Genomic DNA, 72,089 nt, shown 5'->3' with positions numbered 1-72,089 from the left:
ACTGAGGAGCCGGCCTGCTTTACTGAGTAATGTTCCAGTTCTTTCTGCAGAGGGTCTCTGAGATGTGTTGCATGTTAGGGGTGCTCTGCAAGACAGGTAGCTTGTTTCTGAGTGTTTAAAGGATCAGAAACATTCTAGCTCCTGTTGTTGATCACAGGTCTAGGGTCGGACTGGCCTATAAGGCAATCAAGCAGTGCACGAGGTGCTGGTCTGTCATGTCACTATGTGGGCTGTTTTTTGTCTGTGGGTCTGTTTTATGGTCTGGTGGGGCAGGCTTTATTGTTGCTTACCCTGCTATTACAACAAACTTTGCCTGCAGAAAGCACAAATGCATGCAAAACACCTATGCAGCATGTCTTTAAAAGCCCACAACTGCCCGATTTACAAACGTGTGACATTTTTCACTGTCTTATTTGCTAATAGATATTTTATTTTGGTGCCCAGGAGTACTCAGTCTCAGTCTGACCCAGGACCAGAATGGGAACCCAAAGCAGCCCTGGCAATTTGTAGTATCCTAGTTTCCTGTCCATGTTTATGTATGCCATTTTCCACCACATGCTCAGCCAGTGGAATTTTACAGTGATGATGTATTACGCGCTGTGTGAAGTTTGTATGTTCTTCTTCACTTCTTGCTTGTCAGCGGATGGTTCTGTGGAGTACAGGTACTTTTTATTTCTCTTGTATTGTGCATGTACCTGACGGAAAAAGGGTGTCTTGGAATGGAAGCTTCACTTCATGATTGAAGAATAGTCAATGGAACATGATGTTCGCAGCATTTACATTTTTAACGTTTTTGTTTAGAGGCTTGGTGACAGTCGACTAGTAACTTCATGACTCGACTCAAATCTTAACCTGTATTCAAGTGACAAGCTCACCGTTTACTTCTAAACACATTTTTCTTCAGTGTGAAGTTTGTCTACACGATCACAGTGACAGGCACACCATGTTCTTTGACTGCCTCTGCATATCTTGTTAGCAAGTCGGAGGTCGTAAGCTCCTATTTCAAATGTACTGTGTCTGGTGTTACAGTGTCTGTGGCAGTTTATAAGTGCATGCTTTGTGGAAGTGTTTCCAGTTGATTTGCTGCAAATGTTTTCACTTGTGCACCTATGTGCACTATTTACAGAATCTTCGTGTTTTTACTATTTGACGTGTGTACAATTTGTTCTCTTACACAAGAGTGTTTTTTTTCTCCTTTTAAACTCGGGTAAGTGGTCGCTCACCGGTGTGGGACTCAGTGTATAATCGTACTACAACTGGAAATGTTTTTGCATACTTTCGGAAGTAATGTTCATGTTTCGTGATGACACACTTCATTTTCTTTCATACATTAGAGTGCCCCTGTGTTTTTATCAGTGGCAGTGACAGTTATCCCTTACTTTAGGGTTGGCTTAAGGGGTTTGTTCCCTTTCATGCTAGGAATGGGTTTTAGTCCCATATCCTCTCTGTATGCTTCACGCTTTCAATGGGTCATAGTCCCATGTCCTTTCTGTATCTGTCACGCTACAAATGGGTTTTCAGTCCCATGTCCTCACTGTACGTGTTACTCTACTAATGGGTTTTAGTCCCATGTTCTCAGTGTACATGTCACGCTTCGAATGGGTTTCAGTCCCATGTCTTACTGAACGTCCCTTTTTGCTCACAATACATTTGCCTTCTTGAGCTACTTATGGTTCCTACCCTCTTTCAGGTCATTTAAGCATGGGTGTTAGTCCTTTTTCATTAGTGTACCATTGTTTTTGTTCAGGGGTTTCAGTCCCATGTTCTTTTTCTTGTGTGTATGGGTTTAAGTCCCATTTCTTCTCTGCACACTATATGACCTCTACATTGTGTCGTCTTCACAAGGGTTATCTTTTCGTGGGTTTTTGTCCCATTCATATATCTTCTGATCCCGTTTCCTCGGTAGTAGTGGTTGTTCATGGGTTTTAGTCCTCCCATTCTCACATACATTGGGTACATCTTACATAGGGTGTGTTTCATGGGTTTCAGTCCCATTTCTGTATATTGCTCAACGTTATGCCTTCACTATTTTACATTGTCAATTTTGCATTGCAGTGTTATGTTTATATTATATTACAATGTTTTTCTTTATAACGGGGAAGTATGAGTGATCTTATTGTATTTTCTCATCTTCTCTGTTTCCTCGCTTTTTTTGTTCTTCCCGTGATGTCTTTTCTTCTTGTCATCTGTGGATTAATGATTCTTGTCAGTCTTTCTTTGTCCCCTGTCTTTCTCTTATCGTAGTGGGTTTTTACTTGCTCTTCCTTCTGTTTGATGTTACTCTTCCTTCTCCACTGTGTGTGTGTCTGGTTGTAGTCCAGCGTTTTGTTGGTTTGTGCTATTTCTTGCCTCCTTGGATTCCTGTTTGGCCAGTAGGTGTGTCTGGAGGTAGTCATTGGTGCTTTCATGTTTTTTCCTATTTTTCGTTGTCTTCTGTCGCTGTGTCTTTCTTATCTCTTCTGGTATATTTAGAAAGGAGGATGGGTTATATTTGTCTGTTTTTTTTTTCATCGGTCGTTTACTCCTACTCCCTCCTATCTTTCTGTTCCTTCCTTGCAGTTCATTTCTTTGCTTTGTTTATGCTGTTTCTGTATTTCTCTTTTTCTTTCCTCATTTATGGTTCTCTTTTCACCTCATTTTTGGTTCTCTCTTTTCGGTTTCCATCTTATTTGTTTTTTGTATATAAGAAAAGGAGCTATGTAGTATCCTAATTTCCTGTCCATGTTTATGTATGCCATTTTCCACACATGCTCAGCCAGTGGAATGTTACAGTGATGATGTATTACGGAATGTTGGGAGTCTGTGAAGAAAAGCCAGAGTTGAAATTGGGCTGAGCAGCATACTGACTGCTCCTGGTGGGGCTGATCTACATATCTACAATAGATCATCTTCAACTACATCTACCTCTCTGGACTTCATTACTACACAATTTTGTCCGACCAGTCCCCTGGGGGGTGGGGGATGTGAAAGTGTGAAGTACTGCTGATTTTGTTACTGGGGGCCCATATTGCAGCACCACTGCAAAACCGGTCCCCAGTAACAAAAACTTCCCTCACCATGGCAAAACCGCCCCCCACCTTCCAGCCTCCCGGGGAAACTCCCAATGCCCCCTACGGCCAGTCCAGCCCTACTCTGACCCTGCCCATGTCTGCCAGGCTGGATCAAGGGGAAGAGGGCTTAGCCGTGCCTGCGGAATAGCTGTAGATAAATAGCTTCTGCCTCAGAATTGAAACAGGCAGTGCTTACTTATTAAAAGATTGAGTGCTGGTGCCCAAAGCTGTGCTCAGAATCCTGCGGCCGGCACAATTAAATGTCATTGCAGCGAATACCAAGGCTGTGTAGTCTTGTATCTACCTCAGACAGCTTCAATCCACTGCCAGTCACTCCCTCTTCCTTTATCACTCTCCTGCAGGTTCCTGCTATCTCCCTTTGTGACGGTTGTTCCGTCTTTCTCTTCCTCCTCCTTTCCCTTTGTGTGTTTTCTCTCTCTTGTTCTCGGGAAATGTCCGATGAGGAAAAATAAGTGTCGTTCCCCAAAAATGAGCACCGGTGGACTACACCTGCAACCACCAGTGCAAATTAAACACTGGAAATAGGGCAGTATCTGTGGGTCCTTTTCATACAGTGTGTAATCTCCTTCAACCTGGAAATGTTGCAGTGTGAGGTTTCCTCCTCTTGGTAACCATGTGTCCTTTGTTTATTTTACTTAGATAACAAGGACTTTTATGAAGCTCTGGCTCTAGCCTTTAAATCAGAGAGTTTAATAAAAGGAAGATACAGATTACTGAATAGAAGGCATTGGAGTGGAATGGGATGGGGTTAAGTAACGGAGTCTGAATTTCTCCATGTGCGACCCGTTTTGTGATGCTTTGAGTTAAAGACCAGGTTTAATAGTTGAGTGTTGGAAGGTTTTCTAAATAACATGCAGGTGGGTTCAGATATCAGTTGCAGTTTAGGAGTGGCCCAGAGTCTAGTGCAGTTTAGGAGCGGCCCAGAGTCAAGTGCAGTTTAGGAGCGGCCCAGAGTCAAGTGCAGTTTAGGAGCTGCCCAGAGTCAAGTGCAGTTTAGGAGCGGCCCAGAGTCAAGTGCAGTTTAGGAGCGGCCCAGAGTCAAGTGCAGTTTTGGAGCGGCCCAGAGTCCAGTGCAGTTCAAGAGCGGCCCAGAGTCCAGTGCAGTTTAAGAGCGTCCCAGAGTCCAGTGCGGTTTAAGAGCATCCCAGAGTCCAGTGCAGTTTAGGAGCGGTCCAGAGGCAAGTGCAGTTTAAGAGCGTCCCAGAGTCCAGTGCAGTTTAAGAACGTCCCAGAGTCCAGTACAGTTTAAGAGCATCCCAGAGTCCAGTGCAGTTTAAGAGCGTCCCAGAGTCCAGTGCAGTTTAGGAGCGTCCCAGAGTCCAGTGCAGTTTAGGAGCGGCTCAGAGTCAAGGGCAGTTTAGGAGCGTCCCAGAGTCAAGTGCAGCTAAGGTCCTTGTACACCGAGGGGTCTGACTCATTGTGTCATCCTTTTGAAGGATTGTTGTTTTAACCAGATATTTGTGCTGGAAACTCCAGACCCCATAAATTATTCGGCTGCAGTGCTGGCTTATTATTTACGGTGTCCTGAAGAGCACAATTCATGGAGTGTCCCACCCCAGTGTCCATGGCCACGGGCTTCCACTATGATAAATCACAATGCTTGGTGCACTAGTGAGGCGTTGACAAAACACGTTTGCATGGAGAGCACTATGTGATATCTACAGTTAAGAAATTCCCCAAACAATTGTTTTCAGTCTTTTTTGTCATAAACATCATACTCACATTTTTTTACTCCCCTGAGAAGGTGAAGGGACATATCATTTTTGTCCCTAACGAGGGAGCAAGGACTTCTGAGCAAGTTTTTTGGACGTGTTTGTGTTGAATTAATTTAAACACTGTTGGCGATCAGTACTGGAGGTTTTGTTGCGTTTCTCTTGTCTTTGAACTGAAAATATGGCTTCTACTGCTTGTGTGGTTTCTAGCCCTTCAACATGTTACTGCACGAATCTGAGGTTCCTGGAACCTTGACTGCAGTAAAGATAAGAAAAGGGACTTGTGACAAGAGGAGCAGGCAGGAGGACTCGGGGAGGGGAGTAAAAACATGTAAGCAATTGTCTGCAGGCACGACACCCACGTGCAGGCAGATGAAGCGTATCTATCCTCTGGATATCTAGCGCGTCATCTTTTGCTGTGGGTTCTGCCTGTCAATGTTAAAAGCACAGGTGGATGTGCCTCATTTGTTGCTGTCAAAATAATCATTTGTCTCTCCTGCACCCTCTACTACCTTGAAAAGAGCTCTGCTTTCACCCTGGAAGCAGCAAACACCGTCATGTGTTCTTTCTCTAAGAACATTGCTGCTTATCGATGCTCCAGTCATCCAAACCCTAGACAATCTTCCCTTCCAAAGTTCTTTTTGGTGTTGTTACTTATCAGTATCCACATATTGAAACCCTGGACGGTTCTAAATTCCCAGTTCTCGCTGGTGTTGCTGCATGACGACATTCCATATGTTGATTTCCTGGGTGATCCTCCATTCTGAGTTCTCGCTGGTTTTTCTGCATATCAGTATATATTCTCTGGCCATGCCTCAATTCAGAGTCCCCTCTGGAGTTGCTGCATATCGATACTCCACATATCGATTATCTGGGCAATCCTCAATACCAAGTTCTTGCTGGTGTTCTTGCATATTTATCAGATAGATAGATAGATAGATAAAGAGATAGATAGATAGATAGATAAAGAGATCGATAAATAGAAAGATAGACTGATTCCAGGCATATGCAACACAAGAGAGAATAGGCAATTTAGAACCGCCCAGAGGATCAATATGTGGAGTATCGATATACAGCAACACCATATATATAGAGAGACATATTCCAGGTATGCCTCAATTGCAAGTTGCCTCTGGTGTTGCTGCATATCAATACTTCACACATTGACCCTCTGGGCGGTCCTGAAATCCTTGTTCTCTTGTGTTGCTGCATATCAGTATCACATATCGATCCTCTGGGCGGTCCTCAATTCCTTGTTCTTGATGATGGTCCTGCATATTTATCATATATATATATATATATATATATATATATATATATATATATATATATGTATATATATATATATATATATATATATGTATATGAGAGAGAGATATATAGACATGTGTGTCATGGTACAAGGTAACAACCTAGTAACCAACTTGTTTAGGAAATAAACTGTGGGTAACAGTACCCTACATGCACGCAGCCACCATCCCACCTCTCTCCTAAACAGTATTCCCTACGGCGAACTCCTGTGGGCTTGCAGAAATTGCCCACTGACAGTGGCTACAAAAAAGAACGTGACACTACGTTACAAAGGTTTAAAGAAAGAGGTTATTCTGATAAAATCTTGTCTCAAGCTATTACTAAGCTGAAATATGTGAAACAAAAAGATGTTATTTTCAAAAAAGATAAATTGCCTCCCAATAACCATTTGACTAGTGTACCTAGAATGATCACCACCTATATAGATTGATCCAGCAGACTTAAATCCATCATGAGAAAGCACTGGGGTCTCATTCAGACGTGTCCTATTATTGGGAGAAGTGCAGGTAACTCACCCAGCGTAACCTATAAAAGACCAAGTTCCCTTCGCGACAAATTGGTCAAGAGTTACTACCAAACTGAACCTACCACTACTTGGCTGCAAATGAATAAGGGATTTCATAAATGCTATGCCTTTAAGGCATGTAAGAACAGACAGAGTTTCAAAACCTATAAAACATTTAGTGGCAGGGAGAAATTGATTTCCAAATTCATTACTTGTACCACTGAATATGTCATTTATGCTCTGGAGTGTCCATGCGGTCTCCGTTATATATGGATACTGGCTCAAGATACACCCTAATCCCCAAGTCCATGTTCAAGGAGGAGTGGGGTGATATGTCACTTAAGGATAGTGATATTTCCCCTTCCAGTTACCAGGGTGAAAATATAGAGTTATTAGGATACTTTGAGTCTGACATCTCTTTTATGGATAGGTCCACCAATGGGAAAGTTTGTCTCGGTTGATGGGCCACCTATCCTTGGGTAAATCCACCAATATGGCACACAACTTACATCCAATAAATGCGTATGTTTTTGTCTAGTTGTGGTGTGACCCACCATCGCACTTCTCTAAATAATCCTCAGAGGAAGGGCGTGTGTGAGAGCTAACAGAGTCGTTAAAGGGATTATACAAATGGCGTGTTCTTCTGGAGGTTTTTCTAATGAGGTAGTTCAGGAGATGGTGTGGGCCTTTCGGACCACTGCCCACAAACAGGATGGTAAGTCTCAGTTTGAACTCATGCGAGGCAGACGTCCTGGTACTAAGCTTGCACCCTCATGGATTAAAAGTTGTGTGGTCAAGAGATCTAAATATTTTTTCTAGCTTTGCACTACCTAAGGGCGTTTTCTTTTGTTATTTCCCATTACTATTGGTCTTGAGCGCTTACAGAGGTCGATGTTCTCTGTCAACCCACTTTCAGTTTCCATCTCTCCCGTTTTTCCTACTTGTTGAATACTGCTTGACTATTTTCTAGTGATCTCATTCCCCATTTGCTTCTGCTTATGAGCGCCAATATAAAACTCTTTACTCTGTCAGTCTACTTCTGTTTTTTTCCATACCTTTTCCATCTTTCATACATCTTCCTTCCCCTTTGGGACTGCAAACTAATTTCGATTGTTTCTTTGTTGCATTGCTTATGCGCAATCTCTCACCCTAATTTTTGACTTTGTATATATTTGTCCGGATGTAACATATATTATTTGATTCCTTTTCAACCCTTTGTCTTTACGGTTCAACTCGTCCATACAGTATTGTTATGTTTTGTAACAAGTACTATTTTTGTCGTACATTTTGTTCTTGGAGTAACTTTTCTCATCTACCATAGATGTGCTATGTATTATCTCCTCGTACGGCAATATGACTTTTTTGACTAACGTTCTCTGTTACATGCGGTATACATGATTACGTTTTTCGCAAATTTCATGTATTTCGCACCATGTCACTCACCACACAATCTTAGTCTTCCCTATGTTCTAATTTCAAATGTTTATTGCTTCAGATGGGGTTCATGTTTTATGTCTTTTGTCCTCTTGCTTTTCAGAACAACGTACACGCGCTACCATCAATAGACATTGCCTATCTCACACCGTTTTACACTGGTTTTGGTTTTCTATGTAGTGTGAAGTCAACAATATTGTTTGTTTCTCACAACATAGGGTCTCCACGTTATTTGAGGTTTTCACCTTTCGTCACCATTTTCATTTTCAATTTCGTTTCTAATGCGCCAAAAAATATTTTAGCTTTGGTTTTATTTGTTGTTTTGTGTCCTTCCCAGCCCTGAAGAGTCACAATTGTACCACGTTGTGACGAAACACGTGTCGGCTGGTTTGTTTCTCTTGGTATTGATCTGGATTGATATTAAATCCCTATCTGTGATACTTCTGATGTCGGTTTCCATAATTTCAGCAAAAAGAAATCTTCAACATTGGTTTTTACACTAAAACCACCATCCTTATACGTGTACACAGGACTTTGTTCTATATTCTCCATTTTTGTGTTTTGTTTTTATTCTAAAGGGATAAGATGTGTTGTAAATGTGTTCTTCTTTCAACATGGTAGTTATATCTAGCCCTTCCTTTGTGTCCTTTCCTCTTTGCCCTTCCAGAATACTTGGGATGTTCTAAATGCTTCTTTGTGAGCCAAGCTGCATTCCAGACTTGTCAGTTGGTGTCTGGTCAGCTGGTGAGGTGCACGCTTTGTCTGTGCTCTATGAATAAATCCTCTACTTACCGTGAAGAGGCTCTAGCGTTGTTCCTACTACAATTTACATCAGTTTCATGTCACAGACAGGGTTACGTGCCACAGACAGGGTTACGTGCCACAGACAGGGTTACGTGCCACAGACTGGATTACATGCCGCAGACAGGTAAGCCCTGTGCTTCATTCACCAGCGGGTGGCTGTTTATAATAAGCCACGACTGACAGATGCTAGGAATTCCACTATTCAATAAGGAAAAGGAAAAACCAGTCCGTCCAGCCTTCGCTGGGGCAGTGTCCAGAACCTGGAATAGTATCCCCCATAGCTTCGGACAGCGGCCTCGTACATCTGTCAAGAGGGGACTGAAGTAATTCCGAATTACCCGTCAGAACGTGTGGCTTTTGTGAGCGCGAGATCCGCAGCTCTTCTTTCACCCTAAAGGCCTCTGTTAATTCCATACTAAACTCATTCTTAAGACCTTGAAGCTCAATATATCTCTTGCTGGAAATGATAAACGTGTGCTTTTTTGTGACCAGGAATAGAACTATGTTTGAAGAACTGTATAGCGCTGCATATCTCAACGTCTTCTACAGCTCATGCACTATGGAAAGCTCATTAAGGTCCCCTTAGATCTACTCTGCGCTATACACAAGACCACATAAATAAAGTACAACTATATTGGAGCATATCGGGTTCCAGATCGAGTTTTTATTGTCTTGGAACTCGTTGTTCATATTAAAGTATGAGAAATACACAGCGCCCCATTTAAAAAAAAAAAACTGCTTGTCGCTTTACCTTCTGTGCATGGTCTCTGACTTACCACAGGACTTGACGGGAGACCAGACCCTGTGCCGAGATCCCACACAGTCAAACCCACCGCGCGTGATCTCGGGCAAAAGCTATAAATGTGCCTTTAATATGTAAGAGGAGGCGAGGCAGGAAGAAAAGGCACAGGGTGAAAGGGCACAGGGTGTGTCTACCAGCCCCCCCCCCCCCCCCCAAACATAAAAGGTGATTTCAGTGACATTTTAGGGAGCTATGTCTGCTTACTGTCCGTGGACAGTACACAAGTCTCAAAAGACTCTAATTTTTCCGAATAAAGATGTAAAACACCTTGCAATAAAACTGTTTCTTCGTGCACTTATTTATTTTCATCTGCGGCCCACCTTTCCTCCCCTTCCGGCAACCTACAATGTCTGTCTTTCCAAGAAACTTCAATTAGAATCTACGCAATATCTCCAGTGTGGGATTATAGTTTAACTCCCTCACCGTGTTAACCAAGTTCTTTGCATGCACAGCACACCTGCCATGCTACTGCCATCACAGTAGCCCCTGGAAGGGGTGTTTTCATGTCTCTCCAATGTGACATTGTCGGCCTAATCCTTGCAGACTGAGGGAGAGTTTCTTTCTTGCACCCAAGGGGCACTCTGTCTAAACTGAGGGCCCTGGAACCTGGATTCTAGCCCCGGCATACCACACTTTATTTTTATCTCTGTGCCTCAACCTGTAATTATGTATAATTCACTTTAAAGTAAACAGCAGCTCTAAACAGCAGCTGTAAATGCGCAGTAAACTGCCTCGGTGCGTTCAAGTGTCACAGGTGGGTTCTGTGGTGATCTGCTGGTCATGAATGCATTGAAATCCTAGCAAAGCCAATTTAGCCTTTAATCCTTCCGAGGTCCTATATACAATAACATGTAATTGTTTGATTCTGGTTATTGTAGGAAAGGCAGATGTGTGGGATACGGCGTGCTATAAAACATGTTATTGTACCACCATGGTTTCACCCCCATCTGATCACTTTTTTCTCTCTTATAATCTGATCGCAAGCAGAGTTCTCCAATACACCTGATAATGTTCCGTGTATTTAAGACACCCCTGTAAAAATAAAAAGGGGCTTATTTACAAGCCTCTTGCGCCTTCTGTACGTCACTTTTTCCCATATTGAAAGGGATGCACCGGCAGCGGACGGAGCTTGTAAATAAGCCCCTATATGTTTTCAGTAAAGTTCAATGGCTCCTTGCATCCAGGCCCAGACTATATTAAGTTCCTACATTCATCTAACAAACAGGCACTTTACCCAGCAAAGTTGGAGTTACTGATTTGTCCAAATATACTCTGATTATGCTGTCAATGTCAAGCAGGGCCTTTCTTCTGGCTTGCCCCATGAACAGGGTTCAAAGACCGCGTTTAGGAATGTGGCCTCTGCCATGTTCTTGTCACTCTTGTAGCTTCATGTTGAGTGGAGAAATGCCGTATCAATCATCCAAGCCTCGTGTTTGTAACCCTGGATCCTAGCATGCAGCGTTTTAGCATTTGGTTGGGTTATTTTCCCACAGTTCTCACTCTCTTTGGACCAGGGAGTTGGGGCTTGGCTTGGAATAGCCTAACCGCCTAGGACAAAGACATTCTATGTTTTCTTATTCCGTAATATTGTAGGCACGTCTTACTTAAGGAATCTGTGTTATGGTTAGGCCTGGGTGTAATTCAGATTAGGAAGAATGAGCTGGAGGCGTGGTTCACTGAGTTGGCTCGATTGGCCTTGAGAATGAAATGTCAGTGGTTGTTTTTGCTCAAACGAAGCTGACAAGCTAACTGGTGGACATCTTGAAACCTGGCAAACCCTTGTGGGTGGTGCTCCACCCTGCTCTAGGCAGGGTAGGTGGCTCTGCCTGCTGGCTGGCACCACCATCTTGTGGAGACCAGGCCTCCAACGGGAGCGGTATTATGGCAGCTGCTCAGCCCGCAGTAGCCCCAGACTCCTCCCCGAAATGATGCCTCTTTAGCCCGGGTAGGTGAGGTGGCTCTGCCCGATGCCAGGAGCCCTGGTTTCCTAGACAAAAGCCATGGCTTTGCACACCTCTCATGGGGGATTACGGGAGCTGTTCAGCCCGTGGGAGCCCCAAACTCCTCCTCGGTCTGACGCCACCCTGGACCGGGTAGGGAAGGTGGCCATGTCTGGTGCTTTGTGCCCTGGCTTCCTTGGCTTTGCTCTCACGTGGATAACAGAAGCTGGTCAGCCTGTAAGTGCCCCAGATTCCTCCCCGTTCTGATGCCATCCTAGCCTGGGTAAGAAAGGTGGCCCTGCCCGGTGCCAGGAGCCCTGGCTTCCTTGGAAAGCCATGGATTCGCACACCTCTCATGGGGGATTACGGGAGTTGTTCAGCCCGTGGGAGCCCCAAACTCCTCCCCGGTCCGAAGCCACCCTGGTCTGGGTAGGTGTTGTAGTCTACTTACCTCTCTCTTCCTTGCCCTTCTTTCTTTTCTATCCCTGTTGATAGGATGTGTCTCTACATTCCATGTGTCATTACTTGACAACAGAATGTTCTGTTTCTGTGACTGGATCTCTGGCAGTTGGATGTTAGCTGCTGCCTGAGCTGGTGGTCTTTAACTTGAATTCCTGATTAAATCAACTTAAAGCTTTCAGAACGTTTCCTTGACTTCTTTACACTGGCGACGACTTGCACCTGCGTGGGGACAGGATTTGATGACCACCAGTTTCCCCATCGAACCCATTTTCTCTACTGCAGCGTTATTTGCTTCTATATTGAAATCTCCTTGGACTACGGAGATTCAGGTGGTATTTAACCTTGGATTGATGTACTGATTTGAGTTCAGCTCATACCTTTTGGAAGTCTTCAATTTAAATTAAAGTTTGCCTGCACCACTTGTGCAATTTAGCCTCGTACTCAAGATTTAAAAGTTGGCAAAACCTCTGCGCTATTTGTATAACTATTCTAGTATACAAAGATTTAATTATTGGCAAAACCTCCACGTGGACATTGTACTCTGCACATTTCCTTAACTATGCTTTGGGATTATTTCAATTTAAGCTGTTTCTTCAATCGAGTGGTTCTGGCGTGCCTTTACTCATTTGTGGAGGTTTGCCCTACGTTTCATGTTGACAGTGGAGAGTGTTTCTCTCAGACTTGTGCCGCTGCTGTCTTTTGGTTCATGGACAGTTTGATCCAGAAATCTGCAGGTTCCAGCTAAACTGTCTCTGTATTTTTTCAAATTTCAGTCACACTCACAGAAGATTCTTCACCTCATTGCCTTCGGGAGGTGGAATCTGATTCTTCGAGGGATCTCCATGTTGCTGCAGCGGATCTTTATGACGTCCAAGTCACGACCTGCTCATTGACGCCGTACCGCACTTACGTGCTGTGAGCCACCCGGTGAGACGCTGGCAGCGTGCCGCCATGTTTTGACTGCATAACAGTTTGTTTTTGCCAACCACGTTTCCAGTGCGAGAATCACAGCATTGGGATGCTTTTAAATTCTGTTCTCACCAGCAAGATTTTTCTTTCCTTTGTGTGTCAGTGACGCACACACTTTACTTCCACTACAGTTTGTATCACGAGTTCAACAGTGTTGGAGTAACTTCTCCCTACAGCGTGTCAGTGATGCGCTCACTTTCCTGGTAATTACACGTATTATTCACAAGTTGGTGCGTATTCGGTGATGCGCACACCATTTTTACTTCAGTTTTTTTTTTCTCCACTGGTTCAAAGTCTCAGGTACTTGATTTTTTATGTTACAGATACTTGCGCAAGTTGGAGTTTTTTATTTCAAACATCTATATTTGGCGCATCATTCTTCCTCTACTGTTAATTTAGAACTGTATTTGGAAACTCAGTGATTGTGTATTTTTACTTGCATTTGTCTTTATTTCTTACATGCACACTCATTTGTTGTGTTTTTTCCAACATGGCTTCTTCTAGCATGTCTCAACCACCGCAATTCCTTTCAGATATAGGTGATCCCATTTTGCCTTGGAAGAGATGCAAGCCTTTATTTGATTCATATTTGTTAGCTATTGGGGTAGAAAAGTTTTCAGCTTTAAGTAAGCAAGCTACTTTATTGCACCACCTGGGGGTTGAAGGTAGACATGTTTACGACAGTTTGGATGAGATTGTTTTGGGGCGTGGAGAGGGTGAGCCTGAAAATGTTTACGACATGTCTGTTAAGATGCTTGAAAAACATTTTGGGTCTAAGATTAACATGATACTGAAGCATCACAAATTATTTTCTAGGGTCCAGGGTAAGCAAGAGAAGATTGGAAGTTATGTGGCTACTTTGAAGACATTGGCTCATACTTGCGAGTTCGAACATCTCAGATTCTCTTGTTAGGGACCAGATTGTCAGGTGCACCAATGACACAAAAGTTCAGCAGAAGCTCCTTGCTAAGAACCCAGATCTCAAAGAGACTTTGGTTATTGTGGAGAGCATGGCGAATCCTAATATGTGGGTGCGAGAGATGAGGGTTGAGAAAGGCAGTGATACTTCAGTTGGTGACAAAGCAATTCATAAGATTAAGAAAGATGATCCCAAGAAGGATGTTCTCAAAGGGGCATCAAAGGGGACTCATGGTGAGAAAGAAGTCTTCTGATTCGGAACAGATACGTTCTAAGTACAGGTTTTATGATTTGGAACAGACCGGGTCCAGGAACAACAGGCCTGGTTTTAAATGCTTTAGGTGTGGGAGTGAGAGACATTTGCCTAACAGCCCCAATTGTTTTGCAAGATCTGTCATTTGCAATAAATGTGGAAAAAAGGGTCATTACGCACATGTGTGCCGTAATAGCAGGAACCAGATGATGCTTTGTATTGAGTTTGTGTGTAGTGTCAAAGAGGACGGAGTTGTGGACGGTGATAAGCTGGATATGCCTGAGTGTGAGGTGTTAATTGGTGGTGAACGATTTCCTGTCTTGGCTGATTCGGATTCACCTTATACCATGGTTGGGGATGCTAAATGGGACACTGTTTTTGATCTTGACAAAGTCGAGCTATCTCCTCCAGATATCAACCCTGTTGGTTATGGTGGTGTCAAGATTGATGTTTTGGAATACGTAGTCAAAATAATTCAGCTCAAGGACAGAGAGACTGTTGAGAAGGTATATGTGGCAAAGAGGGGAGTTAATCTTCTTGGGTGGAGACACCAGAGAGATATGGGGATCACTTTGGAACCCAATTCACCTGAGAAAGTGTTGCTTCTGTCTTCTGGTTCGTTATCTGAGGATGTGAGTTCAGTTATTCAAAGTTTTCAGTGATGTTTTGGGTTTGCTCAAAAAGTTTGAGCATAAAATTTTTCTGGAACAGAACGCCCAACCATTTGTTAGCAAAGTAAGGAAAGTTCCCCATATGATGATGGACCCTTTAGATCAAGGATGTAAGAGATTGTTAGCTGCTGGTATCATTGAAGAAATTGAATGTCCTGAGTGGTTGACCCCCATCGTTTTGGCACCCAGAGATGGGGGCAAGGGGATTCACATGTGTGTGGACTTACGTGGTTTAAACAAACCTATTTGAGTTGACAGGCAACCTTTGCCAAACATCTCAGAGACCCTTGCTCTGATCAAAGATGCTAAATGTCTTAGCATTATGGACTTGTCTTCTGCTTACCACCAGGTTCTACTTCATCTGGACTACAGGCATTTGACATAGTTTGTGACACTTCTGGGGGCTTTCAGATTCATTTGCATGCCCTTTGGCCTGGCATCTTCTGTGGCCTGCTTCCAGAGGGTCATGAATAAAGTCCTGGAAGGGTTGCCCAAGGTTCTCATTTTCCAAGATGACATTCTTGTTTATGGGAAGGATCAACAGGAACTGGACAAGCAGTTGTGGAAGGTTTTAGAGCGACTCCAAGATGCAGGTCTGGTTATCAAAAAAGAAAAGTGAAAATTCTGTGTGTCTTTTGTAAACTATTTAGGACATACTATCTCTGGTGAAGGGATCAGACCTAAATTGGACTTTGCTGAAAGCATTGTAAAAGCCCCTGTACCTGTTAATGAAGATCAAGTTTGATCATTTTTAGGGTTGGCAGAATTCTGCTCCAAGTTCGTTCCGAATTTTGCTTGTGTTTTTTCTCCTCTCAGGTTGCTGCTCAAGAAGGGAGCTCAATTTTCATGGTCTGATAATTGCTCCTCTGCTTTCAACTACATTAAGAGTGTAATTGGTCGTATGCCTACGTTTGGGCATTTTGATGCCTACAACAAAACTGTTCTGTCCACAGATGCCAGCATGCTCGGGTTGGGGGTGGTCCTGTCACAGATGGTGGATGGAGAGTCCAGGATTGTTGCTTTCGCTTCTCGCTCACTCAGGGGTGCTGAGGAGCGTTATTCTGTGATTGTGCGTGAGGTGTTGGCAGTTTTCTGGGCCATCCGCCATTTTAAGTTTTCTCTTTGGAGTTTACCTGTGGTTATTAGAACTGACCATCACCCCCTGTGCCAAATTTTCACTTGCAGGGAAGTTGACAAGATTTCTCCCAGAATCAAACATTGGATGGAAGGGTTATCTGAGTTCAATTTTGTGGTTGAGCATGTGCCGGGACGGAAGAATGCCATTGCAGACTGCCTTTCCAGGTTACCTTTGGATCAATCTGGTGTGGAAGTGGAGAACTCTCTCGTGGCATGGGTGCATGAGTCTGCTGTCAATTCCAATGAGTGGTCTTTTGTTTCTCGTGGTGACAATGATTTAGGAATGGTCAAAGAGTTTTCAGTTAAGGGTTGGCCTGCATTCAAGAAAGGAGTTACAGTGGGAAAATGTATACCAGGTCGCCCTCCACTCAGTCAGTACTACAACAAAACAGACCTGGTAACAACAAGGCACACCTTTAAATTGATTTGTTGGGATCATTAAAAGGGTAATGTAGACATCTATTACTCCTCCATTGGTAGTTCTAAATATGAACTATCATTATATCCCTGGTGCCTATACAACTTAATATTTAATAATCCCAATCGGTGTAAATATCCAACCGTGTGTATAGTCACTGAACCAATATCTATAGTGCATAAACACGAAAAGTGATGAAAAAAGTGTGAAAAAAATGAGAAAGTATCTCACGTGCGCAACACCAAGAGAGCTGCTGGTAGGTTCTCACCAGTTTGCTCACTATTTCATCATCGATATCTTTCTCATTGAAAATAATAATGTCCCAAATAAAGGAAAAGGTGAATTTTTTTTTTAACGTAAATAGTTTTGTGCAGACCAAGACCCGTGTAGTCTTAAGTAAAATTAGGTATGGCTCACATATACAGTTCCATTTTCTTTATTCCATTGTGAGAGTCATCCCAAAATTAAAAGCACGGTCATGTCAAATAACCACCTTTAGGACCGTGCTTTTAATTTTGGGATGACTCACACAATGGAATAAAGAAAATGGAACTGTATATGTGAGCCATACCTAATTTTACTTAAGACTACACGGGTCTTGGTCTGCACAAAACTATTTATGTTTACATTTTTTTTCACCTTTTCCTTTATTTGGGACATTATTATTTTCAATGAGAAAGATATCGATGATGAAATAGTGAGCAAACTGGTGAGAACCTACCAGCAGCTCTCTTGGTGTTGCGCACGTGAGATACTTTCTCATTTTTTTCACACTTTTTTAATCACTTTTCGTGTTTATGCACTATAGATATTGGTTGAGTGACTATACGCACGGTTGGATATTTTCACCGATTGGGATTATTAAATATTAAGTTGTATAGGCACCAGGGATATAATGATAGTTCATATTTAGAACTACCAATGGAGGAGTAATAGATGTCTACATTACCCTTTTAATGATCCCATGAAATCAATTTAAAGGTGTGCCTTGTTGTTACCAGGTCTGTTTTGTTGTAGTAAGGGTTGGCCTGCAGACAAGGATGTACCTGAATCCTTGAAATGCTTCCTTAATGTCAAGGATGAGCTATGTGTTTTTGATGAGAAACTGTTGAAGGGTAATCAAGTGATATCTCCTTGTGATCTTAGGGCAAGCGTATCAATTTAGCCCATGAGGGACATCTAGGGAGGAATCTGGCCAAGGCCAGGGTTCGTGAGTGGTACTGGTAGCCAAGCATGGATCGGCAGGTTGAAGAGGTTGTCAAAGACTGTTGGGAATGTGCCAACAGCGACAAGAGCAAAAAGACTCGCACTGCACCTCTCTCGCCTGTGGAAGTTCCCTCTGAGCCCTGGTCCAAGTTGGGTTTGGATATTGCCGGGCCCTTCGAGTTGTTTGCTCGTGACGAGCGCTATGTTCTGTTGTTGGTGGACTACACTTCCAAGTGGGTGGTTACCAAATGTGTGCCTGTCATCAACACTAGAACTGTTATTGAATTCCTCTCCGAGGAGTTTTCCAGAGAAGGTATTCCCAAGCACCTCATCACTGATAATGGGGTCCAATTTCTCTCACATGAGATGAGCACATTCCTAAAAGAATTATCCATCACTCACTTTAAGACGGCTTTGTACTCGCCGCAAGCAAACGGTCTGGCTGAAAGCATGAATAGGTTGGTCAAGTGTTGTGCTCAGAGGGCTTTGCAGACTAGGTCTTCTCTTAAAAAGATGCTCAAGAGACCTGTTGGGCTCACCGCAACACCCCCAATTGTTTAGCTTCAGTTTCTCCTTTTTCAATTCTGAGAGGCAGGAAACCTCATGAAAAGCTGAGTCCTGCTTGGTTGAGATTGGATGTGAATGATGTGAAGATGAATGAGCAAGTTGTTTCTAGACAGAGACAGCATCAAGAAAAATACAAGAGCAGGTTTGATCAGAAAAATTCCTCTTTTCTCAAGCGCTGGTGTGTTGGTGATGAGGTGTTGATCAGGAATCCTGGTTTTTTTGAAGAACGGTCGCTCACGGTTTATGGGGCCCTTTATCATCAAGGAAGTCAGAAAGAATGTTGTTGTTTTGGATTCTGGTGAGGTGTAGAGCGTGTCTAGGTTAGTTAAATGGCAACCTGGTTCCAATGCTCATGGACATGATCGGGGTTTGTTTTCAAGTGGGTTTGGGTGTTCTGATTTTGTATGTGACGATCCTGTTTCCGATGTTCCTGATCTAGGAAGATATCGGAGGTTGAGATGCAGGCCGACCTGGCATAAAGACTATGATATGTCCTAGATATTTGTGATTGCTATACTGTGCATTTTGTTCTCACTGCACTTCAAAAAGAAATTGTTCTAAATATTTATGATTGTAATATTGTTTATTTTGTTTTCTCTGCAGTTTCAATTTAGTTTACTGTAACTTTGTAACATTTTCCTTTTCTATTGTATGGGAGGGAGATGTGTTGTGGTCTACTTACCTCTCTCTTCCTTGCCCTTCTTTCTTTTCTATCCCTGTTGCTGGGATGTGTCACCACATTCCATGTGTAATTACTTATCAACAGAATGTTCTGTTCCTGTGACTGTATCTCTGACAGTTGGATGTTAGCTGCTGCCTGTATTCCTGATTAAATCAACTTAAAGCTTTCAAAACGTTTCCTGGACTTCTTTACAGTAGGGAAGGTGGCCCTTGCCTGGTGCTTTGAGCCCTGGTTTCCCAGGCCAAAGCCATGGCTACACCCACCTCTCACGTGGGATTATAGGAGCTGTTCAGCCTGTAAGAGCCCCTGACTCCTCCCTGGTCTGACACCACCGTTGCCTAGTATCGGCCTGGGCCTTCACATTGGGTCCCGTCTCCACTCCATACCCTGGAAGGGCACAAAGGTCATCTACAGTCTGCAGTCACCATGCCCTGTGGAGGTACTGTCACCCCCAGTTCATCCGCAAAGGATGCCCTGGGTTGGTGCCTTCCACTTTCCAGGTGCCCGAACCAGTGGAGTTAAGGAGGGTTCAGCCCCCAGCCAGCCCCCCTCTACTCATTGGCCTACATGGAAAGCCATTTTTTCTCAACTAATTAGCCTGTACGAACTAGGGGCTTACAGAACCTGACTGGAGATAGAAGTCCGAGTTAGCTGTTCTGGTTTGCCCACCAGCCATATGGTCATCCAGCCAATGGCTGGTCATCTGGTTTCTGGTCTCCTTCCTTGAGCCACTGAGTGGCTTCCAGCCTCCAGGCGGCTACACTGATGTCCGCTCCTGCCATCTGGTCATCCTGCTGACCTGCAAGGGGTTGTGCCCCCATCTCTGTACCCAGAGGTGCAGGGCGGGAGGGAGAGGCCCCGTGTTGCACTGCAAGTGGTGGAGGCAGCCTCCCATGGTCCCGCCCCTACTGCAATCCTGGTGGTAGAGTGACCCCAGGGGGCGCAGGTACCCATGGATGGAGACAAAAGCTTGCTTCAAAGAATGATTTTCAGTAGATCACAACAAGCTCGCTGCTCTTCTACTTACAAAACCCTGACCTAGAATCAGATTGTCTACAAATGATTTAGCACCAAGTGCCCCACGAACATGCAGTGCACTAAGGGTGATACAGGCAACCCTCTTCCATCCACACTCTGCTCGACACACCGGCCCAGAGGCTGGATATCCCCAGCCAACGAGGCACCATGGAACTGTGGTATCATTATGGTTTAGGGAAGGTTTTGACTTGGAGGCATTCAGCCATAATTCAGCAGATGACAGCTTCTCACCATTGGCTCCTCAGCCAAGCACATACACCAAATATCTAAACCTGTGGTTCCTCTCATACTGAGCAGGCCTAACCTTTCTCACGGCGATCTAAACCCTGCCTATGTTCCCTATTACTGGGTGAAAAATGCTTGGTGAATTCTGCTTTTCAATAATAGGAAGAGCAGACATTGTAGGATCAAAAAGGAACATCTGTATGAACACTTCACTGTCACAAGCCAGTTATCCCTGTAGTAACTTTTCGGACACCTGCTTGAAACCCAAAAGGTCAGAAGGATTGTGAGGGCACTGTTTTCACAGCCTGTATTCATACTGAAAATCAAGATCAAGTGAGCTTTTGCCCTTCTGCTATGCAGGAGGTATCTGCCCTTCCTGAGCTTGCCTTAGGACACCTTCATTATTGTTTGACAGGTGTACTGCCCCAGTCAAACTCCCCGCCAGCCACTATCCCCAGAGTGGCTCACCCACACTGCCTCACCGGGTAAGTGAAAAAAGAATAAGAGTCATGGTATTTCACCAGTGACCCAGGGGCCTCCTACTTGTCCTATACCTTTCATATCTTTTCACAGTGCCAGACTAGAGTCAATCTCTACAGGAACTTCTTTCTCCTCTGATTCTGCCAAGCCCATTCCCTTGGCTGCGGTTTCACTAGTTTGTATGGAGAGACAGTGGGAGTTTCAGTCATCCATTTATGTTCATCACTAGATGACGAGGCAATTGGCTATTCTTGTACCACCTCACTGTGGCTCATTCTGGGTTATTATTGCTGCCCATCAGCGTCAAGTCACTGTTGCTTCTAACAGCACAATGATTGTCCCGGAGTACAACTATATTTGAAGCTGTCCTCACAGGAACATGAATCACATATTGGATAGAGACAGTGCACCCTCCAAGACCTCTCTAACAATAAAAATTGTCTGTCTTACAGCACTTCTGGATCATCCGGATACAAATTACCTGTGCAAAGTAAGAAATGATGTTAACTGTACTAATTGTGCATGCAATTATGATAAATCTAGCCTGAATTATCCCACATGTCTAAGTATCAACATATGTACATGTATATAAACACATTACCAACTTCATCTAAATTTACACACACAACTATTGTAATAATCAATCTAAAAACTTTAACTATGTCTAATACTATGATTCAACTCCTAACATTTGAGCTATAACAGAATTCAAGTGTCAAACTAATAGATACTCTTAGAAAAGAATTTTAATTGAGAAGGAAAATGGGTTAACAATTCAGTGTACATTAGAATGTTCAGCTAATCAGTCAGTTGTCCATGAATACTTGGCACATTTTTAAAGTGTCCACTAAAGTAGACAGGCAAACAATCTTCTTGAATGGGAAATACATTTGTAGTCCAAGATCAGCTAGAGCAACGCCATTATACTGAGGCCAAATACCCCGACATCCTACAATAAACCATGAAATTTTACAATGGAACAGTTTGTGAGATTTTTGACTTCTTGCGATAAATTCTGATAGCCATTAACTTTACTGTCAAATGCTTGTTCAAGGGAATTTTGTGAATTTTCATTTCAGATTGAGAAATCAATTATCACAGCAGTGCCATCTTTGGTGAACACTACCTTAGGTTTCCTTTATTCGCCTTGACTATTTTTGATACGAGGTCCCCTATATGTCATCCGACCATGTCTTTTCACTCTATCAAGAGCTAGACTTTTATTGTCTTTTTATTCTTATGTCCTATGTTTTAGGACATGTACCTGACGAACGTCTAATGGAATTCGCATGCTTTTAGGACGCTTGCGTTCCGAATGCCGTCTTTTGAACGAACGCATCTTTAGGACGCTTTGTTCAGCACACAAGTCGTTTTAATGGCTTGCCTTAGGTGTTGCTGGATGTTGGAATATTTTAATTTACTATTCCAACTCCAGTCTGTGCAACAGTAGGGAAGGTGTTGGACTATAAATCCAACACCATTCCACCAATGCAACCCCCTAAAAGCAAGTCGTTGTTACAGCTTGCGTGCTGAACGAATGCATGCTAATGCAATGTTCGTTCTATCGCCGGCGCTGTGTTGGCTCAGCATGATTCTGTCTTCATCCAAAAGGATGTTTCCCGTACCTGATACTCAAGCAATTGTTTCGCAAACATCTTTCCAGTAACTGCAATTAGCAAACGTTCAAATTCTTCCTTTGGAGATGGTTTCTCTATTTTACAATACGTTTGCTCTCAGCTTCAGCGTAGCTATATATTTGTTTTCCTTCAATTTCATGCGTTTACTAATGCAGACATTTGAAGTTGGATTGTTTCATAGATATTTAATACCATCCCCTTGTACAGGGAGATTTTTAATTTTCTCAAATTCCTCTTTTCTACAGTCTTATGATGCTTACGGTAAACACCCATTACAATGAATCTTTTACTACGACAACCATCACCCCTCATACCATCACAACGCAACTACCATTACTCCGCAATGCCATTACAACGCATGGCATTACATTTTATATGCTTTTACCACACATGCTTTTACAACAAAATGAGTTGTAAATGCATGAATGGTAAAAGCATATGTTTTTTATATGTAAGTATAAGGTAAGTATAGGGTTTTGGTTTGGGGTGTAGGGGGTATATGTTTTGGGGTTCAGGGGTAATTTTAGGGTTAAGGGTATGTTTGGGTTTTGGGGTTCAGGGGTATTTTTAAGGGTTCAGAGTGGGTTTGGGGTGAACAGGGCATTTGTAGGGTTCAGGGTGGGTTAGGGTTTTGGGGTACACAGGGTCATTTGAGGGTTTAGCGTGGGCTATGGGTTTTGGGGTGCAGGGGTATTTTTAGGGTTCAGGGTGGGTGTGGGTTTTGGGGTGCGAGGGGTGTTTTTAGGGTCCAGGGTGAGTTTGGTTTTTGGGGTGCTGGGGTATTTTTAGGGGTCAGGGTGGGTTTGGGGGTGCAAGGGGTATTTTTAGGGTCCAGGGTGAGTTTGGGCTTTGGGGTGCTGGGGTATTTAGGTTTTGGGGTACTGCAGCATTTTTAGGGTTTAGGGAGGGTTTGGGTTTTGGGGTGCAGGGGTCTTTTTAGGGTTCAAGGTGGGTGTAGGGGTGCTGGGGTATTTTTAGGGTTCAGGGTGGGTTTAGGTTTTGGGGTGCTGGGGTAATTTTTAGGGTTCAGGGTGGGTTTGGGTTTTGGGGTGCACAGTGAAATGTTGGGGTAGAGGGTGGGTTTAGGTTTTGGGGTGTAGGGGTATTTTTAGGGGTCAGGGTGGGTTAGGGCTTTGGGATGCAGGGGTATTTTTATCAATCAGGGTGGGTTTGGGGTGCACAGGGTAATTTTAGGGTACAGGGTGGTTTTGGGGTGTCAAGGGTAATTTGAGATTTTAGTGGGTATGGGTATTGGGGTAGTATGAGTAATTTAACAATTTGGGGGACTTTAGTCATTGGGATACAAATGGACATTTGTGGGTTTTAGGGGGTATTTTAAAATAATGTAATATATATAATATATATATATATATATATATATATATATTTATATATATATATATATATATATATAGCTTAACCACTTTTACAGAGTTTATGCCTTCACCATGCATGCCTTTACGTTCTAATGGCATGCGTGGTAAAGGCATATGCATAGTGAAAGTTTGCGGGGTGATTGTATCGCGTTGTAACATCACTTGCGTTGTAAAAAATGCGGGGTGATGGTATGCGGAGTGATGACTTGCGGGAAAACGACATATATTTGATGCTAACAATTGCAGAACATAGCTTAGGAATCTAAAGTCCAATATGTTTAGTTTGTATGTTTTGAAGATATTATCAAATTTATTATTTATTATATCCCCTGCATACATGTAAGAGTGAGCACTGTACAGATCTAAAGTTTCTCTAAGAGATATAACAGATTGTTGATTTTGTTGATTCCTATTTTTGTACACAACTTTAGTGTATTTAGGCACCATTTTATCTTTTTGAGTAGAGGAGACCATCACAGGTGTATGCAGGTAGGTGGAGTAAGTTTTTGACATGTATCTTTATTGTCTGGCCTAATTCAATGAAGGTCTTTGCTTCTGTGCCTGCCATTTCTAGTTTAAATGACAGCTTAGGAACCAGGTATTAACACAATTCAACCGTTTCTGTGGGCTTGAGAGGTAAACTGTCAAGTTTTTGAGCCCACTCTGTTAGTACCTCATTTTGCTGTTTCATGTATGACCTGTGTGAGGATCAAAGTTCAATCCAAGGTATCTCTCAAAGTCACCTTGATGTATGTTTTCGATGTTTTGTTTCTCGAATTGACATGGTTTGCAGTTACTGGCCATGATTTTGTCTTCATGATGATTTATGAAAAAAAAAATATTTTTCACATTCGGTTCTAGGCCTCCTGTTTTGATGAATTTTTCAATGACCTTCAATTTAGTACTCATTCCTTCCCATGTGCTACTGGATACTGCTATATCTTCAGAAAAGGCCAGAGCTGTGATTTTCTCAATAAGTCCATTGATCCAAAGGTGAAGCCCTTTCTGAAGATCACCTATTAGAGGATCACAATGGTAAACAATAGTGGGGATAGTGAGTCGCCTTGTTTTGCTCCAGATTTCATTGTCATTTGTGGTATAGATTCATTGTCTTTACCACTGAAAAACGTTGATTAGATCTCGGATGCATGACGGAACTCCTTGTCTTTCGAGACTCCGTATAATGTGACCATGGCTGACAGAGTCAAATTCTTTTGAAATGTCAATAACCACCACTGCAAAAGTGTTTTTTCTTTTGTGACCCTTTTATTATGTTCTGAAGCAGTGTTAGGTTTTCCCTCTCACTTTCATGAAGCCCTTTAGTCTTGTATTCAAATTAATGAAAGTGGTAAGTCTTCTGGTCAGTGTTTTTGTAAATAGCTTCATGAATGCTGTACCAATTGTAATCAGTCTCCAATTGCGCATTATGTTGATTGGTACATTCTTTGGAATTAGAATCAAACTGTTCTTTTTATGCATTCTGGGACTCTTCTCGTTATTAATCAAGTGGAGAATATTTTGAGCAGCATCCTTGGTTCTTTTTTATGACAATTGTGTAGATCATTTCAGCCAATATTATCAGGCCTCACTGTTTTGTTTAAGTTAGAGTCTTTGAATGCTCTGTTATTTCAAGAAGTGTAATTTCTTTACGCAGATGTTCAAAATCCCATTCTTCTGGTATTCTGTCAGGATGTATGACGTTACAACGCATGCTGTTACAACGCATGCTGTTACAACGAAAGTTTTACAACGCGAGTGCATTGACAACGCAGGACATTACAATGCAAGTCTTTACATCGACTTGCACTAGATGGCGTGCTAACATTAAAAAAGTGTAATTTACTATTCCAACTCCAGTCCACGTAACAGTAGGGAAGGTGTTGGGATAGTAAACTACACTATTTTTAATGTTAGCACGCCATCTAGTGCAAGTCGATGTAAAGACTTGCGTTGTAATGTCCTGCGTTGTCAATGCACTCGCGTTGTAACAGTTTCGTTGTAATGGTAGTGCGTTGTAAAAGTTGCGTTGTAAAGGTTGTTCCCCATTCTGTCAATATGGATACATTTTGGATTTTTCTTACTTTCTTTTTCAATAACGTCTTTGTACTATTGAAGTATATCATCAGCACTGATCTGCAAAGTGGCATGTTTTGCATAATCTGGCAATTTCTTTCTTGAACATTGCCTCATATTCCTTTTACTTTTGTACATCTTGTCTTAAACAATTTATTAAGCATTTAATTTTTTTATTGGTATGTTACTTTGGATTGAGTCATTCAGAATCTCATCTTCAGCAGTGCTCATAAGCTCATTACCAATTTCATTTGGATGTTCATTGCGATTGACTGGCTTTGGATCTATATCACTGGCATTGTCTGAGATATCTATCACAATTTCTTCCATCAGGTCCATAGCAGCTTCGTGATGTTGTGAATTTTTGAAGTATTTTTGAACTTTTGATATTATGTCATTTAGATCATGAAAGAGATTTTAGGCGCATCTTTCTGTTGATAGTCTTTATGTCTTTCTTTTGTTATTTCCACTGATACTCCAGGTTTATCATTGGAGTCGATTTCAATATCGGTGGATGCTTGCTGTATATCCTTAGTAGTTTTTTTGTTTTTTGTCTTCTATCCTTTCTTTTCTCTACAATGTAACTACCTCTTTTATTGTCAAAATGCAGAACCATGAGTGCATTTATATTTCTTCTGTTTTCATACACTTTATCCAATTCAGCTAGCAGCAATATATATTTTTTTACCATAGGTATGATAGTTTGCTGCTTGTATGTGACTTTTTTGGTGACATCACTTCACTTGTCCCTGGGCTTATCATTCACCCCATACACATCTGGCAGATTTCCAAATCTTACTGTAATTGTCAATCTTTCCTGATAAGGTTACAAATTCCTTGTTTTCACTGAGGTCTAAGGTTTCCTCATTGTCTATTAGTATGAGGGTGAACAGGGTGATACAATGAAATTTGATTAGTTGTTATTCACTGTGCTGTTAGATCTAGGTGTAGAATTGACAAAATCGGCACGGAGGTTAATGATTTGTTTAAAAGACAGCACCTTCTTTTTCCATCTTAGTGGGGTTTTCGATATCCAGGAACTTTTACATCTGGAATTGGGATTGTTATCTTCACTATTTCTCGCTATCACGCTCATGACCCTGATAGAACCTTCTTTGGCCTATCTCTGTAGACTTCTCCTCAAAAAGTACAGTGGTGTAGAGATGGTTACCAGTGGGACCATTTGGAGGTAAAGGCAACTACGACTGAGGTTAAGAGTCATAGTTACTCAGCCATTTCCTCGTGCTACATTGAATTTCATCACTTTAACATTTAGAGCGCTGGGCAGAAGTCACACTGTGTCAATACCCACCTTGGGCCTTCAGGATGCTTTGTTTTAATGAAACAGTTGTGTTCCCGTTGTCCGCACCAGCTCTAAGTCAGACCCAAGGCAGAACGCTGGCCCTGCACCCCAGGGAGGGGCACTGGGAGAGGGGACGACTGCTGCTGAGCCAAATCTTAGCAAGGGCCCCGATGGTGTCCAGATTTGGTGCGACCCTGGGGGGCAACACCTCATCCAGCCACGGTGTACATCCAGCCATGCTTCGCACAAACCTCCTATTGCTAAATCTCATGTGGCTGAACTTCACTTGCCCTCTAAGAACCTGAACGCTAATCACAGGGGGTCATGTAACTGGTTAGCATGGAAGTCTTGTTCTTTATCAGAATCGCTCCACCAACTAAGAACGACCATGCACCACCACCCACAGAAACTAGAAAGAGCTATCAATCTGTCAATCCTTTCCTTGTCCGGGCGAGGTTGTTAGTGTTGAGCCAAATTAATCCGCAGGCTCCACAGCTGGCGGTGCCCTTCCGTCTATTCCTTTAAGTTTCAGCTTTACCCCCCCCCATGGGAATCAAAGGGTTTTGGTTTCCCAGAAGCTGTTCAACACGATCGCTAGTCAGCATTGTTTATGGTTGGAACTACAATGGTACTTTATCGTCTTTGGACATCTAACTTTTATTTTCGATTAATGAAAACATTCTTGGCCACCTCCTGGAGCCCTGGCTAGGATTGAAGACTCAAATGAGCCCTCATTGGGATTTCCAGGGCAGTCAGGGCATTGGTGTGCCCTATAGGAACACAAGGCATGCAACCACAATGCCCTGACTCGAAGGGCGGTGTGAGTATTTGGGTGTAATATATGGTATGACTGTGCTGCCTTAATGCGGTATACACTCACAGAAACTGTCTTGAGTCCAGTCAGACTCCGGCCAGGCTTGGGCGACCAAATCCGACAGGGAGAAGGGCTGGGGGGCCAATGGGGTATATTTGGACAGTTACCTGGCCACCAGAGTATTTCCCAGTCAAGTTCCAAACTTTACAGCATGACCGCCTTAGACTTTAATGGAGTGGTCCTGATGCTGCGGTTACAGGAGATAAAGATGCTCAAGGATGTTCTGGGTGCTAACAGGCTCCCTGCCTGATCTGGGCCTAGGGACACAGAGCCCGATGCCCTGTTTTCACTTTAATGGCGGCTGCGCCCTTTCTTTATACACAGCTCGCTGTAATGCTGAATACAGCGAGCAGCGTCTAAATTAAGGGGCCACCATGGAAGTGAAAGCACCGAGTGCAGAGGTGTGGTGCAGCGGTCAGGGCAGCTGACTTCGGAGCACAGGGCTCATGGTTTGATCCCCGGTGGCAGATCAGTTGAGCACCATGTGACTCTGGGCAATAGCTCACTTAATTTCCACGCCGGTCCCCAGCACCTTGAGACCCGAAAGGGTGAGTAGTTTGCACTTTACAAATACCGGATTTATTTACGATTTACCGTATGGGGCACTTTCACCCAAAAACAATTTTAAAAAAATTAAGAAGGTTCCATAGGGTGGCCACTAAAGTTAAAGCAGACCGCGCTGACAAAATAAATAATGAAGCGCGGCCTTTATAGTTAAAGCGGACCACGCTAGCAAATTAAAAAAAAATAAAGAATCATGAACCAGCCGCCATTACCAATACAAAATATAAAAGCAGGCGGCATGCTGTGTTGTAGGAAAGCACGTCCTGGGTGGAATAGGGGAAAATCATAAAAGAAAATAGTGCTCAAAGGCTAAATAAAGCAGACTGTGTAACAACACAAGTAACAAGTCCAGTCCTTATGGGAGGTTACAAATGGAGATAAGGTGGTACCAAGGAGGGACTACTAAGTCTATTCATGAATCAAAAGCAACGATGTAGAAAGGACAGTAACCGGAGCCAATTGAAAAGATGGGTAGGGAAATGGGCGGAGCTTCAAGTCCCTTCCTGAATACAGAATGCCTAGCAGACAGCGCATGTGATGCCAAGGCTCGACCTAAAAAGGAGTATGCTGACCCTTCGAGTGGACATGGACTCCAAGGCCTGGTTCTGGGAACCTCAGCTGGGAATTTGGGAAATGGGTATTGGGGGGTGGGAGGGGGCTCACAGAGCTCCGACCCAGGGCCCAGTGACAGCTTCTGAACCCAGACAAGCAAGGAGACCTCCCTTGCCTTCGGGACACAGTCCTGGGCACTGTGCGACACAGCGGGCAGGAGAAGAAAGCCCAGGGCCTTCTAACCATGGTCCAGCTGGACCTCTGACCTAGGGCCGGTTAGAGCTTCAGAACCCAATCAATCAGAGTACAGTGCTGGCTTTGCATCCCTGCCTGTTCTCCAGGAAGCAGAGCTCGGAGGAAAGGCCCAGTGGACAGAGCTGGAAGACCTCCAGAGACTCAGGCCCCAGGGACACCAGGTCGTGCCAGCTCAGGCCCTCACAGCTCCTAGGGAGGAAGATTGGAGGACAAGGGGTCCTTCATATTTTGTCACTAATAATCCATAGGAAGGCTGCCTGACTTGCTTATAATCCATGCACACTGAGGAAAAGGGGGCGATTGGAGTGAACACATCCAAACTCCTGGAGCCCTACCTGGGCTTGGCTAGTCAAATGAGCCAACATCAGGACTTCCAGATAAGCTCCGTTATCACGATCCCAGTACCATGCTGGCTTAACCACCCTCCTCCCCCTCGAGCAGGCGACTCTGCATGGAGAAGTCAGCTTTGCATCCCTCTCTGCGTTCCAAGAACCAAGGCTTGTAGGAAAGGCACATCGGAGAGGGCTGGAAGGCAGCTACAGACTTGGGGCCCTACCTGGCCTTGTGACACCCAGGTAAGAATGACTAGAAAACAAGGTGGTCCTAAGGATGCACTTCCTACTAATCCGGAGGAAGGTTACCCCCTTTTCTTGTAATCCGTGCACAATGAGTAACAGAGGGGGCCATTGGAGAAAACTCATCTGAACTTATGGAGTCCTGTCTAGGCTTGACGACTCAAATGAACCCCAATCCGGAGTTCCAGAGCAGCCCAGCCATCTGGACACACCATAGGAATTAATTGCTCGCATCTAAATGTGCGGGGATCAAAGCAACCACATAACCGCACTCGAAGGATGGCCTACTGGTCGCACTGTGTCTTATTTTTATAAAGGAGTTTGCTCGCCTTTGGAGAGGACAGGGACTCTTAGGCCCGTCCTCTCCAAAGTCTCCAGTACAAGTCTGCAATGTTTAGAAATGTTATTGTCGTAACATTTATCTTGCTATTCTCAATTTTTGAGAGATAAGCATTCGAATAAAGGGACATTTTTCAGCTGCAAGAAATTTCCAGCTTAAGGTGCATCTATAAATTACTGATGCCTCACCACCTTGTCTGATTTCATGGGGAAGGTGAGATGCTGTGTAACTGGTGCCTGAGTTCTTCCCCTCTGATTGTCCCTTCACTGTTCGTAATAGAGGCCTCATTGTATATGTCAAACACAACATTGATTCTTTGACTCCTATTTCCTTTCTGGAAAGCCATGGGCAAGACAGACATAGCCACCTCACCAAAGTGTGTTTCCTTTCCTTTTACTCCCTGATCAATAACCATACATTCAATCAGCGTGGCTGAATTTCCAGGTATTTCCTCAGCAGGGGTAACGTTTTTCTGCAAGTATGCTGCTAAAACAACTTTGTTTTTCTTTCGCAACAGACCTTGGTAAAGGTCCTAAGGGATGAGAGGGTACATCCGCCATTTGAAGGTTCCAATTCTGTGCTGTCTCAATGATTCGACCAAATAGTGCTTTGTTTGCTTTCATGATGATTGTCCTGCCATTGCTGTTCACTGCCGCCTTCTTGGACATGTTAGTGAAGGTTTTTAGTTTGTTAATTTTCATTGGGTCATGAAACTACTTAATAGGCGGATTATTATCATGTCGCTCAAGTTTAAAGTCTGTATAGCATTGTTCACCTATTTCCTGTGCCTTCAATGTCAGATACTATGTCTTGCGGTGCCTTTTTTGCCATGGAGAAACTGAGATCATATTAACCAACAAATGGTTTTATCCAGCTATGAACCAGACTAACCGCGCTCGTAACAATATCTTAGTCTTTTTTCAATTTGTGACTTATGTAGACCTGGGTGAGTAAGATCTGATCTGTTGTTACTATCCATTTCCATTATCCGACCCAAAATGTCGCTTCTGTGTTCAGCCGTCATATAATATCTTTTCACAGCACCCGCCTTGAGGTTGAACCTTGTCGTACCACCTGGCGTCTGCGTCTTTGTTGACTGTTACCTCTATCGCTTGATCGGCCAGAATTCATTCAAACGGATTAACATCTGACAGTTGAACTGAAAAGCATCTGTTGATGAAGTTGTGGTGTATTTCTGGATGTTTCACTGCACGTAATGTCATTTTGGCATGTATACAGTGAGATATCAGTCATAGCTCATGCTGTCATATGCAAAACGCCATGGGATCATAGAGCGTATGGCGGTAAGATGTAAATTCCAATTTCCTTCTCAAGCAGCACGCAGCAGAGCCAGCAAGACATTTTCAACAATATCCACATTCGACCAAAATGCAGAGATCTCCATTGCCATGCCAAAGATGTTCCAGGAATACATCCCAAAGCTGTTTTACTTCGGCAAAGGCAGCCTTCTGAAAAAGGTTGTTTAATCTCTGTTGGCATAGGTCTTCTGCACAGTCATTAACATCCTCAATGAAGGAGTAGACTACCTGAATGTTCTCTTCCTAATTCTTCTCCACCCAGGGGACAAATTCCAACCGAGCCAGTTTCAATATACTGTGTACTCGAACTGCACGATTGTACATACAACCTTCTAGTACTGATGATATTGATCCTTCTGCTATCATATCTGCTTAAGTGCAAAGGTCGTGAAGGCCAGCATTTTGAAAGCATCTTCCAAGAATGGACATGACATTGCAAATGGTGTGAAAAGAGTGCCCATTCAAAGAATGATTTTGTCGTACGTTGTTTTATGCTTCCACGCGATTTCAGTTGCTTTTGAGTAGAGAACTTGATCCATGACCACTACAATTTTCGCCAGATTCCTTATCAGCTCTGACTGTTCCAAAATTTCAGAAACCATTGTCAACTAAGTTGCAAGGTAATTAATGGTGGGCAAGTATCCAATGGAATCCTGTGATACACTAACTAGGTCTCTAGTACTGATATTAAATCCTGTCCAACTTGCTATTATCTGCGTGAGGCTCGCTTTCTTGTCTTGTAACAACCCAGATTATTTTCTTATTTTATGCAAGATTCAATTGGGCAGCACATTCTGGAATGACTTTGGTACTTGTCATCAATGGCTGAGGCTCAACTCGTTCACCAGAACCATACATGAGTAATTCTTCAGTATTTGTGGTGGTCAATGTTCTTTGCTTTTGTTTCCCAATGCTTGGGAGAGGAAATTTAAAAGTTTGTGGTCCAAACAACTTGGGCTACACAGATATACTGTTGACTCAAGCTGTCCTATTACCAGTAAGAGTCTTTCAGCCTATCAATATTATCCCATGCCAAGTAAGCGAAGACATGAGGCTGAATGTCAGTTGGAAGAACAATTTTCTCATTTAAGGTAGGAGGAAGTTTCTGAAGACACAAGGCGGTATCATTTTCTTCTAGTTGTGAGTATGAAATCCCAAGACCAAGTCTTTTTAGAGTGCGAATGACTTCAACATTGCCTGTCAGCGTTTTTACGGTGTATGGGAGCAACAATTGCTTTGAGTGGGGGCGTTTCTGCTGGCCATTTGTCACTGCATATATAATGTTCTGACAGAATGATTGCATAGTAAGGCAATCCTTTTGGATGGCATTGTGCTTTCTGGATCTCCAGTCAGAAGTCCTAATTGGAACTATTTAAGGTAAACAGGCACTGTAAATTAATCTTTATCAACGTCTGGTGGATGATAGGGCCATGGCATTGATGTCAAGTTTTTTTAATCCTTGTTCTTATGTGTGATGATGTTTGATCAATGATCGTGTTCATGTCTGCTGCCTTAACCTTTAAAACTAATAATTCTCTTTTCAAACTCTGGTTTTCTCTTACAACATTCTGTAGCATGACACTATCAGGTTGGGCCAATAATCTTCCTTGATTGTCTGAGAATGTGGAGGCTGTCACTGAACTCGGAGTCCAATTTTCTTTTAATATGCTTCTTGGTTGATTCGTCTATTCCCTATATTAATTTTGTGTCATGAGGTTTCAAGCCTTTCAGTGACAGTAGTCACACGTATTACCTCTTTGTTAGGAATTCACAGTTCTAATGTATTGATATAGTTCATTATATGCTCATCTCTCATATTTCTGTAGTGATCATCGGTTTGAGTGCTAGATGCATGATCTTCCTCTTTTGCTTTAACTCTTGTATAGTTCCTATAACAAGATGCATGATAATGGGCTTCTGCAGCCACTATGTCCCTACTGCAAATTGCTAAGATCACAATTAATGGTAGCACACTCTTGAAGCCTTTTGTCAACTCTAAGCTCCGTGCTCTTGATTAATTTCTCATGCGTTGATGTTCCCTTGTAGCATTTTATCTTTCCAAAAACAACTATATTCTTCAGCATACATGTTTGACTTAAATAATATTTTTCTGTTTAGGCGTTTACTCGTACACTCTTTCCAGTATCATCACTGAAACCTGCTTCAGCTTTTCACTTAATAGTCTGTAAATCTCTCTTCATACTAAACAGGCTCCTGCACGTCCTGTAGTAAAATACTTGGGGAACAGTTGCTTCCCACATTTCTCGCAATGTCTAATAGTGGAATGTGATTGAGCTACCTCTAGCAAAGTTTTCCATTCTGAGTAGTCCTGCGGGCTTGTCAGCGTAATTCCATGTTGGACATTTAACCATAAATGAATTATACACTGAAGATCAAAGGGACAGGATGTGCTTGTTTCAGTCTTCATGATGTTGCACGGTTGTACAACACCAGCTCTGGAAAAAGAAATTAATTAAAACATGTATACATTTTACTTGGTGTAGTTAATATAATCATAATTACTATTAAAATTATCATTTTATATAATCACATTTACTGTAATTGTAATTTTTGTTTTAATAACATATTTTATTTGGTTTTCCCGATACAGTCCGGGCCATAGCCCTGCAATCACATTTTGAAAATAAAATAAATCAGGAGTACCATGGCATGTAAACATTTGCAACTCCTGCACAACTTGCAGGTAAATCAACATGAACATAGTGCAGACATTTCCAAATCCCAGGGATTGTGGAGAAGTTACATATGTGTAGGCACAGAGAATAGTGTAGTATGAAACGTTCAGTAGTCATTTGTGTGTGTGGCAATTCCTGTCAAGGGTCTAAAGATAGAAGGGGGGTAGATTTATGCTACGATATGTCACCCAGTGGGTCCATATTTTCCTATGTTTCTGGGGCATCCTTGGGCCGGGGTAATTGTAATTTTTTTTAATTATCAAATTCACAATAATAAAAAAGTATTAAACAAATTCAATTTACATCACGGTAACTTGGGAGTAGAGTGGTAACACACAAAAGGCATGAATCTAAACATACAAAGGTATGCTGTTCCTATAGAGGCTGTCAAAGATTGTAGAAAAGTATGAGTCAGGAGGAGATTCCTCCTTTAGGAAAGAGACCCTCACACATCCGGCAGACTAGCTGTCATATATCGTCAGCAGGTGGCCCAGATGTCAGGTATCATCATCAGGTCTGCTCCGAATCGGGGCGGCGCTGCAATCCCCGATCGGCGACCTCAGAGGCGCCTTTTAGTGGAGATCTTTATTCCATTCATTGCCGGTTGGTGAGTGCAAGTGGGGACCCTATTGTGATGTGCGTGTGAGACTAAGTGTGTTAAAAATAAGTAGTGGAGATCCTAAATAACAAATTTTAATAAGGAAGGTCCCACTCTTAATTAAAAACAATAACATGCGTAATCTTCCAGTGAGGGTGTCTGAATTACGCTCTAGTGAATAGTGGTCAACATGTTTCTTGCATCGGTCAAGTTGGCCGCAATTCTTCAGGACCAGAAAGTTCACACACTTATTGGTAGTGGTAGCAACTAATACTTACCACTGTTACAGCACCCTAATAAGTGGTTACTTTGAAATATAGAATTATTACGCCTGTAAAAGAGAAAATAAGGGAACAAACATACAAATCAAACAAGCATATTTGCTGTAAACAATCTTGAGATAAAATCGCCTCATGAACTGCACCCACGAGGTGTCATGCAGTATTGGTGATGTGCTAATACATAACATGCTGTGATGTGTTAGCCACAATTCTCAATGGTTAAAGAAATGCAATAGTCATGTGTGATAATTGTTGCTGCAGAAATGGTGTATTAAAAAATATCAATATTGGGACAAACACAGGATTAACCTTAGTCAATACTCAGACATAGATATCACTCACCCTGGTATACCGGGCCTCTGGTGTCAGCGAGAAGGCGCTGGGAAAACACTGAATAGTGCAGTGTTCTGTAGATATAAAGCACCCCCCAGGAAAAGGAGTGTAAATAAAGCAATCAGGTATATATGACTGAAACTCACTCACTAAGTGTCACAGTCCTCTCTGAATTTTACAAAATAGCAATGTAAATTAATATAGCCCGCTGGGGGCGTGTGTCTCAGGATGATGCCAACAAGATCATGAGATCACGAAAGAGACATCAATATTAATTATCTTCAAATTATCGTCAAGGAAGGGTGTAAGTATTCCCTCTATACTCGTCAGTGAGAGACTCAGCAGAGTCACAAGTTCACCCCAGGACCGTAGTAGGTACTTACGGCAGTCCGCGATTCCGAAAGCCTGGATCCTAATCTCCGTCCGCGCCAGCTCGGTGGACAATACCGATCACTGGCGCGGAACATACATAGGCACTCGGGTCCAATCAGAAATATGGGCTCATCGGTACACTTCCAGGGTGAAGTGTATGCAAGGTGTAGAACCGTTTTGATTGGTTATTGTGTCCGGTCAGATGGTACTCGACAACCAATCCACGCTCGGGGGTGCGGTATGTCGACCAATGGGGGATAGGTTGCTGAACCTGAGATCTCGGCAACAGTCGCTAGGCAACCAGGTGCTATGGCTGGTATGTCGATAGTTGTAACGCCGAACTAATCGTAGTTAGGCATGGGAACAAGACGTTGTGGATGGTTGCTTTAAAAGCTAAAGGACAATGATTCACACGAACAGAGGGATTTTGAAGGACCCTCGGTGTTATCCTTGTGTTAACACTCAACAGGTGACACGTTGGCATTATCAGGTCGTTCTACAATATTTATGAATTGTGTGTGTCAAAGGAAGATTGGTAATGTGGACGCTAGATGCAGTCCAGTAATTTTCATGCAAGTCAGGGGTAACAGTATATTGCATGTGAACTGGGTACTTATCACAAACCATAACAGCAGGGTAGGGGCGAGCCCTCTACAAAGGCTGCAAATGCTGATGGAGTTACGGGTACTCAAGGTTCCGGGGAGATAGAGACACAAGCCAAAATATATCTGTGGACATATTCGTTGATGTCTACCCTGTCTCGGGCCAACATCATCTGTATATAGACTCTCTGACGTGAGGCGAATCCAGGGTGATCATGCCCGGTCTAAAGTTCTATATATGTCAGTAAGAAGATCATCGTCAGGATTCAGTATTGAGCAGACTGGACCACGGGATATCTTCATTTAGTCCTCCCTGGTGGGACGATAATCTCATAACCCACCTTTGTTCAATAGAGAACAATTTAGCTTTGCTAATGTTTTTGAAGGACTGGAGGACCGTCCACTGTAGAGAATCAGGGGAGTGTTTTTTGTCAAAGAAATGTGTTGTCATTTTGGTGTTGACTTTGTTGCACCTGAAATTACTTCGGTGTTCGATAATTCTGGTTTTTAACGGTCTTGTAGTCATCCCTATATAGGGGAGATTGCAAGGGCATAAGATTAGGTAAATACAATTTGTGGTATTGCAATTGGTATGGGTTCTGTATTGCCATGTGAACCCATTTGGGAATTCAATGTTTTTCATAATCTTGGTGAAGGGCATACAACACACGTCCCACAAGGATAATGGCCCGTTACGGGAGGTAGGTTCCAAAGAGTGGCTTGTTTAGTGTTGTTGAGTGGTTTGGGTCTCGTGTGTATGAGCCTGTCCTTCAGATTGGTGGTGCGTTTAAAAGCAAACCGTGGGGTGGTCAATGAAAGTATCCCGGTGTTAAGGATATTCCAATGTTTCTTGATGATATTTCTCAGTTTAGTCGAATTAGGCGTGTAAGTGGACACACAGGTAAGGCAATCGTCAATGGTGCGTTCTCTAGGTTCCAATAGCCCTTCCCTGTTGTTATTGCGGGCACGTTTAAATGATTTCTTAACATCTTGACTTTGATATCCCCGTTGAAGGAGATTATTCGTCAGAACAGAGGATTCCTGTATGAAGTCAGATAGAGAGCTACAGTTCCTCCTAATACGGAGGAACTGTCCAAACGGGAGATTTTGCTTGAGAGCACACAAAAGGCAAACAGTTATGACTTGCGATCACATATTTTCATCTCTAGACATCCATACCTTGCCAATAAATTATATTAGAACCCATCTCCCCAAGTGGTACCGATAACATGGTTGTCTCAAGGCCTAATAAAGAGAAAAGCGACAATGAAGTGGCACACAGAAATAGTATCCGGGGTTCTCAAAGGACTATTCTTCTTGAAGTGGATACATGTATGGTTACCCAAAATGGAGAATCACTCTTACTTAATTTATTTTAATAATCTTCACAAATGGTTCTGATCATTGGCATAACACAGGCCCCCGCAACCCCCCCCAAGTTCCAGTGGGCCCCCTCAGCACAGTGCCCTGCCCGGAGAGCTCCTTAATGAGTCCGAAGGGGCCCCCTCAATGTACATTGCCCCTCAAGTTTCGTTACACCAGTGATCATTGGTACCTGCAAGACAAGGGGACAGTGTCTCGGAACGCATACACATATGTGGGGGTACCAAAGAGCTATACCGACATCAGCGTTCCGTCTCTCTCTCTCAGGCCATTGTCCAAAAGTTCCTTGGGTCTTGCAAGCAAACAGGCTGCTGTAATGCTGTACTAGACAGGTTCAAGAGCACAAGTAGAAATGGAAGAACATAAGAGTGCGTTTGCAAGGCTCAGTCACCACCATCGCAGCTACACATGCAGGGTTGATATCTCGGTTGGCCTCTCCCTGTCACTGGTGCGGGGAATGAGGAACTAAGCAGATATTCACAAACAACAGTGCCTGATGAGGTTGAATTCCCCATAGTTGGCCTCAATTTCTTGGTGAGGTGTATAGTGGGGGTGACTACCTCAGGCGCTCGGTAGGTACAGGACTCAGGAGCAGGATAGGAGCTTCCAGCCCAGACAGAGGCAGCAGCAGGGTAGTCAAACAGAGCTTCAGCATGTCCTTGGCTCAATCCTACCCATGAGGAAGTGGGCAGCACTCAACACTTTAGATTCAGCTCCTCCACAAGGGAACCCGCCAATCCAAGTTCAGTTAAGCGAGCTGCAGGGCAGGCCCTAGTTATTTTCACAAAAGTGGACAGTTGGCACAGAACAATATCCATTCACTGCCCAGTGCGTTTCACAATTTTAGGGTGCCAGCCAATCAAACTGGCATCAGTTTTCCCTCTTTGGAGATTTGTCTGGTAGAGGTAGAGAGCGCATGGGGCCTGGGCTCAGGTAAACCCTCCAAGGGTTTCTCTTCTGAGAAACGGTGTATCCTGCATAAGGGTTAACCAGAACAAAGGGAAGATCAGGGAGAAGTGTGGGATGGGGTTTTCCTTTGTGGGATTGACTCCTCCCCCATCTTGAAAACACAATTCTTACGTTATGACAAAATGTTTTTGAGCATTTAAAAAAAAAAAAAAGAAGTTTGATATTTAATGTACTGTATACCAACAAAAGAAGAGCATTTTAAAATACAAGATCAGTTTCTAGGCGTTTATAGATAACCCTCACCTGGGCATAATGTATGTGACCAAATCCCCCCCCCCCCCTATCATAATTTAAGATCACTAATGTTTGCAATGTGTTCTGTAAGCAAATCTGCATGGAATGTTCACAGACATTATAACCCATAAAAACAGATTTTATTATGACTGTGGCGTAGCTAGCCTTATGGCCACCCGTGGCGGTCCATGCTTTTGCCGCCTTGAAGACAGGGAGGGGGGGGCGGAGGGGTTGCTGACGTGATTCGGCGACAGCCGAAAAGCAGAGTGGGAAATGGCAGGTAGGAGAGGAAGAAGGCTGCTGCCCCCAAAACTCGTGCAACCCAGGGTGGACCGCACCCCACGCCCCGCCCTTGCTACGCCACTGTACTGTAAATGCGGCTTTACTTTCTCTGCCGTGAAAGAGTTTAATGCTTGAGAAAAATTAAATTGTATCCACTCGGAAAAGGGCTGCAATTACTTGGAGTCTCTGGACTTTCCCTGAAACAGGTCGGCCAGGACACCGCTCTTCTGTGTGTTCCTGCCCCCCAAAACCCAAACATCAACTGGCACCAGACTGTGCTCGGCTAAGGGAAATAAAGTGGTCTATCCTCTCTTGGGTCAAAGGGCAAGGGGAGCAATGGGGGATGGTGGCCAAAAACAAAACTCACGTGGGAACTTCCAGAGGCTAAATACATATCTGGTATGGGCTCGTCTTCACTGCACAGATTGGCTTCAACAAATTTAACAGGGACACAGAACCTTTCAGATTTATCTTTGCATATTTAAAATATTCATGTGCAGTAGTCAGGCGTACATTTGCATAAAGAACGAGCCGTCATCTATGTACCAAGGAGGTGAATTTGCAACAGGGAGCTAAATATGGCCGTGAGCAGAAGAAGCTGTGATAGCTCATTTGGAGAAGAGTGTGCATGCTTTAAAAATGAAGAGTGACAATTACACGGAAATCACCTGATCATCGAGGTATGTCTTCATGCCATACACAGTCAAGTAAAAATGACAAAAACGAAGGTCACAGGAACGTCTCCAAGGCACATATTTTAAAGAAATGGCAGCTAAATAAAGGCATCCTCCCGGAGAGCCCACGCCTCTGAATGCTCGCTCTCGCATATCTTGAAGTCTTTGTGTATGCTCACAGCGCATATTTGGAGGTTTATGAATGTTTTCAAGAACAATAATGATTCGGTTTCGTTTCTTTTTTTCCGTGTGTGTGTGCGTGTGTATGTATCTATCCATCCTTTTTTATGTATCTACTTCTAATGCCTTTTTCCACATTTATGTGTTGATCTCTTAAAAGGGTCAGAAATAATATTGCTCAGATTCATTTACCCAGACGAATGCGCTAGCACCTTTATGCTTGATCATGTTTCCCTCTACTTTAAGCAGCCCTTTTTATTTTTAAATTGCACTTGGTAAAAATTATTCAGCTTCACTCTTCGTTCAGTGGAGGTTGAAGACCTTGCACTTCCTGCCATCTTTGTTTTGGCATGCTTCTTCACATTGTGCCATTGCGTTCATTGGTTTTCCATTTATTTAAAGGCCGTACCTAGGAATCCACTGCCTCTTGTATGTCGAATCAGATGGACGGCTTGATGTTCAGCCTCGCACAGTATGAGGATGCACCAAACACCTGTCACTCCTGATTGGTAACGTCCTTACTAGGGACATCCACATTTTCATCCTTAAATTAGCATTTTTTTCATGTCCTCTTTCACAACCTCACTTTCTCATTCACCCTGCACTCTTCCGAACCATCTGAAGGCGGGACTAAGGACACTGGTATGTTCTCCCTAATCCCTGTCTGCCTGCTCGAGGTCAGATGTATAGTCTGAGTCGAGAGGTGTTCTTTGGGCCTGAGGTACGGGTGTGCCCACCCTGTCTGCAGGGAGCAGGCCGCTTCCCTTTGGTGCGGCTCCGCTGCTGGGCAGCTTTCTTAAACTCTCTCTGATGGCGCCGGGGAGAGATGCGCAAAACGTGTGATTTTCTGTCACAGGCAAGATTAACGCTTCATAAATTAGCAATTATCAGCAATTCACAAAATGACACATGATTAAGTAGGTTTCACCAGAAGCAGCTACAGTTGTAATTGAAGTGACCTGCTGTTCTGTACTGTGAATCCTCCTTAGTGCATCGACCTTCATGTATCCAGCTCATTCTTTTCACTAACACAAACTCAGCAATTACTAGAGCATTAGTAGAAACAGTTCAGGACTCTCCGACACAAAACACGCTGCTCTTAGAACTTAGATTTATCATTCAAAGGAGGGGGCAAGACCCAGGGAGGAGGCGCCCATAGCCCGGGAGGGCTTAGAGCTGTCTCACCGTACCTCGAGCTGCAGATTGTGTTTTTAGGCGCTTGATAGCAGGTGGTTTACCACATGGGAAACAAGCCTGATCCTCAGAAGGAGAACAGACATCAAACAGTTTCTGAAACCTTAAAAGCGCTCCTGCTCGCTGCCAGGGATGGTGAGCTCACGCAGGAATGACCTTTGTGGTTTGAGACCTACTGTACATCTGCTTTCCCATTACCTCATTCGGCGATACTGGCTGAAACACTTTGAAACCGAAAGGAATTCAGGATGGGTAAGAAGTGGCAACACTCGCAGCTGTGGTATGCGCCAACCCCTAAAGGCATCTTCTGTAAGGTAAATACCTCCGTGTGACTCCCACTGTCGACACCTGTGAACAATGTAAGAGGATGAGCAGCAAAGCCAGAGTCCAAGGCACGTGGATAATGCCCGCCTCTGAGCCCAGGCTCCTCCCACAGAGCTGCACCCTCGGCCAGGTGTGCTGAGAAGGGTCACCCATGCCCCTACACGCAGGGAGCTACTCTTAGCATTTCACTGTATTTTAGGACGACCAGAGACCGAGGAGGTAGAATCTGTAGATCAAAGAACCTATGTGTAATGACGCAGAGCCTGAATTATGGTTGCAGTATGTTTATTTCTGGCACACTGCAGCATAGGGTGACCAACTGGCATTGGTGCAAATTCAGGACGGTGAGTGTAAAAACTTCAGGACAAAGGGTCAAAATCCAGGACACAAATTCAGGACAGGAGGTCAAAATTCAGGACAAAGCTTCAGGACAATAGGTAAGTTCACATCAGAGGAGGTTGCGCAATAGTATATAAGTAAGCCCAGCCATATCCAAACATATTCAACCATTTGCAAACCTATCCATCATGTATCCTTCCATCTATCATTTCACTCATCCATCCCTTCATCCATCCTTTCACTCATCCATCCATTATCCATCCATCCACCCTTTCACCCTATCCATCTGTACACTCATCCATCCACTCTTTCACCCATCTATCCATCCATTCACTCATCCATCCATCCATTTACCCATCCATCCAGCCATTTACCCTTTCACCCATCCAGCCATCCTTTTACATACTCATCCATCCACCCAGTCGCTCATCCTTCCACCCATCCACCCTTTCAGTCATCCATCCATCCTCCCTTTCTCTCTCCATTGACCCTTTCACTTAGCCATCCTTCCTTCCATCCACCCACCCACCCATCCATCTACTCATCCACTCATGAATACATCCATTGACCCTATCACTTATCCATCCTTTCTCTCATCCATCTATCCTTTCACTCCTTCACTCATCTATTCATCCTTTTGTCGATCTACCCTCCATTTCACTCATTCATCCATCCTTACATCCACCCTTTTACTCATCCGTCCATCCATTCACCCTTGCACTTATCAATTCATCAATCCATCCATTCATCATTTCACTCATCCATCCACCCACTCACTCAGTCATCATCCACCTTTTCACTCATCCATCCTTTCACTCATCCATCCACCCTTTTACCCATCCAGCTACCCTTCCACCCATACATCCAGCTATTTACCTTTTCTCTCATCCATCCTTCCACTCGCACATCAATCCATCCATCCTCTGTCATCCATTTATTCAATCGTTCATTCATCCATTCACCCTTTCAGAAATTCATCCACCCACCCATCCCTTCACTTACTCACTCGCCCACCTTTTCATATTCATTTTGAGCTGAGCCTTTTTGAGAAGAGACCCATCAAGAACTTCACCCTCACTGTAGGAGCTATTCCAGGGCTGGGACAGAAGCCACCCAGGATGGAGACCGGATCCACCACAGGGGGGGCAGGAGCCATCACAGGTGGGGGGGGACAGGAGCCACCACATGGGGGGACAGGTACCATCCCTGGGGGGCGGGGGGCAGGAGCCATCACAGGAGGGGGAACAGGATCCACCAGGGTGGGCATGCAGTATTCTAGTATCATCTTGGTCTCTTCCAGGGAGGGGTAGGGCTCCTCACCCCCTCCTGGGCAAGAAAACGAGAAGACAGGCTCTCTTTCCAAAATTTTAGTTTTGCCATCCCCCACTGTGATGTACAGTACTTAAAGGAGATACTCCAATGTTGTTCTTGAATTGGAGTAATACTTTTTGAAATGTGCTTTGTTTCTTACAATTGTTTTGTTTTCATTTTGTGCGGTGATTGCCAATCCCTTTACTTTTGTTATTTCCAATGGAGATGAATGAAATCTTCTCATAGATTTTCGTGCTGGGTGCTGTCTTGCTAATATTAGATCTCCAACCTGATCATTTCTTACTTAAAAATGTTTTCTTTGATCCACATGCTGCTTCATTTTTCCTTTCATCATCTCCTCTCTCTTTCAGTGGTGGTCTCTTTATTTGGGCATGGGGCGTTGCCCCCTGTTTGTTTTGTTGACCCTAGGCGGCCCATAAACATGTTGATTCCTGTTAGCTGCATCGGTGTGGCCCACAGAGTTTGCCTTTGAGAGTCGGTAGGGGGCAAGGATGGAGATTAAATGTGGATTGACTGGTGGTTCGATTTGGTCTGGGGGTGATGTGTGCATGTCTGGTTGGACGGGTGCCTTGCTCTGACCAGCCAGACATGCACACTGGAACCCTTGCCAAGCTGCACATTGTTGGGAGCCTGGGAGTTTACAGCCACAGCCTGCAAGTCTCCTAAGGAGCGTTGGCAGTGCCTCACCGAGCCAATCATTGCGCTGCTCTCATGCTGTTCACTAGCATAAACAGTAAGGGAGCAGTGTCTAGATTGACTTAGAAGACTCGGGGTGGGTGGAGCCGAGTTCCAAGCTAGTGGGGAACTCACAACTCCATGCACGCCCAGAGTCGGAGGCAGCAAGTCACAACAAGGGTTCTTCTCTGTGACGACCCCAGTGACTTTGTCTCACTCGTAATTTGGGAATACTTTGATTTTTGTGCTATAGAAATGGAAAAAAATGTCAGCAACACAGGAGGTACAACCTCGCCGAAGCCTGCTGGCAGTTCATTGCCAAGTGTGAGATGTGTGGCCAGCCTCTCACAGAAGCCTGTATCAGCTCCTTGCCATGTGTGAGATATTCCGTCTCTCACAGGAACTTGCAAGCAGTTCCTTTCGAAGCGTGAGATGTTCATCCAGTCTCTCACAGAAGCCTAAGGGCAGTTCCTTGCCATGTGTGAGATATTCCGTCTCTCACAGGAGCTTGCAAGCAGTTCCTTTCGAAGCGTGAGATGTTCATCCAGTCTCTCACAGACGCCTAAGGGCAGTTCCTTGCCAAGCGTGAGATGTTCAGCCCATCTCTGCCTTTGAGCTTGCATCACTTTGTATTCTAGCGCTTGCCGGGTAAAGGAGAGAAGTCTACTGTAGTCTGCCCATTACAAACTGACCCCCCTCCAGGTGCTTCTACGATGAGCGGATAGAGACAGTTTAGTGGGGTACAGACGGCAAGGCACTGAGAGAGACCGTGATTTGCCCACAAACACACAATGTGGAGCAACCAAGATTAGAACCCAGATGTCACACGCATGACAAGTTAGACCGCAGCTAGTCGTGCATTTACAGCAGTAAAAGTCAAACAAAAAGTACCACAATGCAGTGATGTGAACTGAGAGGCAATGACTGGATGAACGCCACACACCAATGCTAATTATTTGTTTTAACATCCAATCAGTTTAATGATGGTTATAACTAGAAACATGCTAGAAGTTTTTCCAATCCTGTCCACTGCTGTCGGCACTGTGCATTGTGCTAAAGAAGTGCTTTATGCACCCATGCTACCATGCACATATCCATCTATTCAACCTTCCATCAAGAACCTATCCAGCCTTCCATTAGGGATCAATCCATGAGTCCACCTGTTTCATCATCCTGTCCATTCATCTTGCCACCAAAACTATTCGTTTGACCATCCATTCACTCATTAGTTCACATGTCATCTATCCCTTCACCAAGTTATCCATCCTTCCACAACACCATTTGTTCTTCTGTTAATTGTATTTATCAATCAATTCCTTCATGCATTCATCTATTCACCCCACAATCTCATCCACCTACCCTTCCATCACCCACACATCCATTCATTCACCCATCCCCACATTTGCCCATTTATCCATCCTCTTCAAATACATTCATCCACCACCCATCCATCCATCCATCCACATCACAAGTTGTCCATTCATACATAACTACCTGCATGCATGCATCCACCAATCCACATCCACAACTGGCAAATAACATTGTTTTATTTCTGAAGAATAAATGTATACAACGTTCAGGGATTACAGGTCAGTGATTTAGTTCCTGTTTCTATTTCACATGTCACCAGCCACCACTGGTCTCTTTGCAACTTGCTCTTGTTCCTTAGGGAGTTTGAAAGGCGTCTGTGGAAAACGTGTTTGTCTGGGTTGTCCCAATAACAACTCTGAAGAATATTTTCCAGTCTTCCCAGGAGTTGTATTTCTATAATCACGTAGAACCTGACATAAAGCTTGGTTTACAGAAATGTGCGACAGTTTGGCTCATTGAACTTATTTTTTTAATAGTTGCCATCAATCTTTCTACTATTCCATTGGCCTGTGGCCAATGTGGAATAATTTTCCATGTACCACTCCCATATACTAAAATAATTTTCCAAATTCATTTCCATTAAAAGGTGGACCATTGTCTGTCTTTAATATTTTAGGTATACCCCATGTATACCTAAAAGGATAGGAAGTATCACAAACGCAGATGTAGATGACACCATTTTCACAATTGGAACTCTTGAGTACCCATCATTTATAGCAAACAGATATTGTCCAGAATCTAATGGCCCATGAACATCACATGCCTGCTCAGACAATATAGCATCTGGCAGTTTTGACATGTGGAATTCCTCAACATTCGTTTATCCTTTGTACATTGACTAAGATGACAAGCTTGTATAATTTCTTCCACCTGACTGTCTTGTCTTGGAAACCACACTTTTTCATGTAACAGTGTATTTGTTGCTGATATCACTTTGTGACTTTAAGGTACCTGATTGATCACACGTTTCTGCAAAGCGTGCAGGATCACTATTCTACTTCCTCTTAGAAGAATATAGAAAAGGTTATAGTCAACTCCGTCTGTATGTTTCGGAATGCAATTATATCTCTCCTATATACTTCAGGTTCAATTTTTGTCATGACATTTATATGTTTACACTTGTTTAGCTTAATTATTCCTTTCACTTCCGTAAGAATGTTTTCCTTTTTAGATTCATGGATCATTTCTTGCTCTGAAATTGTCTCAGGAACCACTGATTTAATTACAAAGTTTACATTTTCAATTTCATCAGTTTGTTTTTCATTTATATCAACTTGATGTCTTGACAAATAATCAGCTGGACTGTATACTTTTCCAGGCTCGTGAACAATCTTAAAATCCTAGTCCATTAATCTTATACCCCATATTTCGAAAAGGTATTTTTGGCTTTGGATTTCCATAATTGGTTGTTAGTGCTTGGAGATCTGTGACTATCACAAATGGTTTTCCAAATAAGAAATCATGATAGTGCTCACACACCCAGACTGCAGCCAAGCTTTCCTTCTCTGGCTGTGTTTCCTTTCAATATCTGTTAAGCGTTTACTGTATCCTTATCAAGTTTGCACTGCAATAAAATGGCACCTAGTTCCACCGGACTAGCATCTACTATTAGTTCAGTATGTAGATCTGGGTCAAAGTATTTTTACATTTGCCACTGATGCTACATCATCCTTGATGGTTTTAAATGCATGTTCAAACTTTGCATCCCATTTGATTATTTTTGCTTTTTTCGTTAACTCTAGAAGAGGCGAGCTAATAGTGGCATATTCTTGATGTAACCAGCGCAATTACTAGCCATTCCCAAAAAAGAGCGTAACTCTGTTATGTCTTTTTCACTGGTTGTCGATTTTAGGGGAGATACTTAATTGGTTTCATCCCTCTGCTTGAGAATATGTGACCATAAAACATTAATTCTGCCTTGCTAATCTCACATTTATCTTGGTTTAGCGTCAGTCCAGCTTTTATGGGTTCTCGACAAATTTCCCTTAAAGCTTGGTAATATTCACTTTGTTTTTCCAAAAACAATATTGTCATCACTGTAATTCATCAGTTTTTCACAGGCCTGATGACATTGTTTATGATTTCATGAAAGATCTCTGCACCTGAACATAAACCAAAGTTAAGTCTTTTGTAGTAGAACAGCAACCCACCTAATTTTCCAAGGATCTAGCCACTGAAAGTTTACCACCAGATAGGCCACAATATTGACTTTCGATCATTGACATCGCGCAAACAAGGTTAAGGGGCTGGCTTGGATCATTCAGCAGGAGTGTGTGGCTGTAACATGCAAGTAACACTAGAGTTATCCACCTGGTCCATATTATAAACATGGCAGAGGGTGTAACAGTTGTGTCCGCCCACTTTTTGAACCCTGGGGCACTTTCGAATTACAGAAGGGGCTGCAAGAGTTTGCGTGGCCCCTTGATTAAAATATAATATTCTTAAAATGCTTGTTCACCAGAATAGGCATCATGGCTCCTTCTATGCTACAGGTCACAGCAGCACTGTTTACACTTGTGGGATCCCAGGGAGGCATGCTATCATTTTCCGCAAGTGAGGAAATAAGTTGCCTTTACACTAGCACTGTGCTATAGACGTGGGTCTAGAGGCGAAGAGACGGTCAGGAGGTGCACTGAATATGCGCCACAAAGTGCGGCACTCTCTGTCCCCGAGCATGTCCCTTGAAAGAGGGTAAAAAGGAGACCAGAGACCCCCTCTCCAAGAACCCCCCCTTTGAAAGTCATGTAGGGTTGTCACATACACATTGAATGAAGGACCAGTCTGTGTTCCCAGTGCACACATTTCAGTGTGCACTTCAGTGCATTGTGGGGAAGTGCACCTTAACTATAATGAGCCCTCTGGTGCCTTGAGTGCTTTTTATTTGATTACGAGAAGCTCTCTTTGAAAGCTGACCGCGATCAAATATGCATACCGAGGGTTGAAACCGTACTTTAAAGTTTGGTTGTTGAGGGGAATTCTCAGTTTTGTAAACTGTAAAAAGAAGTCCCGGCACTCTCTGAAATGAGTGGAAGGGGGTGTAATATTAAGTCTGGGGGATCTGTTATGGGAAAATTTAAAGACTTTCCAGATCGTCTGGTAGAGCATGCTCTCGCTGTCATATCTCTGGTTCAATTCAATATTTTTGTTAATTTCCCGTCCACGTACTCCCAGCACCTCCCCCTCTCAGCACAGACACTCCACTGTCACGCATTGTACCATCCCTCCGCCTACCACCCTTGCCCAGCATACAAATTTACCTGCATTCCTGAACTGTCCTATGTAAGGCACTAATAGATCATTCATATTTCCTTTTACCAGGGCCGGACTGGGAACCAAAACCGGCCCTGGCAAAGTGCTCGGCCGGCCCCCCCACCTCCGCTCCCCCCCCCTGGGCTTGGGGGTGCCGCCGAGCTCTTTGCCAGGGCCGGTTTTCGGCCGATTTTGATACAGGGCCGATTTTGCAGCTATTCTGCAAAAACGGCCCTGTAACAAAAACGGCCCCCAGGGGCCCAAAACCGGCCCCCACCCGTGCGGCGCACCGGGGGATTGCCCGGTGCCTGCTACGGCCAGTCCGGCCCTGCCTTTTACAATCCATTTTACTCCTCAAACAGATGAAAGAAAAGGTAACTTATTCGGAAAAGTATTTCCTCAGCATCCAGTCTATGCCTCTGTCTTTACTTGTTGTATTGATCCAGCGCAGAGTGCAAAATCCCTCCCTACTGTCACGGACTTATTAGATCTCACACACACATACACTATCTATACATTCGCTGGTGGGGCCCATAACACCAACACACACTTACCATTAGTCCGTGCGAGAGGCGATTTATCCTTCCAAGCGCTGGATAAAATGATGGAGGAAGATACCACTTTACCCTAATGAGCAACACACCTACAAACCCTTCTAATACTCATTAGGCCCTAGACTTCCACATTTGGTATTATCCTTCCAAGACCGGGATGGATCTGTTAGTTGAAGATTTTAGTGAAACCCTAATTAACTTTTACATTAACACATTTCAATGAATAAACAACCCGACTCATTTCTGTAGATGTTCAAATCCAAATTTATATTAAAATTGCAGATTAAATCACTCATTTGATCAAGTTGCCATTCATATTTACCTATTCTGGCTAAAGTCGTTCTCTATGTCAAATCTGGCAGTCTTGCCCATCAATTTAGCAGGTAAAGTTCCTCAGGAATTTGGGCATTAATTCAGTCCGTCAGAGAATTGGGCTAACAGCTGTCCTGCAGTGTCACCGTCCTCTCCGTCAGCATATCATCAGGAAATCGAAGGAGCGACCGTAATTACCTCTCTATTCTACCATAATTTATAGTAAAATTGATGATAAAAAGTAACAAATTTTGGGCATCCGAGTTCGCTGATTGGACAATCCGGGATCATCCTCTCTGTTCCCATAAGGTTTAGTCCATGATGTCAGCATACTTGCTGGTTCTGGTTCTTTTATAAAGTCCTTTGTCTGTAGCGTTGGCACCACTCCCAGTGGCCTTGATAAGTACGTCTTGCCTGGGGTCAGGACGGGGCCATTGTTGCTCATCTTAGCGCAGGCGCACTTCACCCAAGCCTTGTTCAGCATTGGCAGTCGGGTTAGGCACCAAAGTCAGCCATCTTTAGGCAGGCCATAATGGACAACTTAAGCAAAGAGACACAAAAACGTAATTAATACATAGAAATGACTAATTAAATGTTATTCCCTCGCTAATACCCATATGTGTGTGTATTTATCTAGCAAAAGCAACACTCATTGCGGGTTATACTTACAAAATGAAGCACGAATCACAATTACATCACTAAGGCAACATATATCATGCAACATTCTATTTATCTATCATTAGTATGCGTACGAAACTTAATTTACGTAATTAATTAGGCCATGCAGATGCAAATCCCACGTGTATTTCGGTCATAAATAGAGAAGTGTGGCTCAATGATTAGAGCGGCAGACGCTGATGCAGAGGTCTAGCCCGGGACCAGGGTTCAATACCCCGCCTCGGCGGGTCTTGGGCTCAAAAATTCCACGGACCTGATAATTCTTGCCTCGGTGCCTATTCCAATCATGGAGTCCCACTCTGCAACTCTGGGCAATAGCTTGCTTAATCTCCACAACGGCCCCCACAATGCCAAGGATGCCTGGCCTCCACCTTGGGGGTGCCCAGGAGTGGACACCTCACAGGGAAAGCCAGGATGGGTTCCACAGTGGTATTCGTACAAGCGCCTTCAGACCCTTGCGGGTGAGTAGTGCGCTATACAAGTATCAAATTTACATTTATTAATAAGATTGGTTAGTTATTTCCACATCACTCTAAACCATTAGTACGATTATAATTAATTAATTAATCTAATTAATAAAATGACATGCAAAATAGGGTGGGTATACAAAATTTTGCATTACCCGCTCCAGCAATCCCCCCTTTGGTGATCTTATCACCACACCACCCAAAATTTTGTTCTGTCTTTACGGAATCTTTAAAATGTTTTCTTGCTCTTAATCATAATTCAGTTTTAGCTTCGTCTTCTCTTTTAACTGATTCATACATACTCTCCTTCCACTCCTCCAATTCTATTTCTTCAATTTCTCTTTCTTGTTTCTTGTCTTTTCTTTTTGAATTTTCTCTTTTTATTCTTTTATTCTTTTTCTTGTTTCTACAGCACATACCACATAATCTTATCATTAAAACTATGCAAATTACACATGTTAATGGAAATAATATTTTTCCTATAAGTGTACTACCTATTTTTACTAAGAAATTCTTAATAGCAGCTATCTTCTTACCAATTCTATCCCAAACACTTTCAACCTCCAGTGGTGCAAGTTCATCATGCAATTCAGTAATATTCTTAATATAAGTTTTCAGATCTTTGCCTTCGTCAGGAATGTAAGTACAACAATGTTGAACTTTCAGCATTCCACAGACTCCACCCTCTTTTGCCAATAAAATATCAAGGGCATGTCGATTTTGCATTACCATAGCACGCATGGCAACCATTTCAGTATTAACCAATAAAAATCCTCCAGCGGTGCTTGTTGACAAGCGATCCACTACTGTTGACAATTTTCTAATTTTATTTGCATTCAGAGTTATTCCCACTGCTGGTATCCATGCCTGAAAAATATCACCTACAGTTTCTGCCCAATATTCTCTCGGTCCTAGCTAAATGATTACTTAAGCTATGTACACCATCTTCTCCTCTATCCATATGAAAGATTTTTGGAAAAACCAGGCCTACGTAACATGTGCCATACCAATGGTCTGGCAAACGATAATATGCCTTGTTCCCACAAATAAAATATAATCCAGGAAAGACTGGATCTCTTCCACCTTTGAATCCCCATCCACCCAATATTCGATATGTATCATGGCACTCAGTATTACCTAAAAAATAATTATCATACGCTGTTTGATTCCTTCGAATGCAAAATTTCCCTTTCTGAGGCCAATCTAAAGCTATAGTTGGACTAGCTTCTCCTTTCAAATGTTTTTCTTTCTCTATATCCCAGATTGTTTTCTCCACTTTCCCTTCTGCTGCTTTCTTCTGCATTTTCAATCTCCTTTCCTCAACCATGTCTAGGAATGTCTTTTCCTCCCTCTTCAAACTGCATGTTAAATTGTTTCTAAAAATATACTCTAATGTTAGTTCATTGTTTTCCAAAAAGAATTCACCTAATACCTTAGCAGGTTTTACTTTGTTCAACCTATTATAAGAAGGCACTTGCGCAAAAATGTTATCTACATCTGAAAAATAATATTCTAATTTCCCTGTCTCATAAAACAAACTAGCTAGTACACTACATGTTATACCATACGTTGCTGGAAGGTGATGATATGTCACTCCCTCAGAAACAGATGCAGGTAACTGCATACATACGTAGCAGTCCCGTACGTCCATTGTCTTTACATATTCATATAATAATTTTGAAAATACATTATTAGAAAAATCTGTTATTGACCTGTCTTTATGCAAATAATTTTTATCTATTCTAGTTGGAACTACCTTAGGAATTTTCCCTATATTAGTTTTGTTCTGACTATGTCCTTCTAAAGTGTCTGTAGTGGCTTTAAAAGAAATGACAAGAGCAAGGATGCTCCATAAAAGCATTAATAATCCTGTACAACAACAACACATTTTACACCATCTTTTCATGAATGTATATCTACATTTACTACTTTCTATGTTAGCCATCTTGTTAAAATGGACCGTGTCTTTTGACTTAGCCTCTTTTACTTCACAACTAGTTTTTCTAACCTAAGGTTCTAACACCTATTTTGTTCTACCGGTCACTATTTTTATTTCAATATCTTATTTTCTTCATCAACAATTTTCTTAACTCATTCAGTTTGGCATCTCATCGTTCTTCATTCCCCTCTCGTCTTCCAAATATGGATTTTCCTGAACTTCCGTTTCTTCTTCTCCAATGTCGGACAAGAGAACTCTCAGGATTTCCTATTCAATATCATCCTCAGCCACTTTCAGTACAGTCTCCTCTGGATTTCCTTGACTATCTGCCTCTTCTCCCTGTTCAGGCAGTGCCACGTACGTCCATTCTGGTGACTTATACTTTTGGTTAGGTTTCCTTGTTCTTCTACTCTCTTTGTCTTCAGTTAATTCGTTTTCTTTTGATTTCTCTTGACTTGTCACTTCATTCACCTGTTCAGCTCTTGGTGAATTCACTCGTGTCAGTCTGTATCTCAGTTTCCTTATTTTATTGGGCCAAACATCATCTCTTGCGACTCTTTTTACTTTACTTCTTTTGTCATTCTTTTCATTCCTCCAAGCTCTCTTTCTTAGGACTCGACTTTCAGGTATTTCGTTTTCACTCTCTTCAGACTCTGTCTCAACTTGCTTTGTCTTTTCAGCAACTTCCTTGTTCACCACTTGTTTTGTTTTCCCTACTTCTGTCCCTCCTCGGGTCTCCGGCACGCAATCTTCCTGCTGACTACTTGTCCCTTCACCTAACTGGATGTTGCAGTTCCCTACACCTCCTCGGGGGTCTTCCGCAATCTGTCGCTCTCTCTCTGTACCTGTCCCTTGTTCACTTAGATTTGTTACTTTAGGTGGAATTTCTCTCAGTCTCTCATCTGGTACTTCCTTTTCACGTATTTCTTTTGTTGCATCTTCAGTACTCTTTCCTCTTTTCTTCCTGTGTTCCTTCTTGGAACCTTGTGCTTCCTGCTCGTTTCCAGAATCGCTGGATTCGGAAATCTGCAATCTTTTCAGAGCGACACTTCTGGGGACCAAAGCTGATCTTTGTTCTGTTTCCCCCCTTTCAGAGTTTCCTTGTGTCTTTGACCCTTCGTCATCTGATTCAGTGCTTGATTCTGATTCATCAAAGTATTCTTTTCCTGTGCTGTCCACTGGATTTGGAATTCTCAATGTATGACTGGCATGGATCCAGTTTTTCAGTCCAGCACACTTCACAGCTGTGGTGGTGGTCAAAATGACTTGTCGTGGTTTTCCCCACCTTGGAACCAGACAATTTCTTCTTCTGTGGACTTTTATCCTTACCCAATCACCTGGGCTCAGATCATGGGCTTGCTTCTTTTCAAGTGTGGTGGCATCTGGTCCAACCTGATGAAACACAGAATGAACTGCGTCAGCCAGGCCTTTACAATATTCCAACACCATGTCATCAGAAATTGTCATCAGCTTGTTGACTGGTATAAACACATGTCTCATTGCACGTCCCATGATTATTTCTTGAGGACTCAATCCTGTGGTTCTGTCTGGAATGGCCCTAATTGTCATGAGTACAAGAGGCAAGACATCAGGCCATTTCATACCTGTAGCCAAACACATTTTCCCTATTCTATTTTTGATAGTACCATTCATCTGTTCAACCACACCAGAAGCCTCTGGTCGGTAGGCACAATGTAGTTTTTGTTGTACATTCAATGCTTCACAAATTAATCCTACAATCTCATTCTTGAAGTGTCCTCCTCGGTCTGACTCAATTGTCACTGGTAACCCGAACCCTTGTGGGACACCCCCGCGCCGCACGGCCACCAGCTGCTGCGTGTGCCCCTTGCCTGCCCTCTGCCTCGCTGCTGCTTCGTCCGCCGGCTGCCGCCACTGCAGTTGTTTGTGCCCCTGCCTTGACGTGAATCTGTGCCTGCTTGGTTTAATTATCTTTTTTTTCCCCTTGTTTATCGTATTTTTGCTTGCTTTGTGGTTATTTCATTTTCCCCGTGTTGCTCTCCGCCCCGCTTTTGCCTTCTGTAACCCTCCCCGCTCCCGCCTCCCAGCTGCTCCGCCCACCCTTGTCTTGACGTGAATCTGTGCCTGCTTGGTCTAACTCTCTTTTTTTTCCCCTTGTTTATCGTATTTTAGCCTGTTCTGTGGTTATTTCTTTTCCCCGTGTTGCTTTCCGCCCCGTTTTGCCTTCTGTAACCCTCCCCGCTCCCGCCACCGCCGCCTGTCCCTGCCCCCTTTGCCTTCTGTAACCCTCCCCGCTCCCGCCTCCCAGCTGCTCCGCCCACCCGCGCACTTGGCCTTAAATGGCGACCGTGCGACGCAGGTGAGTGTGACCCACTTGTGGGACACCCCCGCGCCGCACGGCCACCAGCTGCTGCGTGTGCCCCTTGCCTGCCCTCTGCCTCGCTGCTGCTTCGTCCGCCGGCTGCCGCCACTGCAGTTGTTTGTGCCCCTGCCTTGACGTGAATCTGTGCCTGCTTGGTTTAATTATCTTTTTTTTCCCCTTGTTTATCGTATTTTTGCTTGCTTTGTGGTTATTTCATTTTCCCCGTGTTGCTCTCCGCCCCGCTTTTGCCTTCTGTAACCCTCCCCGCTCCCGCCTCCCAGCTGCTCCGCCCACCCTTGTCTTGACGTGAATCTGTGCCTGCTTGGTCTAACTCTCTTTTTTTTCCCCTTGGTTATCGTATTTTAGCCTGTTCTGTGGTTATTTCTTTTCCCCGTGTTGCTTTCCGCCCCGTTTTGCCTTCTGTAACCCTCCCCGCTCCCGCCACCGCCGCCTGTCCCCGCCCCCTTTGCCTTCTGTAACCCTCCCCGCTCCCGCCTCCCAGCTGCTCCGCCCACCCGCGCACTTCGCCTTAAATGGCGACCGTGCGAACGCGCAGCGGCCACGCGCAGCGGGTGCGCCGACTGAGCGCCGAAGGTGCGCCAAAGGTAAGCCCGTCTGCGCCCGTCCGCGACCGGATCGCGTCCAGCGCCAGGACCCCTGGCCCACGAGGACCCCGACCTACCCGCCTGACGTACTCCGCCGCCACCCTCATCGCTCTCAACAACGGCCGACTCCCGAATTGCCACCAAGCCACACCACGATGCACCCACGGACCTTTCAGCTGCCACGCCTGCAAGTTCTCCTGCACCCAGACCAGCCGCACACCAGCACCCGCAAATTCGAACACCAGCAGCACCCACCTCAAGTGCATCCTGCTCAACACCCGCTCCGTCCACAGACACGCCATCGAACTCTGGAACCTCCTAGACGCCACAGCCCCGGACGTTGCCTTCCTCACGGAGACCTGGATGAACGCCTCTTCAGCTCCTGACATCGCCATCGCTATCCCAGAGGGCTACAAGATCGTCCGGAGGGACCGAAACGCCAACCAGATGGGAGGAGGCATCGCCATCATCCACAGAAACACCATCCGGATCACGACCAGCACCGACAACACCCTGACCAGCGCCGAACACCTGCACTTCCAGATCCACACCAACCCGAACACCACCCTCAGAGGCACCCTGATCTACCGACCCCCTGGACCACGCACGCAATTCAGCGAGGACATCGCCGACTTCGTCAGCCCGCATGCCCTCCCCTCCGCTGACTACATCCTCCTGGGAGACCTCAACTACCATCTGGAGAACAACAACGACCACAACACCAGCACCCTGCTCGACAACCTCGCCAACCTGGGACTCAAGCAACTGGTGTCCACCCCCACCCACCTCGCCGGACACACACTCGACGCCGTCTTCTCATCCAGCACAGACATCCTCTTCAGCCACGCCACAGAGCTTCAATGGACGGACCACAGCTGCGTCCACTTCACCTTCAAGAGAACGACGACCCACCAACACCAGCAACAAGCCGCCCACAGAAGCTGGAACAAGATCACAGCAGACCAGCTCGCCACCTCCCTGAGCCAGCACCCTCCTGCCAGCTCAGCGAACCCCAGCCAGGCCGCCGACAACCTCACGAAGTGGATCAGCGACTGCGCGGACGAGCTCGCCCCGCTGAGGACCCCGCCTGGCAGACCCGGCAGCAAGAAGGCCCCATGGTTCACCGACGAACTCAAGTGCTCCAAGAAGAACCTCCGAGCCCTCGAGAAAGTCTGGAAAAGGGAACCGACACCGGACAACAGGACCTCCTACAAACTTGCCACCCGGAAACACCACCAGCTGATCCGCGCCGCCAAGAAAACAGCATTCAAGGACCGGTTGGACAACAACGCACACAACAGCAAGGAACTCTTCAACATCGTGAAAGAGCTCTCCAACCCCAGCGCAGGAAACAACGACATCACCCCATCGCAAGACCTCTGCAACTCCCTCGCTTCATACTTCCACAACAATATCACGGACATACACAGTAGCTTCAACAACCAACCATCGCACACCATGACCGTCCAACCACCCCCACCCACCACCACCCTCCACGCCTGGACCCCGATCAGCACCGAAGACACCACCCGCACGATGAACTCCATCCACTCCGGATCACCGACCGACCCCTGCCCTCACCACGTCTTCAACAAGGCCGACGCTGTCATCGCACCCCACCTGCGAGACATCATCAACACATCCTTCGACACCGCCATCTTCCCCGAGAGCTGGAAACACGCCGAACTCAGCGCTCTACTCAAGAAACCAACAGCGGACCCCACCGACCTCAAGAATTACCGCCCCATCTCGCTTCTCCCGTTTCCAGCCAAAGTCATCGAGAAGACCGTCAACAAGCAGATGGCCGCCTTCCTCGAGACGAACGGATCCCTCGACCCCTCACAGTCCGGCTTCCGAGCCAATCACAGCACCGAGACCGCCCTCATCGCCGCCACCGATGACATCCGAGCCCTGATGGACAATGGAGAAACAGCGGCCCTCATCCTCCTAGACCTCTCCGCGGCATTCGACACGGTCTGCCACCGCACCCTAGTACGGCGCCTCAGCAACATCGGAATCAAGGACAAGGCGCTGGAATGGATCATCTCCTTCCTCGACGGAAGAACACAGAGAGTCCGCCTTCCACCGTACAAGTCAGAGGCCTCCGAAGTCATCTGCGGCGTCCCACAAGGATCATCTCTGAGCCCCACCCTCTTCAACGTCTACATGAGCCCCCTCGCGGCCATCGTACGCAAACACAACCTCAGCATAATCTCCTACGCCGACGACACCCAGCTGATCCTCTCCCTGACCAACGACCCCGCCGCCGCCAGAGCCAACCTGCACGAAGGGATGAAAGAGGTAGCCGAGTGGATGACGACCAGCCGCCTGAAACTGAACTCGGACAAGACGGAGGTTCTCATCCTGGGCTCTTCACCCTCCGCCTGGGACGACTCCTGGTGGCCTCCCGCCCTGGGCACCGCACCCAAACCGACAGACCATGCACGCAACCTGGGCTTCATCCTGGACTCCTCCCTCTCCATGACCAGGCAGGTCAACAACGTCTCCTCGGCGTGCTTCAACATCCTACGCATACTTCGGAAAATCTTCTGGTGGATCCCCACCGAGACCAGGAGGACCGTCACCCTGGCCCTCGTCACCAGCCGACTGGACTACGGTAACGCCCTCTACGCCGGTACCACCGCCAAGCTCCAGAAGAGACTCCAGCGGATCCAGAACGCCTCAGCCAGACTCATCCTCGACATCCCACGATCCAGCCACATCTCCGGACATCTGAGAGACCTTCACTGGCTCCCCGTCAACAAGAGAATCACCTTCCGCCTCCTCACCCACGCACACAAAGCCCTACACGACCAAGGCCCGAGCTACCTCAACAGCCGAGTCAACTTCTACGCTCCCACGCGCCACCTCCGATCAGCCAACCACGCCCTCGCCGCCGTCCCCCGCATCCGAAGAGCGACTACAGGAGGAAGGTCCTTCTCCTACCTGGCCGCCAAGAACTGGAACTCCCTCCCGACCGACCTGCGCCTGACCCAAGACCACCTCTCCTTCAGGAAGAAGCTGAAGACCTGGCTATTCGAGCAGTAGCGGCACCCCCCCCCCCCCAGCGCCTTGAGACCCTACGGGTATGTAGCGCGCTTTATAAGTGTCATTGATTGATTGATTGATTGGATGAATTCTCTCAACAGTAGCTTGGCTACTGTCAACCCATCATTTCTTCTTGTTGGGAATGCTTCCACCCACCTGGAGAATAGGCAGACCACTACCAAAACATACCTCAGTCTGTTACAGGGAGGCATCTCAATGAAATCTACTTGCATTCTGGTGAAAGGCCCTCCTTCTCGACCTATTGTTCCCAGACTCACTACTGTCTTACTGCCAGGATTGTACTACTGATATATTAAGCATCTCTGACAAAGACTTTCTGCCACAAGTCTGAATTTTTGCATTGTACCAGGTCTGTTTAAATGACCTGATCATAGCATCCCGTCCAATATGTCCTTGGCCATGATACATTCGTGCCATGGTAGACATCATGCTATCAGGCATAACTGGTCTTCCATCTCGATAGACCCACACATGATCCTTTTCCCTTGGGGCACATCCTGCTTTTACCCACTGTCTCATTTCCTCATCTCCTGCCTCATCCTGCAATTGTTTTACCTCTTCCCAGGTTCCCACAATGTTAGTGAACATCAATGACCAAGAAGACATTTCTCTTTCCTTAGCCCGATTGACCGAATTCTGATTTCGTGCACAATACTGTGCCATGTCAATGGCGTACCTATTCCCAGTGGCAATATAATCACCACCTTGAATATGTGCAGCACATTTTACAACAGCCAATTGTTTAGGCAGCTGTCTTGCCTCAAGCAGCTTTCCAACCACTTCTGCATTCTTAATGGAAGTTCCACTCGAGGTCAGGAAACCTCTCTGTAGCCATAGTTGGCCAAAGTAGTGGACGACTCCGAAGCCATACTGGCTGTCAGTTATCACAGTCACTCTCACACTCTTTCCAATCTTGCATACTCTAGTCAAAGCCACAAGTTCAGCTACTTGGGCTGATCTCACTCCTTTCAAATATGAGGCTTCAGTTACTGCTGCGACTGTGCATACTGCATATGCTGCACTCAGCACTCCTTCATCTGTTCTCAAACATGACCCATCAACGAACATCACAAAATCACTTTCTGGCAAAGGTACATCTTTTATATCTGGTCGTGGTTTGGTACAGAAATCAAGTACATCCAAACAATCATGATCAACTTCATCCCTTACCTCCACAATCTCATTATCAGGCAACAATGTTGCTGGATTCACATTCACACATCTTGCAAGACTCACATTAGTTGCACCTAATATGACCTTTTCATACTTAGTCAGCCGACTGTGTGTCATATACTGAGTACGACTCCTTCTCAACAGAATTGCTACCTCATGGGGTACAAACACTTTCAATGGATATCCCATCACAATTCCTCACTCTGCTCCAAACTCCGACATGTTGCAGCCACTGCTTTCAGACATCCATGTAAACCTACAGCTACTGGATCTAGCATTGATGAAAAATATGCAATTGGTTTTCTCAATTTTCCATGTTTCTGGGTCAACACAGAAAGTGCACATCCATTCCTCTCACTGCAATACAACTCGAATTCTTTTTCATAGTCAGGCATGCCTAATGCAGGTGCTTCACACAAACCATCTCTCAATTGTCTAAATGCTGCCAATTCTTCTCTGCTTAATTCAAGGGGATCTTTTACATCACTTCTCGTTAATGGCACCAAAGGTTTTGCGATCAAGGAAAAGTTCCCTATCCACTGACTGCAATACCCTACCATTCCCAAAAACATTCTTACTTCTCTTTGAGTCATGGGAGCTCTCATTCCTTTTATTATTCTGATTCTGTCTGTTATTTTCCTTAGTCCTTTCTCAATGTTGTGTCCCAGATACTGCACTTCCTTCTTACAAAACTGTAGTTTTGCGGGTGACACTTTAAGTCCTCTATCTGCGAAATTATTTAGTAAGGCTATTGTATTTACCTCACAGGCTTCACGTGTCTTTGACGCCACCAAAAGGTCGTCAATATATTGTACCAGTACAGAATTTTCTGGCATTTCTAGACTCTCCAAAGACCTCTTTAACAACTGATTGAATATTGAGGGGCTCTCTGTATACCCCTGTGGGATTCGGAACCATGCCAAAATACGCTCACCAAAACGAAATGCAAAAATTTGCTGACTGTCATGGTGCAATGGGATGGAAAAGAAAGCATTACACAGATCAATTACTGTGTACCATTCTGCATCATGGGGAATCTGATACAAAATCACTGATGGATTTGGTACATTGGGACAACATGATACCACAATTTTGTTCACCTTTCTCAAATCTTGCACTATCCTGAATTTCCCATTAGGCTTTTTCAGTCCCATTATCGGTGAATTACATGGACTACTCATTATTTCTCTCAAGATTCCTTGTTGATCATTTTCTCTATTATAGGAGTTACACCTTCAATTATTTCAGGTGTCAATCTGTACTGTGGAACATTTGGATACGTTACTCCTTCTTTTACAGTTATTTTAACTGGATCTACATTTCTCATTAACCCTACATCTTCTCCAGTGAAATCCCAAACCTCTGCTTTTACAGAGTTTCTCAGTTCTTTTGGTAATTCATCAGGGTTGAATACAGCATATGTTTCAGTAACTTCACTTTCTCTGTTAGCTAGGGTCATTTTATACAATACATCATCATCTGGTGTTTCAAAAGCTATTCCATCCGGAGTACAAAATATAGTGCAATTAATTTTGCACAACAGGTCCCTACCTAATAAATTCACAGGACTGGTGTCACACACCACAAATCGGTGCATTTCAGAAAATTTCCCTATGCTAACTTTCACTGGTTCTGTAAGATAGGTCTTAATTTGCCTGTTGGACACACCAACTACTTGGATCGTTTCATCCGAGAGAGGAAGATTCTTTACATCAGCTGATCTAACAGTTGATCGAGTAGCACCAGTATCCACTAGGAAAGTAATATTTTCATCATTAACCCTCCCATCGACAAAAGGTCCTGTCTGGTCTACTTCTAGAGTTGCGCCAAGCACGCACTCTTCTTCCTCCCTTCGGCACCGTCAATAGCCCTCTTCTGCGTCACTCATCACGTTGCAGCCAATACTGCGAGACAGCGCTAGCGCACGGCAGTTTATTTACCTGTTCTTCATTGTAGAATCCCGATTCACTACTATACTTCTGTGTGTTTCTGCTCTGTGGAAAAGGCGGCTTTGGCACCTGATTCTGTGGGGGAACAACTTGCTGCTGTTGCTGCAGTTGACCACTCACCTCATGCTGCACCTGTGGATTCAATGATGGATTTTCATTGTTAGTACTCGGAGGAAACTTATACTCGGATTTCCAATGCCCTATCCTGCCGCAATTATGACACGGAAATTTCTTTTTAGCTTCTTCAATGTTCCCTTTGTACTTCCCATTATTAAATTTTGGTTTGGTCCCTGCTTGTTCCACCAATTGTGCTTCCTGTCTCTCCGCTACCTTTACCTGTGCCCACATTGCCTTCTCCTTTAACTTTCGCTGTTTTGCTTCAATTTCATCACTGAAGTATTTAGCATGTCTCAGTACTTCATCTATTTTCTTGTTTTGCCAATCTACCGTATGCTGTTTGATCATATCACCAATTTCTGGTCTTAAACCATATACAACTCTGTATACAAAATGGCTCAGATCCTTTTCACTCAGATTCTCATCTCGTGTATTAGCCTCTCATAGTACGCATGTACTGACTCTTTACTTTCTTGGTGTGTTCGATCAATTTTTACCCAGTCTGTCTCTTTAGGGGGCACTTTATTTTTCAGAAATACCATAACCTGCTCATACTTCTTCATTACCTCAGGGTCTGGTGCTCCTGTTTTAGGATCCCTTGGATATTCCTTAGTTGGCCAGTTTATCATTAGTTTACACTCTGACCATAGGTCTGCTGGTACTGTTATGTCAAATAGACTATTCAAATCAATCCATAGTACTTTAGACAATTTCACAAATCTGTCTACCTGTCTGTACCACTCGACGGGCTTTTCGCATAGTTGAGGGAAGTCATTCGTAAATGACAAAGTATCCTGTCTTGTCCATGGAACATGTACATATCCTCCTCCTGGAATCTCTCTCATAGGGTACTCTGTCACTACCTTCTCTTTTTCTCTTACAGGAAAGGCTGAAAATGTCTTATCTGAGGCGTCATCGCGTTTTCTATACCACCTGCTTCTCCATTTATCCACGTCTCCCCATTTTCTCAGCAAAATGATTATGTCCTTAATTTGACCTATTCGTCCTGTGGTGTTCATGTTTTCAATGTCCTTTTCAGTAAATTCTACTCGATAAGGTTTCTGCAAAGCTTTTACCTTTTCCATATCAATACCCATTTCATTTGCTACTTCTTCTAACCTTTCATGCAAGTTTTTCGCTCGCCAGGTTGCGCTTTTACATAAAAATAACAATTCTTCATCCTGATAGGTTTTCAATTTTTCTGTCGGGATAGTCCCTACGATTAACTCTTCCAATACCATTCGTAACTTGGCCACATCAATTGATTGGGATTCTTTGTCTTTCCTCTGTAAGCTTCTTAACCATTCACTTAACTCATCTGTTGATGGTCCTACTGGTTTTTCTATACTTCCGTGTCCAAAATCATTTTGTGTTTATGACACTGTCTCAATCATTGTCATACGTCTCTCTGCACAATTTTGATCTACAAATGGATTATTTGTAAAATTCGGTTCCATTACACTTATAGTCTGTCTCCATGGATTCTCATTCTGTCTCACTCTTGGTTCTTCTACAGGGTTACTATTTCTGTAAGGGACTGTCAAACAATGCTCACTGTCCTTCTGTTTTTCAAAAATAGGCATTACTGGACCTATTGTTACTGGAACAGTCACTGCTTCTAGATTTTTGGTCAATTCTCTTATTTTCTCAGTCAATTCCAGGGTTGTTTTTGCTAATTCTACTGAATTTTCTCCATCTTTTCTTCCTTCTGATCTCCTTTCTATTTCCCCGGTATCACTGTTTTTACTCAAGCTGAGGGATTCTGCTTCCGTTTTTATAATTCGCACTGTTTCACTCATTGGGGTACTTGGAGTTAACATTTCTGGTTCTGATCTATACGGTGGTGGATTTTTGTAAAACATATCATCAAGAACATCATCCTCAGACTCATTCGCTCCATACCCTCTCGACTCCAAATTATGCCTCTTTTCTGCACACTTTCGACCTTCATTCTCTCCTACAGTTCTTACAGGGAACACACCCTCAGTCATGCTCGCATCTCGCCATCTTTTCATTCGGTCACTATGCATTTCATGTCCGTATGGTCATCCAAACCAATACCTATAGCCTCTACCACTTCTGTTTCTTTCTCGTTCATGCATTTCGTCTTCCCATTCGGTCAAAGCCTCAAACTGTGTCGGTCTAGGTCCTGGCTCCAAATTCGTCATTTTTTCCCTTAAGTTTCTTAAAACAGCCAAATTAAATGAACCATGCTCTGGAAAAGCTAGCACTCCGTCGTCCTTGGTGTATCTCACCCAGTTATCCAACCAAATACAAGTATGATACCCATATTTCGCAATCATAAAGGATGCAGGGGTTTTCGGTGGAGGAAGTAACTGTCCTTCCCTAGTCTTAACTGGTTTGTCTTTCTTAAACCACTTCTTAATTCTCCCTAACCAGGTCTTTTTCTCCTTTTCTGGAGGGTCATACTACATTTTCCTTGTCTTTCGCACAACGCTAGTCCCTCTTTACAACTGTACCGCTAATTTATCCAATCACAGCGCGACTTCACACTAACGCACCTATTCAGAGCGTCCACGTCACTGTCACAGTCCTCGAATCCTAGTGCGACTCACACTAACGCACCAATAAGGAGCGTCTATGTCACCCTGTTTCATCTCCAATCCTAGCGCGGCGTACACTAACGCACCAATCCGGGGCGTTTCACAGTTCTGACCGACTGTCCAATCCCAGCGCGGTCGTTCTGACGTCAGCAGCCGCTGCGGCAGCTCCTGCTCCTGCTTCTGCCTACCCCTCCTTTACAAAACCGCTCAGTAAGTTTTTGTTTCAATTTCTACACTTCTGTTAGTAACAACATAGAAACATCTCCATTGTCCGCTTCGCTAACCAAAGAACAGCAAAAAGACCTTCTCACAAGAATTCCGTCTTTCCCGAGAGCAGCGCTTACCTCTGCCCTACTATGGAATCATTACTTCCATTGATAAAGTAGCACATCCCTCTACTTCACCCTTCTAACAAGCATTAGCTAATTGTTTCTCTAGTATTTAAGACACATAGTTGGAGACCCAATGCACCTGAGAAATAAACCTAGAGTTTCGCAATCAACCCAAATGCCTTTGCAGTCACACTCGTTCACACAAGAAAATGTAGTACATTCACACAGAATCCTGTCTTTCCCGAGAACAGCGAACAGTCTGTCCTGCTACAGAATTATGTCATACGTTAACAAAGCAGCGCTTACCTCTCCTTTGTCCTTCTTACAAGCTCAGAGAGTACCTATTACCTTTCCAGTGATAAGCGTTATTGGAATGCCAGTTGGAGCCCTGGTACCTAAGACCAGAATTTCACAGGTAACATTCGCTATCATACACACTTCTCTCACACAGAAAATGTCTCTAATGGCAACACACGACGATGCTACCGAATCGAACCCAGACAATGCGCCGTGCAACTTCAATTGTCACACGTTTCCCCTGTGTACCTACAGGGCAACAACAATTCTGTCTTTCCCGAGAGCAGCACTTACGTCTGCTCTACTACGGAACCGTTACAAACTTCCAACATCCCAGAAGCCGTGCAAACAACATTAAACTCAACGTAACGCAACATAGAGTGTTAGTACATAAACCAATACCAATCAATATCCAAAATCAATAAGCGATGTACAAGCAATAATCACTAAACCAAGCAATAACAAACCATCATACTGCTACCAGAAAAACTGATCCAGCGCAGAGTGCAAAATCCCTCCGTACTGTCACGGACTTAACAGATCTCACACACACATACACTATCTATACATTCGCTGGTGGGGCCCATAACACCAACGCACCCTTACCATTAGTCCGTGCGAGAGGCGATTTATCCTTCCAAGCGCTGGATAAAATGATGGAGGAAGATATCACTTTACCCTAATGAGCAACACACCTACAAACCCTTCTAATACTCATTAGGCCCTAGACTTCCACATTTCGTATTATCCTTCCAAGACCGGGATGGATCTGTTAGTTGAAGATTTTAGTGAAACCCTAATTAACCTTTACATTAACACATTTCAATGAATAAACAACCCGACTCATTTCTGTAGATGTTCAAATCCAAATTTATATTAAAATTGCAGATTAAATCACTCATTTGATCAAGTTGCCATTCATATTTACCTATTCTGGCTAAAGTCGTCCTCTATGTCAAATCTGGCAGTCTCGCAAATCTATGCCCATCAATTTAGCAGGTAAAGTTCATCAGGAATTTGGGCATTAATTCAGTCCGTCAGAGAATTGGGCTAACAGCTGTCCTGCAGTGTCACTGTCCTCTCCGTCAGCATATCATCAGGAAATCGAAGGAGCGACCGTAATTACCTCTCTATTCTACCATAATTTATAGTAAAATTGATGATAAAAAGTAAAAATTTTTGGGCATCCGAGTTCGCTGATTGGACAATCAGGGATCATCCTCTCTGTTCCCATAAGGTTTAGTCTATGATGTCAGCATACTTGCTGGTTCTGGTTCTTTTATAAAGTCTTTTGTCTGTAGCATTGGCACCACTCCCAGTGGCCTTGATAAGTACGTCTTGCCTGGGGTCAGGACGGGGCCATTGTTGCTCATCTTAGCGCAGGCACACTTCACCCAAGCCTTGTTCAGCATTGGCAGTCGTGTTAGGCACCAAAGTCAGCCATCTTTAGGCAGGCCATAATGGACAACTTAAGCAAAGAGACACAAAAACGTAATTAATACATAGAAATGACTAATTCAATGTTATTCCCTCGCTAATACCCATATGTGTGTGTATTTATCTAGCAAAAGCAACACTCATTGCGGGTTATACTTACAAAATGAAGCACGAATCACAATTACATCACTAAAGCAACATATATCATGCAACATTCTATTTATCTATCATTAGTATGCGTACGAAACTTAATTTACGTAATTAATTAGGCCATGCAGATGCAAATCCCACGTGTATTTCGGTCATAAATAGAGAAGTGTGGCTCAATGATTAGAGCGGCAGACCCTGATGCAGAGGTCTAGCCCGGGACCAGGGTTCAATTCCCCGCCTCGGCGGGTCTTGGGCTCAAAAATTCCACGGACCTGATAATTCTCGCCTCGGTGCCTATTCCAATCATGGAGTCCCACTCTGCAACTCTGGGCAATAGCTTGCTTAATCTCCACAACGGCCCCCACAATGCCAAGGATGCCTGGCCTCCACCTTGGGGGTGCCCAGGAGTGGACGCCTCACAGGGAAAGCCAGGATGGGTTCCACAGTGGTATTCGTACAAGCGCCTTCAGACCCTTGCGGGTGAGTAGTGCGCTATACAAGTATCAAATTTACATTTATTAATAAGGTTGGTTAGTTATTTCCACATCACTCTAAACCATTAGTACGATTATAATTAATTAATTAATCTAATTAATAAAATGACATGCAAAATAGGGTGGGTATACAAAATTTTGCATTACCCGCTCCAGCAATCCCCCCTTTGGTGATCTTATCACCACACCACCCAAAATTTTGTTCTGTCTTTACGGAATCTTTAAAATGTTTTCTTGCTCTTAATCATAATTCAGTTTTAGCTTCGTCTTCTCTTTTAACTGATTCATACATACTCTCCTTCCACTCCTCCAATTCTATTTCTTCAATTTCTCTTTCTTGTTTCTTGTCTTTTCTTTTTGAATTTTCTCTTTTTATTCTTTTATTCTTTTTCTTGTTTCTACAGCACATACCACATAATCTTATCATTAAAACTATGCAAATTACACATGCTAATGGAAATAATATTTTTCCTATAAGTGTACTACCTATTTTTACTAAGAAATTCTTAATAGCAGCTATCTTCTTACCAATTCTATCCCAAACACTTTCAACCTCCAGTGGTGCAAGTTCATCATGCAATTCAGTAATATTCTTAATATAAGTTTTCAGATCTTTGCTTTCGTCAGGAATGTAAGTACAACAATGTTGAACTTTCAGCATTCCACAGACTCCACCCTCTTTTGCCAATAAAATATCAAGGGCATGTCGATTTTGCATTACCATAGCACGCATGGCAACCATTTCAGTATTAACCAATAAAAATCCTCCAGCGGTGCTTGTTGACAAGCGATCCACTACTGTTGACAATTTTCTAATTTTATTTGCATTCAGAGTTATTCCCACTGCTGGTATCCATGCCTGAAAAATATCACCTACAATTTCTGCCCAATATTCTCTCGGTCCTAGCTAAATGATTACTTAAGCTATGTACACCATCTTCTCCTCTATCCATATGAAAGATTTTTGGAAAAACCAGGCCTACGTAACATGTGCCATACCAATGGTCTGGCAAACGATAATATGCCCTGTTCCCACAAATAAAATATAATCCAGGAAAGACTGGATCTCTTCCACCTTTGAATCCCCATCCACCCATTATTCGATATGTATCATGGCACTCAGTATTACCTAAAAAATAATTATCATACGCTGTTTGATTCCTTCGAATGCAAAATTTCCCTTTCTGAGGCCAATCTAAAGCTATAGTTGGACTAGCTTCTCCTTTCAAATGTTTTTCTTTCTCTATATCCCAGATTGTTTTCTCCACTTTCCCTTCTGCTGCTTTCTTCTGCATTTTCAATCTCCTTTCCTCAACCATGTCTAGGAATGTCTTTTCCTCCCTCTTCAAACTGCATGTTAAATTGTTTCTAAAAATATACTCTAATGTTAGTTCATTGTTTTCCAAAATGAATTCACCTTATACCTTAGCAGGTTTTACTTTGTTCAACCTATTATAAGAAGGCACTTGCGCAAAAATGTTATCTACATCTGAAAAATAATATTCTAATTTCCCTGTCTCATAAAACAAACTAGCTAGTACACTACATGTTATACCATACGTTGCTGGAAGGTGATGATATGTCACTCCCTCAGAAACAGATGCAGGTAACTGCATACATACGTAGCAGTCCCATACGTCCATTGTCTTTACATATTCATATAATAATTTTGAAAATACATTATTAGAAAAATCTGTTATTGACCTGTCTTTATGCAAATAATTTGTATCTATTCTAGTTGGAACTACCTTAGGAATTTTCCCTATATTAGTTTTGTTCTCACTATGTCCTTCTAAAGTGTCTATAGTGGCTTTAAAAGAAATGACAAGAGCAAGGATGCTCCATAAAAGCATTAATAATCCTGTACAACAACAACACATTTTACACCATCTTTTCATGAATGTACATCTACATTTACTACTTTCTATGTTAGCCATCTTGTTAAAATGGACCGTGTCTTTTGACTTAGCCTCTTTTACTTCACAACTAGTTTTTCTAACCTAAGGTTCTAACACCTATTTTGTTCTACCGGTCACTATTTTTATTTCAATATCTTATTTTCTTCATCAACAATTTTCTTAACTCATTCAGTTTGGCATCTCATCGTTCTTCATTCCCCTCTCGTCTTCCAAATATGGATTTTCCTGAACTTCCGTTTCTTCTTCTCCAATGTCGGACAAGAGAACTCTCAGGATTTCCTATTCAATTTCATCCTCAGCCACTTTCAGTACAGTCTCCTCTGGATTTCCTTGACTATCTGCCTCTTCTCCCTGTTCAGGCAGTGCCACGTACGTCCATTCTGGTGACTTATACTTTTGGTTAGGTTTCCTTGTTCTTCTACTCTCTTTGTCTTCAGTTAATTCGTTTTCTTTTGATTTCTCTTGACTTGTCACTTCATTCACCTGTTCAGCTCTTGGTGAATTCACTTGTGTCAGTCTGTATCTCAGTTTCCTTATTTTATTGGGCCAAACATCATCTCTTGCGACTCTTTTTACTTTACTTCTTTTGTCATTCTTTTCATTCCTCCAAGCTCTCTTTCTTAGGACTCGACTTTCAGGTATTTCGTTTTCACTCTCTTCAGACTCTGTCTCAACTTGCTTTGTCTTTTCAGCAACTTCCTTGTCCACCACTTGTTTTGTTTTCCCTACTTCTGTCCCTCCTCGGTTCTCCGGCACGCAATCTTCCTGCTGACTACTTGTCCCTTCACCTAACTGGATGTTGCAGTTCCCTACACCTCCTCGGGGGTCTTCCGCAATCTGTCGCTCTCTTTCTGTACCTGTCCCTTGTTCACTTAGATTTGTTACTTTAGGTGGAATTTCTCTCAGTCTCTCATCTGGTACTTCCATTTCACGTATTTCTTTTGTTGAATCTTCAGTACTCTTTCCTCTTTTCTTCCTGTGTTCCTTCTTGGAACCTTGTGCTTCCTGCTCGTTTCCAGAATCGCTGGATTCGGAAATCTGCAATCTTTTCAGAGCGACACTTCTGGGGACCAAATCTGATCTTTGTTCTGTTTCCCCCCTTTCAGAGTTTCCTTGTGTCTTTGACCCTTCGTCATCTGATTCAGTGCTTGATTCTGATTCATCAAAGTATTCTTTTCCTGTGCTGTCCACTGGATTTGGAATTCTCAATGTATGACTGGCATGGATCCAGTTTTTCAGTCCAGCACACTTCACAGCTGTGGTGGTGGTCAAAATGACTTGTCGTGGTTTTCCCCACCTTGGAACCAGACAATTTCTTCTTCTGTGGACTTTTATCCTTACCCAATCACCTGGGCTCAGATCATGGGCTTGCTTCTTTTCAAGTGTGGTGGCATCTGGTCCAACCTGATGAAACACAGAATGAACTGCGTCAGCCAGGCCTTTACAGTATTCCAACACCATGTCATCAGAAATTGTCATCAGCTTGTTGACTGGTATAAACACATGTCTCATTGCACGTCCCATAATTATTTCTTGAGGACTCAATCCTGTGGTTCTGTCTGGAATGGCCCTAATTGTCATGAGTACAAGAGGCAAGACATCAGGCCATTTCATACCTGTAGCCAAACACATTTTCCCTATTCTATTTTTGATAGTACCATTCATCTGTTCAACCACACCAGAAGCCTCTGGTCGGTAGGCACAATGTAGTTTTTGTTGTACATTCAATGTTTCACAAATTAATCCTACAATCTCATTCTTGAAGTGTCCTCCTCGGTCTGACTCAATTGTCACTGGGAACCCGAACCCTTGGATGAATTCTCTCAACAGTAGCTTGGCTACTGTCAACCCATCATTTCTTCTTGTTGGGAATGCTTCCACCCACCTGGAGAATAGGCAGACCACTACCAAAACATACCTCAGTCTGTTACAGGGAGGCATCTCAATGAAATCTACTTGCATTCTGGTGAAAGGCCCTCCTTCTCGACCTATTGTTCCCAGACTCACTACTGTCTTACTGCCAGGATTGTACTGCTGATATATTAAGCATCTCTGACAAAGACTTTCTGCCACAAGTCTGAATTTTTGCATTGTACCAGGTCTGTTTAAATGACCTGATCATAGCATCCCGTCCAATATGTCCTTGGCCATGATACATTCGTGCCATGGTAGACATCATGCTATCAGGCATAACTGGCCTTCCATCTCGATAGACCCACACATGATCCTTTTCCCTTGGGGCACATCCTGCTTTTACCCACTGTCTCATTTCCTCATCTCCTGCCTCATCCTGCAATTGTTTTACCTCTTCCCAAGTTCCCACAATGTTAGTGAACATCAATGACCAAGAAGACATTTCTCTTTCCTTAGCCCGATTGACCGAATTCTGATTTCGTGCACAATACTGTGCCATGTCAATGGCGTACCTATTCCCAGTGGCAATATAATCACCACCTTGACTATGTGCAGCACATTTTACAACAGCCAATTGTTTAGGCAGCTGTATTGCCTCAAGCAGCTTTCCAACCACTTCTGCATTCTTAATGGGAGTTCCACTCAAGGTCAGGAAACCTCTCTGTAGCCATAGTTGGCCAAAGTAGTGGACGACTCCGAAGCCATACTGGCTGTCAGTTATCACAGTCACTCTCACACTCTTTCCAATCTTGCATACTCTAGTCAAAGCCACAAGTTCAGCTACTTGGGCTGATCTCACTCCTTTCAAATATGAGGCTTCAATTACTGCTGCGACTGTGCATACTGCATATGCTGCACTCAGCACTCCTTCATCTGTTCTCAAACATGACCCATCAACGAACATCACAAAATCACTTTCTGGCAAAGGTACATCTTTTATATCTGGTCGTGGTTTGGTACAGAAATCAAGTACATCCAAACAATCATGATCAACTTCATCCCTTACCTCCACAATCTCATTATCAGGCAACAATGTTGCTGGATTCACATTCACACATCTTGCAAGACTCACATTAGTTGCACCTAATATGACCTTTTCATACTTAGTCAGCCGACTGTGTGTCATATACTGAGTACGACTCCTTGTCAACAGAATTGCTACCTCATGGGGTACAAACACTTTCAATGGATATCCCATCACAATTCCCTCACTCTGC

The sequence above is a fragment of the Triturus cristatus genome, chromosome 2_1 (genome assembly GCF_964204655.1).
Source record: "Triturus cristatus chromosome 2_1, aTriCri1.1, whole genome shotgun sequence".
NCBI classification, from domain to species: domain Eukaryota; kingdom Metazoa; phylum Chordata; class Amphibia; order Caudata; family Salamandridae; genus Triturus; species Triturus cristatus.
The sequence above is the reverse complement of the archived record's forward strand: the minus strand, read 5'-3'. Positions refer to the sequence as shown.